The sequence below is a fragment of the Lepus europaeus genome, chromosome 3 (genome assembly GCF_033115175.1).
Source record: "Lepus europaeus isolate LE1 chromosome 3, mLepTim1.pri, whole genome shotgun sequence".
NCBI lineage: Eukaryota > Metazoa > Chordata > Mammalia > Lagomorpha > Leporidae > Lepus > Lepus europaeus.
Window position 1 is genome coordinate 31,185,454 of NC_084829.1, and position 66,876 is coordinate 31,252,329.

At 58.0% G+C, this 66,876-nt stretch overlaps 3 protein-coding genes and 1 pseudogene across 5 annotated transcripts; 3 read left to right on the forward strand and 1 right to left on the reverse strand.

Annotated features, from left to right (window-relative positions):
- The first annotated feature begins 15,628 nt into the window (after window positions 1–15,628).
- On the forward strand, window positions 15,629–15,737 carry LOC133757296 (U2 spliceosomal RNA; annotated as a pseudogene).
- Window positions 15,738–27,207: 11,470 nt separating this feature from the next.
- On the forward strand, window positions 27,208–41,702 carry DDR1 (discoidin domain receptor tyrosine kinase 1). Of its 3 annotated transcripts, none has more exons than XM_062185770.1 (18): window positions 27,208–27,376; window positions 30,925–31,054; window positions 31,146–31,248; window positions 31,368–31,596; window positions 34,014–34,161; window positions 34,295–34,394; window positions 34,750–34,936; window positions 35,029–35,275; window positions 35,717–35,812; window positions 35,958–36,109; window positions 36,703–36,868; window positions 37,490–37,600; window positions 38,607–38,851; window positions 38,938–39,065; window positions 39,202–39,420; window positions 39,844–40,078; window positions 40,506–40,655; window positions 40,761–41,702. In XM_062185770.1, exons 2-18 carry the CDS (start codon window positions 30,967–30,969, stop codon window positions 40,899–40,901), a joined length of 2,745 nt encoding a protein of 914 aa, XP_062041754.1. In that variant the 5' UTR covers window positions 27,208–27,376; window positions 30,925–30,966; the 3' UTR covers window positions 40,902–41,702. The 3 variants fall into 3 exon arrangements, with proteins under 3 accessions (XP_062041754.1, XP_062041755.1, XP_062041753.1); XM_062185769.1 differs by lacking the exon at window positions 27,208–27,376 and adding an exon at window positions 27,827–27,916; XM_062185771.1 differs by lacking the exons at window positions 27,208–27,376; window positions 37,490–37,600 and adding an exon at window positions 27,826–27,916.
- LOC133756338 (platelet glycoprotein VI-like) lies at window positions 32,055–32,742 on the reverse strand. The gene is given in 3 exon segments (XM_062187070.1): window positions 32,055–32,389; window positions 32,392–32,688; window positions 32,691–32,742. Coding segments are annotated over 3 exon segments (684 nt in total).
- Window positions 41,703–47,793: 6,091 nt separating the features above from the next.
- VARS2 (valyl-tRNA synthetase 2, mitochondrial) lies at window positions 47,794–63,855 on the forward strand. Its single transcript, XM_062185773.1, is given in 43 exon segments — window positions 47,794–48,085; window positions 48,687–48,829; window positions 49,110–49,214; window positions 49,868–49,999; window positions 50,288–50,384; window positions 50,477–50,565; window positions 50,780–50,891; window positions 51,019–51,087; window positions 51,280–51,363; window positions 51,580–51,712; window positions 51,882–52,012; window positions 52,545–52,592; window positions 52,708–52,786; window positions 53,048–53,225; window positions 53,908–54,208; window positions 54,314–54,395; window positions 54,492–54,592; window positions 54,849–54,970; window positions 55,051–55,117; window positions 55,208–55,305; window positions 55,851–55,932; window positions 56,067–56,186; window positions 56,553–56,664; window positions 57,057–57,145; window positions 57,949–58,039; window positions 58,253–58,380; window positions 58,489–58,592; window positions 58,714–58,795; window positions 59,017–59,093; window positions 59,180–59,255; window positions 59,499–59,604; window positions 59,761–59,831; window positions 59,957–60,082; window positions 60,244–60,348; window positions 60,475–60,543; window positions 60,624–60,702; window positions 60,837–60,964; window positions 61,057–61,209; window positions 61,929–62,135; window positions 62,762–62,873; window positions 62,996–63,171; window positions 63,324–63,452; window positions 63,537–63,855. Coding segments are annotated over 42 exon segments (4,692 nt in total). The 5' UTR covers window positions 47,794–48,085; window positions 48,687–48,689; the 3' UTR covers window positions 63,639–63,855.
- The last annotated feature ends 3,021 nt before the right edge of the window (window positions 63,856–66,876 follow it).

The following is a 66,876-nucleotide window of genomic DNA, read 5'->3' on the forward strand; positions in this document are numbered from 1 at the left end:
AATACATTACTGTCACTTTAAAACGGGAGACAGAAGCCCCATGTGCTACAGCAGAGTGCGGCGAGGGTGGATGGGCAGCAGGAGCAGGCGCCATGGCGGGAGGTGGGGGGGCTGTCTTCCCTTCAAAGCTGAGCTGCTGCACATGGGAGGAGTGGAAGGAGGAGCCTTTGTGCCAGGTGAACAATCTGGATTTCTGCCTGTTCCCCCAGAGTGGCAGAGCTCTGATGACTGGCGGGTGGGACCCTGGCGTGTTAAGATAACACACCGTGCAGGGAAGGCTTGGGATTCTCCAGAGAGACAGAACCACCAAAAAGCTCGTTCACAAAACTCATGGAAAATGTGTCTTATAAAAATTCATGCACAAATTTCGGTTTTTTTTTCACCAAAATAGCTTTTTTTTTGAAAAAAAAAAAAAAGATGTATTTATTTATTTGAAAGGCAGAGTTACAGAGAGAGATGGAGAGATAGAGAGATCTTCTATCTGCTTGTTCATTCTCCAGATGGCCACAATGGCCATGTCTGGGCCAGGCCTAAGTCAGGAGCCAGGAGTTTCATCTGGGTCTCCCACATAGGTGGCAGGGGCTCCAGCACTTGGGCCATCTTTCGCTACTTTCCCAGGTCTTTAGCAGGGAGCTGGATTGGAAATGGAGCAGCTGGGACTCAAACTGGTGCCCATATGGGATGCTGTAGTGGTAGGTAGCCTGCTGAACTACAGCACTGGCCCCAGTGAATGTATTAATAAACATGTCGTAATTCCACTTTTCCCAGGAAACCTTTGCAACACCCTCACACACCACTGTCTCTTGGAACTCAAGCAAGCTCAGATGCTCAACCCCTTATATAAAGTTCAGTATTGCATATAACATATGCACCCCTCTTGCATATACACTTTATTTTTAAAGATTTATTTTATGTATTTGAAAGGCCTAGTGACAGTGAGAAAGAGATCTTCCATCCTCTGGTTCACTCTCCAAATGGCCACAATGGCCAGGTCTGGGCCAGGCTGAAGCCAGGAGCCTGAAACTCCATTTGTATCTCCCATGTGGGTGGCAGGAGCCCAAGCACTTGACCCATTTTCTGCTGCTGTCCCAAGCTCATTAGCAGGGAACTTGATTGAAAGTGGAGCAGTCAGGGGCTGGCCCTGTGGCATAGCAGGTAAAGCCACCACCTGCAGTGCCGACGTCCTATATAGGCGCTGGTTTGAGTCCCAGCTGCTCCACTTCCAATCCAGCTCTCTGCTGTGGCCTGGAAAAGCAGTGGAAGATAACCCAAGTCCTTGGGCCCCTGCACCTGAGTGGGAGATCTGGAAGCGGCTCCAGGCCCTTGGCTTCAGATCGGCGCAGCTCTGGCTGTTGTGGGCAACTGGGGAGTGAACCGTCGGATGGAAGACCTCTCTCTAGCTCTCTCTCTGCCTCTCCTTCTCTCTCTGTGTAACTGAATTTCAACCAAATAAATTAATCTGAAAAAAAAAAAAAGTGGAGCAGCTGGGACTTGAACTGTGCTTTGATATAGGATGCTGGTGTTGTAGGCAATAGCTTAACCCATTGTGCCACAATGCCAGTCCCTGCTTTCTTATAAAAAGATTACTTAAGAGGTAGCAAGACAGAGAGGAAGCTCCCACTTGCTGGTTCATCCCCTACATGCCCACGACAGCTGGGTCTGGGCCAGGGCAGAAGCTGGGAACCCAGAGGCAGGACTCAATCCGGGTCTCCCATGTGAGTGGCAGGGACTTGAGCCATTGCTGTTGCTTCCCAAGGCCTGCATTATCAGCAGGAAGCTGGAAACAGGAGCCACAGGGAGGTGCTGACCAGGGCCTCTGATCTGTGACCTGACACCAGACGCCTCCCTCACGCCCTTTGAATCATCTCCAGTTTCCCATCACACGGAGTGCGCCGCAACTGCTCTGTAAACGGTAGTTATCCTGCCTCGGAAATAATCACAAGGAGAAAGGTCTCGGCGTGCTCCGTCCAGGCGCGTTTTTCCCTTTGAGTATGGTCTGGGGTTTGTGGGATCCACACCCGAGGATCCCGGGGGGCTGAGTGCATTTCTCAGGAGTTGGCTCATGCGGTTCCTGAGGCCAAGAAGTCCCCGAGCTGCCGCTTGCAGGCTGGGAAGCAGCAAAGCTGGTGGTGTCTGAAGGCCTGGGGCCCGAGGGAGGGGAGGGGAGGACGGGCCCCTCTGTTCCTCTCAGCCCTCAGCTGGAGGGTGCCCACCCACCGAGGGGAGGGCGGGCTGCTTTCCTCGGCCCACGAATTCTGCACGAATCTTCCAGAAACACCCTCGCGGGTCACCCTCACATAAATGGTGCTTTACCGGGCAACCTTGCGCTGTTCAGGGAGTAACAACCAGGTGTGAAACCCACCAGATGGAAGGACATGGGTGAGGATGCTGGGTCAGCCTTGGTGCTGACAAACCGCGGCTAGGGGGTCCTACTTATGGAGAGTGTAGTGAGTGTGTGTTTAAAGATTTATTTATTTACTCCTTTGTAGGCAGTTATAGTATCTGGCCTCAACAGCAGGGGCTGGGCTGGCTCAAAACCAGCAGCCAGAGCTGCATCTGATCTCCCATGGGACTCAAGCACTTGCTCCATCACCCGCTGCTTCCCAGGTGCGTTAGCAGGGAGCTGGATGGGAAGTGGAGCAGCCAGGACTCAGACTTGCGCTGCAGTAAGGGATGCAGGCTGTTAGGAAAACGGCACAGTGTTATCTGTGGCCCTATCTACACCCTGACACCATCCGAGGCTCTAGCCCCCACCGCCATTGCTGGAAGCCAGGTGGCCACATGGCCCAACCACCAGTGTCAAGCTCCACCCCCATCCTAATGGGATTCGCTGCTCCTGCTTCCCGGTCCGCCCTCCAGCAAAGTTTTAAAAAGGAGCTGTTCCTGAACACGTGGCTCGCTCTCCCTCTCTCTTGCCTGCGCTCCCCTCTCCCTCGTCTTGCTCACTCTCTCCTCTCTGCTCTCTGCTCTGTTCTCTCTCCTCTCCTCTCTCTCTCTCTTACTCTCTCTTTTCCTTCCTCGCCCCTTCCCTCCGGCCTGCTGGGTTTTCCCCAATAAACCCTTTCCCTTACTCCGGTGTTTGGTGTGTTTTGTGACGATCTTACACAGGTCTCCCAAATGGTGGCTTAGCCCCCAGCTCCGCAACGCCTGTCCCTAGTGCAGCTTCTATGCCTCAGAAGTAATGACTGCTCTGAAAATCTATGTTAGATTAAGAATAGCATTTCTGGGGGCCGGCATCGTGGCTCACTAGGTTAATCCTCCGCCTGTGGCGCCGGCATCCCATATGGGCACCCATTCTAGTCCTGGCTGCTTCTCTTCCAGTCCAGCTCTCTGCTGTGGCCTGGGAGGGCAATGGAGGATGGCCCAAGTTCTTGGGCCCTACACCTATGTGGGAGACCGGGAAGAAGTACCTGACTCCTGGCTTCAGATCGGCACAGCTCCGGCCGTTGCGGCCATCTGGGGAGTGAACCAAAGGATGGAAGACCTGTCTGACTCTCCCTCTCACTATCTGTAACTCTATCTCTCAAATAAATAAATAAAAATCTTTAAAAAAAAAAAAAAAAAGAATAGCATTTCTGGGACCAGCGCTGCGGCATAGCAGGTAAAGCCACACCGTCTGAAGTGCCGGCATCCCATATGGGTGCCAGTTCGAGTCCCGGTTGCTCCACTTCTAATCCAGTTCCCTACTATGACCTGGGAAAGCAGTAGAAGATGGCCCAAGTGCTTGCACTGTTGCTAAAATGGAATATTACAAAAACCAGTGACAGTCACACATGAATTTTATTGAAAATGAGAAGCGAATGCGAGACAAATGAGAGGCAAGGTAACCGATCGGGACCGGCCACTGATCGGGACTGACACTCCTTACTGGAGTGCAGCCCCCAACAGTGGGTTACACAGCTGTTTATTTTTTTTTATTATTTATTTATTTATTTTTTGACAGGCAGAATTAGACAGTGAGAGAGAGAGAGAGAGACAGAGAGAAAGGTCTTCCTTTTTCCGTTGGTTCACCCCCCAAGTGGCTGCTATGGCCAGTGCGCTGCGCCGATCTGAAGCCAGGGTGCTTCCTCCTGGTCTCCCATGCGGGTGCAGGGTGCAAGCATTTGGGCGAGCCTCCACTGTATTCCTGGGCCACAGCAGAGAGCTGGACTGGAAGAGGAACAGCTGGGACAGAACCTGACGCCCCAACAGGGACTAGAACCCGGGGTGCTGGTGCCGCAGGTGGAGGATGAGCCTAGTGAGCCGCGGTGCCGGCTGCACAGCTTTTTATAGTATTCTGTCCACTAGGGCTCACAATTTCAAACCAGACCCCTGTATGCAGTGAACAATAAAGAGGAAAACCAGAATACAGTTATAAGAGTTAACAATAACAAACCCAATAACAGATCCAAGATATGGTTGTAAGATAACAGTGAAGGACACATTTCGGTCAACCTAGTTCCTGGGAATTTGGGCCCACATAGTTTCACAAGATACACCCTTAGCCGTTAGCAAGCAAAGCTAATATGTGCAGAAGCAAGAGGTCTGCAATTAGCTTTTAGCCACACTCACTCCATTTTGATTCTGATTCTACAGGATCTTGCACCCACGTGGAAGACTTGGAAGAAGCTCTAGGCTCCTGGCTTCGGATCAGCTCAGTTCCGGCTGTTGCAGCCATTTGGGGAGTGAACCAGGAGATGGAGGACTCCCCCCTCAAATTTTGTTTGAGTCTGGTGGGCAGCCTCTCTGGGATGAGTTGGTGGGTCCAGGAGGGAACAGGACAGCCGGCAAATAGAAGAGACGCAGGAGGCGGGCTGGGTGCCAGAGCGGCACCAGCACCCATCTCTGCAGTCCTGGGAGCAGGCTCCTGGTGAGTTCCCGTCAGCAGGATCCCTTTGGAGCAAATCCCAGGATGTGAATGGATTCTTCCCTTCCCCATTAACGGCGATGCGGCATCTCCAAATTGGCTCAGAAGGACACTTACCAAGTCTGGCGCTTTTTCATCGAAGACCCCATAAAATCAGATGAGGCGACTACAACTCCTCTCTGAGAGCTGGAGGTAGCAATCTCATTGCTCCCAAATGAGCTGAAATGCAGTTGGAAATGTGGCTGATAAGCGTGCGGTGGGTGGCAAATGCCTCCCTTCACAGCATCCTGGAGCCAAGGAGCAGCTGTCAACCAAAGCCTGCGAAAGGTTCCGGGAGGCCCAAGTGGAGGCTGTGCTGAGAAGGAAGTGTCCCAGGCCGTGACCAACGCTGAGAATGAGCAGACAAGACAGAATGTTCCAGAAACACAGGGACCCTCGCTGCAAGGAGAAGCCCATGGGTGCGTGGGCAGCTCAGGGCGTTTGCAGCTCAGGGGTCCCCTAGCACAAAACAGAAATGTCCTCTCCACTCCCCAGGCTAGGGCACCTCCCCAACAAGACAGTCCTCGATTCAGATCTCAGCCCCCTGGATGGGGGTCCCCAGACCACTCGCTCCTCTGACCAGCTGGCTACAGATGCGGGGAGGGGTTCCCAGGGCCTGCTGGGGTTCAGTCATTAGCTTGCTAATGACTCACAGGACTCAGGAGAGCACCGTGTGAGTACCTGCGATTGCAGGGTGTCAATGAGGAAGGCCAGCCAAAGGGACACACCTGTAGGGTGAGGTCCAGGGGGGCTGCAAACACAGAGCTCACGCGTCCTCTCGCTCTGGAGTCAGCGTGTCATCCAGCTGTATTCACCAACAAGGAGGCGTTTCGCAAGCGAGAATGATGGGCCACTTGCCGCCTCACTGACTCTGTCTTCAGACCCTCCACGCCCCCGGAAGCTGGGCTGCACAGAGCCCCAAGCCTTTCCTCACAAGCTTGGTCCTTCCAGGGACCGGCCCCTGTCCTGGCTCAGCATCCTCCCAGGCGTGACGGAAGTCACACCCTGGTACCTAGACTGGGACACTGAAGGAAATCAGCCGCACACAGCACACGGGGTGGGGTGGGGTGGGGGTGTGGGCAGGAGACTGCGGCACGGTGTGAGGCTGGAAGGATGGCCCCAGTTTGCTTCTTTTCTGCTTTCTCTTAGGGAGGGATGAGCTCAAAGGTCAAGCCAGGAAGTCCTGAAGTTGTCCTCCTCCTCAGTTCTATCCCCATGTAAATTTTCCATGTTTATATTCATTTGGGATTGAAATTGGGTGTAGAGAAATAAGTCTACTCATTAATGGTTCAAAAATGATTAGCCAGGGGCCGGTGCCGTGGTGTAGCGGGTAAGGCCGCTGCCTGTAGTGCCGGCATCCCATATGGGTGCTGGTTCAAGTCCCGACTGCTCCACTTCCGATCCAGCTCTCTGCTATGGCCTGGGAAAGCAGTAGAAGATGGCCCAAGTCCTTGGGCCCCTGCACCTACGTGGGAGACCCGGAAGAAACTTCTGGCTCCTGACTTCAGATCAGTACAGCTCTGGCCGTTGTGGCCAGTTGGGGAGTGAACCAGCAGAGGGAAGACCTCTCTCTCTCTCTCTGCCTCTCCTTCTCTCTGTGTAACTCTGCCTTTCAAATAAATAAGTAAATCTTTAAATAAAAACAGCCGGGATAAGCACTGGGCACAGTGGCTGAGAAGCCAGTTTGGATGCCGGCATCCCGTACTGGAGTGCATAAGCTCAAGTCCCAGCTCTGTTTTCTGTGCCAGCTTCCTCCTACTGTGCACCTTGCATGGCAGCACTCAGGCTCCTGCCACCCACGTGGGAGACCTGGACTGAGTTCTCAGCTCCTGGCTTTGGCCTGGCCCAGCCCCAGCTATTATGGGCATTTGGAGAGTGGGCCAGCAGATGGAAGATCTCTCTCTCTCTCTCTCTCTCTCGATTTCTCTCATCTCTGCTTTTCAAACAAATAAAAAACAAGAAAGCGGTTTACAAAATGGTTAGCTGATTGAACTAATACCATTTATTTATTTTTTAGACAATTTTTTATTTTTAAAGATTTATTTTATTAAAATAAATTGTAATAAATAAATTAATCAATTAAAATAAATAAAATATTACAGAGAGAAGTAGAGACAAAGAGAGAGGTCTTCCATCTGCTGGTTCACTCCCCAGATAGCCACAATGGCTGGAGCTGCGCCAATCTGAAACCAGGAGCCAGGAGCTTCTTCTGGGTCTTCCACATGGGTGCAGGGGCCCAGAAACTTGGGCCATCCTCTACTGTTTTCCCAGGCCATAGCAGAGGGCTGGATCAGAAGAGGAACAGCTGGGATTAGAACCAGCGCCCATATGGGATGCTGGCATTGCAGGCCAGGGTTTAACCCGCTACACCACAGTGCCAGCCCCAACTAATACCATTTATATAGTAAAGCATTCTTTTCCCACTGGTTTGCGATGCACATTTTACTGTATGGCAGACTTTTACACATTAGGTCTGTTTGAGGGTTTTGTATTTTGTTTCACTGATGCAGTTCTTAAATCGGTAGCGCATGACTGTAATTATTGGGACTTTCCGATAAAATTGTAAAAGAAAATTTGAGAGGCAGAGAGACAGAGAAACACAGACTGAGAGGGAGAGACAGACAGAGTGCGAGCTGTTATCTGCTGGTTCACTCCCCAGATGCCTGCAAGAGCCCCAGGGTGGGGGCCAAAGCTGAGATCCAGGAACTTAATCCAGGTTTCCACAGGGCGGCAGGGCCCCAGCTACTTCAGCCATCAGCTCTGCTTTCTGGGGTCTGCAACAGCAGCGATCGGGAGCAGAGCCGGGAGTGACCCTGGGCAGTCTGATGAGGGACACGAGGGTGTTTTCTTTCTTTCTTTCTTTTTATTTTTAAATATTTATTTATTTGAAAGGCAGAGTTACAGAAAGAGAGGGAGGGAGAGAGAGAGAGAGAGAGAGAGAGAGAGAGAGAGAGAGAGAGAGAGAGAGAGACTGGGCCCAAACTCAGGCTTTCATGACAGCCATCTCCTGGGGTGGCATTGCGGTACGGTGGGCTAAGCTGCTGCCTGCAGTGCCAGCACCCCATATCAAAGTGCCAATTCATGTCCTGGCTGCTCTGCTTGCAATCCAGCTCCCTGCTAACGTGCTTCGGAAAGTGGTAGAGGATGGTCCTGGTACCTGGGCCCCTGCTACTCTTATGGGAGACCAGGATAGAGCTCTTGGCTACTGGCTTTGGAGTGAACCAGTGGAGAGCGGAGTAGAAGATTCTCTCTGGCTCTCCCACTCTATCACTCTTTCTTTTTTTTTTTTCTTCTTTCTTTTCTTTCTTTCTTTCTCTTTCTTTCTTTCTTTCTTTCTTTCTTTCTTTCTTTCTTTCTTTCTTTCTTTCTTTCTTTCTTTCTTTCTTTCTTTCTTTCTTTCTTTCTTTCTTTCTTTCTTTCTTTCTTTCTTTCTTTCTTTCTTTCTTTCTTTCTTTCCAGGCAGAGTTAGAGAGAAATGTTTTCCTTTCCGTTGGTTCACCCCCCAAATGGCCCCTATGGCTGTTGCGTTGCGCTGATCCGAAGCCAGGAGCCAGGTGCTTCTCCTGGTCTCCCATGCGGGTGCAGGGCCCACGCACTTGGGCCATCCTCCACTGCCCTCCTGGGCCACAGCAGAGAGCTGGCCTGGAAGAGGAGCAACCGGGACAGAATCCGGCGCCCCAACCGGGACTAGAACCCGAGGTGCCGGCGCCGCAGGCGGAGGATTAGCCTAGTGAGCCGTGGCGCTGGCCATCACTCTGTCTTTCAAACAAATCTTAGGATTTACTTTTTTTGTTTGAAAGAGTTACAGAGAGAAGGAAAGTCAGAGAAAGAGAGAGGAAGGGATAAGGGAGGAGAGAGAGAGAGAAGCAGAGAGATCTTCCATCTGCTGATTTACTCCCTGAATGGCTGCCATGGCCAGGACTGGGCCAGGCCAAAGCCAGGAGCTAGGAGCTTCTTCCAGGTCTCCCACATGGGTAGCAGGGGCCCAAACACTTGGGCCATCTGCTGCTACTTTTTCTAGGCCATTAGCAGGAGGCAGGACCGGAAGTGGAGCAGCTGGGACACAGGAGCACACAAATCCCTGGGTGTGGAGTCCTAGCCACCGGCTGGCTGAAACCTCAAGGCCAGCCTAGCCTAACCTAAGTGGTAGAAGGTGGAATCTGTGTTGGGGTCTTAAGCCTGAGACTGTCCCCTGACCAGCAGGGGACAGTACAAGCACTCCCCGACAAGCTGAACAGGAGAGGTAAGGTCAACGGGTCAAGCACACCGCAGCAAGCACCCGTGAGTTCTGTCAAAGCAGAAACTACTTTATTGAGGAAGCTTACAGGCTTAAAAATCTTACGAAGCACATGCGCAGTAGGGGAGTCAATCAGCGAAAAGGTCATGCAGGCATGGGTGGACCATGCACAGGGGCATCTTAAGCGAGGTAGAGGGATCATGCACTGTCCACGTGTCCGGAACTAAATCGGACCTATCCCTGCAGGTGGTCTGATCTCGCGTGGTATAACCCAGCAGCAGTAGACATGCCCCCCGAACATCCGCCAGGTGCCATGTTGTTAGGGACTATTTTAGGCAATGCCCAAAAAAGGTGGAATCTGGAAACTACTTTCTTTCCCTTTCTGTTTGTTGCTTTAAGTCCATTTTGTGGAATTCGTTCTCGTTCTACCCCCAGGATGAGATTTAGAACAAGTCCTGTGACCTTCTGGTCATTTGTAGGGAATGGAAAGTCATCTGGTCACTCTGGTACCCAAATAGCTCAGTAATTAAATAGTCCAATCTCATGCAATGCTGTAAGCTTTATTTAAATTGGAGGCTTCTTCACTTTCTTCATGCCATTTACAAATGAGCACCTGGCCTCCATGGGAATTGAAGTGTGTGGTGATCTCTCATTTCCCATTTGGTGCCTGTGGCTGAAGCTGTTATTACTCCCTGATTCTTCTCCTTCTCCCCCTCCCCCTCCTTCTCTTCTTCTTCTTCAGATGTATTATTTATTTGAGAGGCAGAGTTACAGACAGAGAGGGAGAGACAGAGAGAAAGGTCTTCCATCCGCTGGTTCTGTTAGTAAAATGGCGCAGTCTTATCTGTGGCGTGATCTATGCCCCGGACACCATCCTAGGCTCTAGCCCCCGCCACCATTGCTGGAAGCCAGGTGACCAGATGGCCCAACCACAGGTGTCAGCTCCACCCCTACCCTAATGGGATTCACTGCTCCTGCTTCCCTGCCTGCCCTTCCCCAAAGGTTTAACAGGAGCTGTTCTGGAACACATGCTCTCTCTCCAGATCTCTCTCTTCCTTCTTTACCCTCTCTCTTGTTGATCTTTCTCTCTCTTGACCACCCCCCCCCTTCGTCCCTTCCCTCCGATCTGATTTCCCCTGTCAATAATCCCTTTCCCTTACTCCGGTGCTCAGCATGTTTTGTGGCAGCCTTACAGGTTTACTCCCCAAATGGATGCAATGGCCGGAGCTGATTGGATCTGAAGACAGGAGCCAGGAGCTTTTTCGGGGTCTCCCATGTGGGTATAGGGCCATCTTCTGCTGCTTCCCCAGATTTAGCAGGGATCTGGATTGGAAGTGGAGCAGCTAGGACTTGAACCGGGGCCCACTTGGGATGCCGCACCGCAGGTGGATGCTTAACCTACTATGCCAAACACCAACCCCCCGAAACTATTTTTTTAATGTAATTATAATGGTTTATTTTTCAGCAACTTCTTTACATATGGTTGTCATTTTTAAAAAATGTGTTTATTTGAAAGGCAGAGTAACAGAGAGAGGAGAAGAGAGAGAGATCTTTTTTATTTTTAAAGATTTTATTTATATATATGAGAGTTATGCTACAGATAGAGAGAGAGGCAGAGAGAGAGAGAGAGAGAGAGAGAGAGAGAGAGAGAGAAAGGTCTTCCATCTGCTGCTTCATTCCCCAAATGGCTGCAACAGCCAGAGCTGGGCTGATCCAATGCCAGGAGCCAGGAGCTTCTTCTGGGTCTCCCACGTGGGTGCAGGGGCCCAAGCACTTGATACATCTGCTTTTGAAACTATTACATGATTAATAAATTAACTTTCTTAAAAACAGCCTTTCTCATGGCGCTTGAACCTGTATACTAACTTTACAGGTGCATTCTGTAATACATGATTCTGTCCTTTCTCCATCGTCTTGCTAACTCAGACTCTGGACTTCCCCAGGGCTGGAGCAGTGAGAGAGGTGAGATGGCATGAATGCTGCCGGCGTGGAGAGGTACAGCGGGTCTTCCTGCCTAGCTCCGTGGTGGTGATGTTCCTGAGATAAAGCCCTCCCTTTGCTAGGATCTCTCATCTCCGGTTCCTTGCTGTGGGCCGATGCTTTTCTTTGAGCTGGCCAACTACGTTTGTTTCTTTCTGCAGCTTTGAAGCATCTGGCAACTGACACCTTGCATAGGATCACCAAACCCCTCCGGTGCCCTTGTGAGCAGGATCCAACACAAGCCCGCGGCAGCTCGCTCTGGCGCTGGCCTGAAAGCAAACATTGTGAATCAGTGCTTGCTCCAATCTGGCCGGGCCGGCTCCCTGCTCCACCGTTGGGGCGGCTAACCAGCCTCTTGTTCGTCCATTTGCACACCCTAGCCAGCTGCCAGCTCGGATGCCCTCCAGATGAAAGTGGACACACAGGGAACTGCCCTGGGGTGTCCCTGAGCGCCCCCACCACCACGGTGCCCCCCCACCCCCCCACCCCCCGCCGTGAGATTCCCTCCTCTTCAGCTGAGTACCTCCCCTTCCGGCTCCAGCGGGACGGTCCCCGGGGAGTGTGTTACTTTAGAGTAACAGCCCAGGTTCCAGTGTCTTTCTTCAACCCCTGCCCTGGCCCCTTCTCGGAGCCCCGGGCTGCAGGCTGCACGCCATCGGCTGAACATCCCTGTTGCGGATGGAGGCCTGCAGGTCACAGCTCTGCGCTGGGCGGGGAGTGGCGGCGCGTGCCCTCCTGTCTGTGCCCTGCCCAGGCGCGGGCCGCGCTCCCGGCACTGGCAGGGCCTGTGCGGGCACAGCTTTCCCGCGGGCGTGTGGTCGTCTCCCGGCTTACTGCAGAGGCAGGCCTGGACTCGACGCCGGACAAGCCCTGCGCCCTTCTCTGCCGCGCGGCGGAGGCTTCCCGAGCTCCTCATTCACGTTAGCCACACGGTGCACGGGATAAACGTGGTCTGTGTTCCCACGAAGTTTACAGTCTGGGGCAAGGCTGGAAAGCAAGACACACACACACACACACACTCATACACACACAGGCACTTAGGATTTAAGGTCCAGGACTCTGTTATTGGGTCAAGTTCATCATGCCTGGCTGCTTCTTCTGCTTGGGTGAGTTTTGAGAGAGCAGCCTGTGGACTCTCAGGCAAATGGAGCCTGACAGTGGGCCCTGGGGCTGCAGGCTGCCCCTGCCTACCCGCTGCTCTGGGCGCCTGGGGCCTGGGGCCTGGGGCGGGAGATTAACTCTTGCTGTGCTGTGCGGAGTGTCAGATATGTTTCATTTCTCTTGTCTCCCACAGGGCTTCCTTCTTCCCCACCCCACACCATGGGTTCCAGACTGGCCCAGCCCCACAAGTGGGTGATGAAGAGACTGGCCCAGCCCCCTGATGACTTCACACATGTGAGGGGGTCTGTGATTTGCTAATCTTGGGGGGGTGCAGGGGGGGCACTCAGTGCAGGAACAGGAGGAGGTGGGTGAGGCTGTCCAGTGGGGCTGAGTCCTGCAGACACAGGTAGAATGTCCTGTACAAGCAGGCTGTCAGCAGTGGCTGGGAAGCCTGTCTCCAGACCGACCGGCCTCTCCCCCACTGATGGCTTCTTGTGCTGCTTGTGTGGCCTCACGGCTTTAAATCACACCTTCAGGGTGGCTGGCATCTTTCACCCAGAGCTGGCAGGGGAAGGGGCTGAGCCCCTGGGAGAGTCAGACTGGACCCAGGAGATCCAGGTGAACTTGTGTGACCTTGCGGCCTTCAATCACAGCTCCAGGGTGGCTGCCATCTTTCACCTAGAGCTGGGCGGGGGAGGCTGAGCCCCTAAGGAGATGGACAATCCCCAGGAGACCCCCCACTATCTCCATAAGCCCCAAGCCAATCAACATATGTATGTGAACCCCCCTGTCCAATGGGCACCCGCAATAGGATGACCCAATGAACAGACAGTAACGCCTGAAAAACCGGGGACACTTCCTCAAAGCCAGTGCCCCCACTCCGGCTGGTCTCGTCTCGGACTAGACGCTTTCTCTGTCGCTTGCCAATCAAATAAAAGTTTCTGCCTCTTTGCAAATTCTTTGCTGGCTTTTTATTTCTGTACTAAGCGGAGGAAAAGAACCCACGAAAGTTGCTCCAGCAACCGCCCTCCCCAGGTCTCCCTTGAGGGTCATGGTGGGTATAGTGACAGCAGAAGGGGGGACCCAGGTAGTTCAGAACTTGGTGTGTGTGCTGCCAGAACAGCAGGTGACCCTGGTCCCTGGGTGGGGGCAGGGCATCATGGAGGCCTTGCTAATGGTCTCCTGCAGGCTAGGCGAGAAGTGCATATGATACCCTTGGGCACCTGCACCACGCCCAGCTGAGTGTTCCAAAGACAACATCAGGCCAGCAGCAGTCTTGGGTTGAGATTTGAAAGGGACACAGAGATCTGTTGGGGAACAGCTCTGTGGGAGCCTCCTTTGATTGACAGGTTGTCAGTCCCTTCCCACCCCGACCTTGAAACTTCAAGATCCTACCACACTGCCCCCCACCACCTGGCGGCTCTGAATTCCAGGCAGGCGCAAAGAGGCTGCTGTGTGTGGTTGGGTCAACACCACCCACGGCTCCACATCGGTGAAGGTCGTGGTGGAGGGGCAGTTATTGCTGCTCCTGCAATCCAGCAGGCATAGCAGTTACCCATCCACCTGCCAATGCTGGTTTCCTAGCAGGCCTATGATGTAGAATTAGAAGCACTTAAGAAACAACCTTTTTCCTGGCACCCCGCCTCTAATCTCACTTTCCCTTCATATCAGCCTTTATAGCATTAAGTAAATCTGATCATGCTCAGGCTCAATTTTTTTTTTTTTTAAGGCCTTCCAGAACCTACTGGATAAGATCCAAACACCTTGGCAGGGCAGACAAGTCACTTGAAGAAAAAAAGCCTGTCCAATCCCATGCAAGTGTTTTGCTGAAGATGCATTTAGAACTGGCAAAACTGCCAGGCCCAGCTTCCTGCTGGCCAAGCCATCACACATTTTGTTTCTTTCCTGGCCACCCACACATTCAGAGAAGGGAGTCCCTTCACAGTCCCTTCACGGGGAGCTGCTCTGCTGAGACTGGTGGAAGCCTGCTGCGCCACTTTTCATTCCTGCTGCCATTGCGGGCCGGGCGGGGCGGCCAGGCGGGGCTCCAGGCATCGAGGTGTTGTGTCAGGGACAGAGTGCAGCTGCTGCCCTCCACTGAGGTCTACAAAAGCAAATATGGACATGTGGAGGGAGCACTCCAAGGTGGGAAGCAGGTGGGTCTCTGCTGTAGTTTGCATGGGGTTTGGATGTGTTCCAGTTGGAGGCTGGCCCCTTGGGGTGACGATGCTGAGGGGCAGTGGGGCTTCACAGGGTGGGAGGTGTTTGCTTGTTGTTGAGGCCTGGGTCCTTGGAAGGGATTCATGTAGTTCTCAGGGACTCCACTTGCTGTCTACAGAGTAGTCGTTACAAAATAGCAGTGCGGCTCTGTGCTCCCTGCCTCACCAGGTGGGCTCTCCCTTCCCTGCGCACTCCCATCATGATCCCACTGTTCTGTGTCAGCCAATGGAGCCCTCAGCCCTTGCCAGAGGCTGAACACATGGGGCTGCTCCCATTTTGGATTTTCAACCTTCGAAACTGCGAGAGGCCAACCACTATGGCCCAGGCATCCCACATCAGAGCGCTGGTTGGAAGCCCGGCTGCTCAGCTTCCAATCCAGTCCCTTGCTAATGTGCCTGGGAAAGCAGCAGAGGATGGCCCAAGTGCTTGGGCCCCTGCCACCTACGTGGAAGACCAAGATGGAGTTCTAGGCTCCTGGCTTTGGCTTGGCCCAGCCCAGGCCATTGCAGCCATGTGAGGAGTCAACCAGCAAGTGCAAGATCTCTCAGTCTCTGCCTCTGCCTCTCTCTCTCCCTCTCTGCCTGCAAATAAATATATATATATAAAAAGAATTTCCAACCTTCTCTTATCAAAACCCATTTCTCTCCAAACCTCTTTTCACTAATCTATTTAATGGGCAAATTCTAGGGATTTATTATTTTGGGGGACAGATGAGTTTGTCAAATACTTAAAATTTTTTTATTGAAAAGCCTTTCTAGTATGGAAAATTTCAAACATACTTTAAAAGGGAGGGGATGTGGGAATACCAGCTGGAGTTCATGACCCTAGGGCTCCTGGGGGCTCCTCCACTCTCAGCCCCACCTGCTCCGTTGCCTTGGGGGAACCTCAAACATGATGTCATTTCATCCATTAGTGTTTTACTCTGGATCGCTAAGTGTAGTCTCTCTCCCCCTCCCTCCTTTTAAAAATGGAGCTGCAATGTCATTATCACACTCAAAAAAACAGCAACAAGAATCCATTCATAATATCCTTACATGTCCAAGGTGAAAGGATTAATTCTCTTCTGCTCGCTCTCTCTCACATATCCGCCCTCCCTATGAAGTTTCTTAAAAAGAGAATCAGCATCCAAGTAAGAGCTGTACATTGCCACTCACTGACATGGCTCTTAAGGCCCTTTTCAAAATTATGTTTAAAAACCCTTGTGAATCGCTTCTCGGCCTTTTGGCTAAGATCAAGTGTAGTATCTGTTCTTATCAGTTGAAAAATCCTTGTGTTCCACTTTGCACTATGCTTTCTCCTTTAGTAGAATGCTTTCTTCCCAGTGTTCCTGATGGGTTCAGAAGTGGAAGGAGAGGTCCCACACTTGCCCAAACTGGGGTGGGGAACGCAGAGGGTGGGCTGCTGTGGCCCTGATCTAAAGATGGAGGTCAGGAAAAGCCTCTCTCGTGGAGCAAGCGGCAAACAGCTCCACAGTTCTGCACACACCAAAGAAGGGTGCTTCTGGTCTTCCTAGTGGCAGTACCTCTGACTGGACCTTAGTTTCTCACCTTAATTTCTCCAGGCCACTTATGGGGGCAAATGCTGTCTATCAAAAGCTAGACCAAGAAGACCCTTCTGCAGTATGGCATTGAGTATACATTGGTTCCACTTCTGTGGAAGGCAACTGGCCAATCCATGAAAATTACCAATGCCCTTGAATTCAGCAGCCTACCTCTATGAATTTTTCCTGCAGGCAAGCTCACTGTGTGCAACATGAACCCCAAGCAAGGAGATTTGCTGCAGTATTGTCTGTGCACAAGTTTGGAATGAATTCAAATAGGCGTTAACTAGGAGGCTGGTTAGATAAAACCATTTCTGTGTGATGGAGCACTATGCAGCTATAAAAAGGCAAGCATGATCTTTATATATGGATATCAAACAATGCCCAAATTACTCTGATAAATGCAAATAGTGAGGAAAAAGATAGTATATAGGGGCCAGTGCTGTGGCACAGCAGGTTAAACCATCACTTGTATATGCCAGCATCCCATATGGGAGTGCCAGTTTGAGTCCTGGCCACGCCACTTCCAATCCAGCTCCCTGATAATGCACCCGGGAAATAGCAGATGATGGCTCAGATACTTGGGCCCCTCCTATCCATGTAGGAGACCCAGATGGAACTCCTGGCTCTTGGCTTCAACTTGGCCCAACCCTAGTTGTTGCGGCCATTTGGGCAGTGAACCAGTAGATGGAAGGTCTCTTTCTTTATCATCTCTCCCTCTCTCTGTGTTGCTCTGCCTTTCAAATAAATAAATCCTTGGGGGGAAAAAAGACAGCATATGTAACTTGCTTCTTTTTGTTTAAAAAGAGACAATGTATGTGCTTCTGTATGTGTATTATAAATTTGCTTGTATATACATAGCAGGATATAAAGAATATAAGCTGATACAAAAAAGCCACTTGCACCAGTGCTTTGGGGGAAGGGGACCAGAATGGCCTAGAGCTGAGGCGGGAGGGAAGTCATTGCCTCCCAGGTAAATACCTAAGTCCTCCAAGTAAATAAATCAATCTTTTTTTTTTTTTTTTTTTTTTTTTTTTTTTTTTTTTGACAGGCAGAGTGGACAGTGAGAGAGAGAGATAGAGAGAAAGGTCTTCCTTTTTGCTGTTGGTTCACCCTCCAATGGCTGCCGTGGTAGGCGCGCTGCTGCTGGCGCACCACGCTGATCCGATGGCAGGAGCCAGGTGCTTATCCTGGTCTCCCATGGGGTGCAGGGCCCAAGCACTTGGGCCATCCTCCACTGCACTCCCGGGCCACAGCAGAGAGCTGGCCTGGAAGAGGGGCAACCGGGACAGGATCGGTGCCCCGACCAGGACTAGAACCCGGTGTGCCGGCGCCGCAAGGCGGAGGATTAGCCTATTGAGCCGCGGCGCCAGCCTAAATCAATCTTTTTAAAAAATATTTTCCTGCTGCTGTTCAGACCAGATGATTGCTGTCTTCAAGTTCACTGGTTCCCCCTCTGTCCCCTCTCTGCTGCTGTTCTCACTCAGATAAATTTAAATTTTGGTGATGGTATTTTTCAGTTCTAAAATTTCTATTTGTGGTGGGTAGAAGGGGTTAAGCTGCCACTTGGAATGCCCACATCCCATGTCCTGTGCAGGTTCCAGTCCTGGCTGCTCTGTGTTCTCAGTCTAGCTTCCTGCCTAACACTCCTGGTGATGACTCAAGTGCTTGGGCCCCTGCCACCCAGCTGGGAGACCCAGATGGAGTTCCTGGTTCCTGGCCTTGGCCTGGTCAGGTCCTGACTGTCGTTGGCATATGGGGAGTGAACCAGCGGATGGAAGAGCTCTCTCTCTCTTCCTAATAAAATAACTAAATCTTAAAAAAAAATACTTTCCATTTTTTTTTATATCTTCTATTTCTTTTCTGAGACCTCCTATCTTTTCATGTTTCAGTTGTATTTACAGTGGCTTATTGAAGCATTTTTGTAACGATGGCTGATGTAGAGGCATTGTCAGATAATTTAAACCTCTGTGTCTTCTTGTTGTGGCATCTCTTGATTGTCTTTTCTTATTCAAATTGGGATTATCCTGATTCTTGATATGGCAAGTGATTGTCAGGCGCATCCTGGAATTTGGGTTTTTTAAAATATATATTTTATTTATTTATTTGAGTCATAGAGTTATAGATAGGGAGAGGGCGAGACAGAGACAGAGAGAGAGAGAGAGAGAGAGAGAGAGGTCTTCCATCTGCTGGTTCACTCCCCAAATGGCCACAAGGGCTGGAGCTGGGCTGATCCCAAGTCAGGAGCCAGGAGCTTCTTCTTGTGGGTGAGGGGCTCAAGCTCTTGGGCCATCTCCCACTGCTTTCCCAGGCCATAACAGAGAGCTGGATCAGAAGAGGAGCAGCCAGGACTAGAACCGGCACCCATATGGGATGCCGGCGCTGCAGGTGGAGGCTTAGTCTGTTACACCACAGCACCAGCCCCAGAATCTGGGTATTATGAGACTCTGGAGCCTTTTGGAATCTTCTGGTAGCAGGCTGTCAGGAGGCAGAGGGAGGGCAAGCCCGGGGTTCCTCACTTGCTCCCTTTGGGGGAGGGGCACTACTAGAGGAGGTGGGATTTCTGGCTTCTCTCTAAGCCACCACTGCCATCACCCTGGCTGCTGCTGCTGGTGGTGGGGGAGGGGGAACACCACTCTCCACACCATACTGAGATGGGGGTGGGGGGAGGGGAGAGGCCTCATTCGCACCCCACAATGGTGTTTTAGCTTCCCACTTGGCTTCCTCTGCCTTGGAAGGACTGAGAGGTGCCCCTCGCCCCTCGCGGCTGCTGGGGAAGGGGTAGAGACCTGGGGGGCCCAGGTCACCTCTGTGCAGGGAGAGGGGCTGCCCTGGAGGTGCCTGGTTTTGGGCAGATGCTGGTAGAAGCCCAGGCTCCTCCTTCTGGGGTGGAGCTAGGTTTATTACCATGGTGTTTGACGGAAGTAATTTTTAGTTCTGTCTCCGTTCTTCCATCCGCCCATATTTCTTTCTTCCTTTTTTTTTCTCCCCTTCCTCCCTTCCTTTCCTCCTTCTCTCCATCTTTCTTTTTCTTTCTTTCTGTCATCTATTTCAAACAAGGCAATGGACTCCTCTATGTACATCTTTCCTGGGGGTATCTATTGGAAAAACCCAATAATCAAAGGTAGAAGGTATAGAAGAGAGACCAAAGAAAGAGACAGATGACCCAAGTTTACACAAGTTGTAACTTATTGGGGGGAGTAATAGACAGAAGTGCATTGGGGGCCGGCGCCACGGCTCAATAGGCTAATCCTCCGCCTGTGGCGTCAGCACACCGGGTTCTACTCCCAGTCGGGGTGCCAGATTCTGTTCCAGTTGCCCCTCTTCCAGGCCAGCTCTCTGCTATGGCCCGGGAAGGCAGTGGAGGATGGCCCAAGTGCTTGGGCCCTGCACCTGCATGGGAGACCAGGAGAGGCACCTGGCTCCTGCCTTCAAATCAGCGCGGTGCGCCGGCCGCAGCGGCCATTGGAGGGTGAACCAACGGCAAAAGACCTTTCTCTCTGTCTCTCTCTCTCACTGTCCACTCTGCCTGTCCAAAAAAAAAAAAAAAAGTGTATCGGGGAGCAGGGGGTGGGGAACTAATGGAGAGAAGCATGGTTTGGGCAGTTGGAAGACAATGGGTCCTTGTGCCAACTGGCAGGAGAGACCAGGTTTCATACACCAAGGTGGCCTGTGGCTCACTGGATTGCACCTGGTGGCAGGTGATGCCAATGACTGTCTATCCTATAAGGTTTGAGATGATTGTCCTGGTTATCTCCAAGGCATAGTGGCAGCTACGTCCAAGACAGCTGGGGTCACATTAAGCTGAATCCCCACAGGGTAGGGGTGTCAGGTAGAAGTATTATGCAAGGGGCCAGTGCTGTGGCATAGTAGGTAAAGCTGTCACTTGCAGGGCCGGCATCCCATATGGGCACTGGTTTGAGACCTTGGCTACTCTACTTCTGATCCAGCTCTCTGCTGTGGCCTGGGAAAGCAGCAGAAGATGGCCCAAGTGCTTGGGCCCCTGCACCCACGTGGGAGACTTGGAAGAAGCTCCTGGCTCCTGGCTTCGGATTGGCACAGCTCCGGCCGTTGTGGTCATTTGGGAAGTGAACCAGTGGATGGAAGACTTCTCTTTCTTTCTCTCTCTCTCTCCCTCCCTCTCCCTCTGTCTATAACTCTATCTCTCAAATAAATAAATACATAAATCTTTTCAAAAATTATTATGCAAAACTAACATTTTCATAGACACCATAATTTCCTTCCTGTGTATAATTGGGAGAAATTCTAAACATTCTCTCTAATTTTAATTTTATCCTATTTATTTATTTGTTTATTTGAAAGGCAGAGTTACAGAGAGGCAGAGAGAGAAAGGTCTTCCATTCACTGGTTCTCTCCCCAGATGGCTGCAAGGGCTGGAGCTGCACTGATCCAAAGCCAGGAGCCAGGAACTTCCTCTGGGTCTCCCACGTGGGTGAAGGGGCCCAAGGACTTGGGCCATCTCCCACTGCTTTCCCAGGCCATTAGCAGGGAGCTGGATCAGAAGTGGAGCAGCCAGAACTCGAACTGGCCCCCATATAGGATGCTGGCACTGCAGACCGGGGCTTTAACCCGCTATGCCATAGCACCAGCCCCTTGCCTATCCATTTCCTTGGTGTTTTCCCCATTGTCCCCTCACTTTGTGAATCACTCCTCTCCTCCCTCAGTCTCCAGCCCAGAAGCTCCAGCTTCTAACTTCTCTGTGCTGGATCTTGAGGATGGGGAGAGTTTTGACCTTGAACAAGGATTCCATCCGTGTGGGTTTCCCTTGGGGATTCCCGAAGCCATTTAAGGGTTTAGTTTAGCCTTGCTGTAAGGGCTAGAACTTGAGTAATGGGTGGATGGATGCTTTGGGGAAGAAAACAATTTTCAAGGACTTGACTTAAGTGGTTTTTTATAACATGAATGTGTGCGAACATAGCTGACTATGAATGGTTTAGCGTTCAGTACTTCAACAGTCATAAAACGAACACACAGTAGCGATTAGCATAAACAAACGTAGAAGGGCCAGTGTAAAAGTGGGCATTCACTGGCTGTGACGAGCAGTGTTGTTTTTCTGGAATGAAGCCGTTGCTGGCAACATGAGCACGCTCTGTGAGCGCAGGTTCTTCCGAGCGCAGCACCGTCATCGTCCACCGAGCGCCCGGCGATGACTCAATTCTTCCCCTCCTCACGCTGGTTCCAACTGCTAAGAAATCTTTGTTAGCACTTGTCTTCTGGCCTCACTTTGCTATCAAAACAATGAGATCTAGAGACAGGAGAATACAAACATGCTTATAACAGTTTTTTTGAAAATTGCCAAGGAAATGAAAATACGCAATGTCATCATTTTTAACAAGGTATTCCTGGGTACCCGGGAGGCCAGGGAGTGGAGTTTGAGAGCTGCTGTCCTGGCACTGATTTTCATTTCTGGCGTGACCAAGAGCAGATTGTTTCTCTACGCCCTCTGTACACGAACAAGAATGGTTTGGGGCCGTGGTGTTCCTGGCACGTGAAGGAAGTCAGAGGAATGAAAGACAATGCCCTCAGCCCTGCAAGGACTGGGAGGGAAGAGAGGGCAGCCCACGGGCAACCTCAGGAGGTGGACAACCAGTGGTGGCCACCACTCGCCAGACCAGCTGTGGCTCCGGAGCCCGGAGCTGGCAGTTGGAATTCCAGATCTCCCAGTAACTCTGGGCTGCTGCGGCGGGGCACAGCTTCCTGACTGTGTGGATCCGGGCTTTCTGCCCCTGGACAGTGGGCATATTACAAAACGCTGTGAGGGCCGCACGAGATGACCCTGGAAAGCGCTGGCAGCAGAGCCTGGCTCGCAGCAGGCTGTCACGCTGACAGATTGCTGAGTGAGCCCCAGGCTTTTCCTGCCGCAGGGGACAGTAGGAGAAAGTGAAGATTCTAGGATTGTCTGCGAACAACCATCTCTCTGATATGTGGATCTCGGGGTTTTGCACCCTAATTAGCCCCACGGATACCCTCAGCTTGCATTCAGCCTTTCGCTTCTCTGTCCCTGTGGGTTCCTGGGGGCCCTTCCAGGCCATGGCACCCCTGGCCCTGTCCACTTTTCCTTCCTCCGTACTTGGCACTGGTGGCCTGTGCAGCAAGCGCCCCCATGTGGCCTTCCTGGTCATTGTCGCGGTTGTGAGGGCTGCCGAAGCATAAGCCTTCCAAAGGCGGGACTCCTGGGGCAGGAGCTAGCTCATAGGTGTGTCCGGTCCTGTGACTCAGGGAGCCAGTCTGGATTTCCCTCCCCTTTCAGGAAGAGTGAAGGGGAAGGGAAGTAGTAGCAATGCTGGATGGGAGGCAGCAACTTTTTACAGATCTAAAGCAAGCTGTGACCTCTCTGGATCTGGTTTTATTTTTAAAACATTTAAATACATGTTAATTGTTTTCATTTGAAAAGCAGAGACTGAGAGAGACAGACACAGGGAGAGAGACAGACACACATACACATATAGTCTTACATCCACTGGTTCGCTCCCCAAATGCCCATAAGCTGAGGCTAGGACGGCTAAGGCTGGGAGCTGGGAACTTGGTCCTGGGTCTCGCATGTGCGTGCGTGGGAGTGACCCAAGTACTTGAGCCATCTCACCTGCTGCTTCCCCAGGTGCAGATCAGCAGGCAGGGCCAGAACTTGAACCCAGGCACTCCCGTGTGGGACCCAGGCATCTCAGGCCGCATCGTAACTGCTGTGCCAACCCAATGCTCATCCCCTGGCTTCCTTTTTAGAGGTCCCTGAGGCACACATGACAGATGACAATGCTGGGAAAACACCTAGCATGGACTTGGCTTTCCAGAGGCTCCTGCCATCCCCCCCCCCCCCCACCGCCCCAGCTCTGCACTAGCTAACAGAGCACCTGACCCAGCGTAGCCAGGAGCCACTTGTAGAACAGAGCTCCGAGCAGCCCCCCAGAGCCGGCCTCCGCCTCCTCACCTGCAGAGCCACTCCCTGCACAGGCCCCAAATCTGTTCTCCTGCTCGTGTCGCCGGGCAGACCCTTAACCCAGTCCCAGCTGCGTGCCTGCTTCTGGCAACATCTGAGCCTCCCTGCCTGTGTTCCTTCCGCTTCTGCAGCCAAGAGCAGCCTTGCCTTGTTGGCAAATAGGAGCCTGACCTTAGGCCCACTCCTAGCTCCAGCGCTTCTGCGAGGCCCTCAGTGGCCTGCCTGTCCCCCCACCACAGGGGCCCGCAGCCCCTTCCCACTCTGTCTGTGGGGTGCAGCCCGTCTTCCAGGAGCTTGCTTGACTCCACTCTTGGCTCTGGGGCTGTGAGTGCCCAGGGGCCAGGGAGTGGGTCCTGGTCCTGTGTTGCGAGCAGCATGGAGGCCAGGGCCCTGCCCTGCGCAGACTCTGATGAGTAACTGTGTGCAGATCGGACTGGGAAGTGGAACTCGGAGCTCCCCCATGACACAGGGGAGGCTATGCTGCTGGAGTTTGGTCCTTTACAGGTGACCATCCCAACAGGCCCCCAAGGGGGAGGGGGCTACCATGGTCTCCACCTCGTGACAGGAACCTGGACGGGAGCACGACTCAGCCAAGAGGACCAGCCAGTGGGTGGCAGTTACATGGAGCACGGCTGTCTCTCCCCTCCCTGACCCCAAGGAGGGGGCACCGGGCTTGCTCTCCAGTGTTGAGAGAGGCATCGCCATTCTGTCCCTCCCTGCACATCCCCCAGCCCCACCCCTGCAATTCTAATCACCTTCCATTCTGGGGAACCACACTTTTCAAACCAAGAGTTGGACCGCATTGTGTGACGATGCCACCGTGTTTGAGAGCCGATGGCTCAGGGTGGTTTTTGAAGTTGGGGTTGTCCTTGAAAGCTTGTCTCTTGAGAGTGCTGTTTCGGGGCTGGGGACTCCGCTGTGGAGGACTTAGGGAGCAGCCGACTATGACACTGGGGTTCAGGATCGCCCCAGAAGGCGGAAGTGAATTGTCAGGGACCCAGAAGGAGGGACCCGCAGGACCACTAAAAGCCTTTTCTCCTACCTCCAGTCTCCTAGCCTTGCTCCTGGGTTCTGCCCCCTCAACAGGGCTCCCCCGCCACCGCCAGCCACTGCGGCTTTCTGCCTCCCTTCCTCTCCCTTTGTCTGGGGTCTCTTTGTCTGGGGTCTCCCTTTGGTTCAGTTTCACAGTTCTCAGCCGGCCCTCCCTTTCTCTCTGGCCAGGCTGTCCCCTCCCTCTCTGCGGGGGCCGGGAGGCTCGGCCAGGGGAGCGGGCTGGGTTGCCATGGCCACGTCGAAGCCAGCCGCAGCTGGCCCGGGCAGCTGCTCCTGAGCCCCGGGGCCCCGGCCGTTTGGACAAAGCCAGGCGGCGGTGGCGGCAGCCCCGGATCTGGAACCCCAGGGGCCCGAGACTGGGGAAACTGGGACCCAGGAGAACCCCAGACTGGAGGTGAGAGGGAGGAAGCCAGTGCAGAACTGGGAAGGCAGCAGTAGGCACTGGAGCTGGGCCCTCCCCTTGTGGGGAGGGGCTGGGAGGGCCTGGCTGGAGGTTTGGAGGGAGGAGGGGAAGGATGGGGACTAGGGCTCGGGGCCTAGGGTGACTGGGGGACCGGGCTTGAGCCCACCTCTGGGCCTCCCTCTCACCCTCTCTGTCCCACAGGTGCTCTTCCTTTCTCAGTCTCATCTCCTTAGGTCCTTACGCCGCAAGTCCTGTGCCTCAGTTTCCCCCATTTCTGTCCCATCCCAACCCCCATCTCCCTTTGTCCTTGACCCTGGTGCCCTTGGTTTGCTTGCTTCCCTCCTGGGCTCCAGGCTTTCCTGCTTTCCTTGCTGAGGGTCTTGGGCCCTCCCACTCATTGCCCTGCGGCCACTGCAGTTCCCCACCTGGCCCAGCTCTTCCTCCTTTGAGGTTCCTGTCTGCCCCAGTGTTGTGGCCTCCGGCTCCCTGCCCCTTTCCTTCACCTTGACCTCCAGATTCCCCAGCCTTGGCCTCAGATCCACCAGCATCATCCCCACGCGACCACCACTTTCCTGCCCCTTCTGTCTCCTTCTCCCGGAGTTGTGTCATCTCCTCCCCTTCCTTCTCCCCCAGGCCTTGGCTTCCTAATTATACTTGGTGGCATCCAGGTCCGACTCACCCCCAGGGATCGTGCACCCCCTCTCCCCAGCTGCTGACCCAGCCTGCCCCCCCAAGGGGCAGCTGCATCTCAGAGAAGGGGGCTGCAGTGTGTGTGTGTGTAGGATCTAGTCCATCCTCCTCCTCCCTGTTCCTGCTGGGTGTGCCCACGTTGGCCTGGTGGGTGGCAAGGCCCCAAGCCACTCTCCTCTCTCCTCCGGGCCTCTCCTCACATTTTTTCAGCTGTTTCCCCTCCTCTCCTTCCCGAGCAGCAGGAGGCCACTGGTTAGAAGGGGAGGGAAGCCCCTAACAAGAGGGCACAGATGGGGGGAGGGGAGAAGGGCCCTTGGGGTTCCTGAGGACTGGGGGGGGGGTGTGGGAGGTGAGGGATGGGCTTTGGGAGCTGTGGACAGCAGGCCGGCACTCTTGGTGTCTGGCGATGCTCCGTGGGCCCCAGGATGGCTGGGATTTCCCTCCCTGGCCGCTGGGAATCTCGGCTCCGGGCCCCGCATTCCAGCCGGCTCCAGCCCCCTTCCCGTGTCACTTGACTCCGCCCGGCCCCAGCCCTGGGCTGGGGTGAGGTGGGCATCACCAACTAGGAATTCCTCCTAGGGGAGGGGCAGAGGCTCCAGGATTCCCCCATCTTCCTCTGCTGTCCCCGGTGTCTGGCACAGCCATGCCACCTGGCCCGGGCCAGTGCGGGCCTGGGCTGTGGAATGTCCCAGCAAGGGGCTTCGGCGCAACTCGGCTTCCCGGGGCCAGAGCTGCAGGAAGGGCGGGCCTAGAGGCGCCCAGGTGAGCTTACTGGGGAAGCCTTGGCCACACCCCGCCGCCTGGCTCCACCCCAGGCCCAACCTGGGCAGGGCCCAAACTCTGCAGTGGCCGTCTCCGAAGGGGTAGGTGCTCTGGGGGCTCCCAGGGGCTTCGGAGGGAGGGAAGGGTGGGAAAGAGGCAGTTTGTGACCCGGGGTGAGCTGCGTGTTAGCACGCCCCTCCGCAGTTTGTGAACTTGTGCCCGTGTGGGCCTGGGCCTCTCCCAGGGGGCTGGTCTCTTCCTGGTAGTGCGCTGGTGTGCTTGCCTGGTGGGGACTTGGAGTTTCTTCCTGGGGACCGTTGGCGGCTGCACACACGGTGTGTGTCTGTGTCTATTGAAGTGCAATGGAGCGAGAGACCTTGCCGTGACACTGTGAGGTTGTCCAGGTGGTTGGCAGGTGTGGGGGGTGTGGAGAGAGGCGGGGCTGCCGGCAGCTAGGAGCTGAGCAGGCGAAACACCTCCCACTCCAGGTCCATCTGTCTCCCACCTCGGCGCCCAGCCCAGCTGTTCTGTCTGTCCAAGCGCTCCACTCTGCCCTTCTCCTGGGGGTCTCGCTCCCCTTCCGTCTTGGCTGTGCCCCTATCCTGCTCCCCCCCAGCACCACCCACATCTCCATGGTCCATTTCCAGCCTCCTCTGCCAGAGGCCAGACACCCCCCACCCCTCCAGGGCTAGAGCCTGCTGGGAGGCGGTCCCAAGGGAACCGGGCAACACCCGAGAGTGCGCCGGCCTTTAGGCTCGGTGGCGACCCAGGCTGGAAAAGTAGAGAAGGGAGCCCAGACAGTACCAGGAAGGAGGTGTGAGAAGCAGGGCTGGCTAGACAGGTGAGCCCTGCTCCCTTCCCCCCGCGGCCCCAGCGGCTGGGCCTGGCGCGGGCCTGTGGGAACCTGCTGCTCCCGCCCCTGGGCCCCGCGGCTGCTTCCCCTTCGTTCCCAGCTCTCTCCAGGAACGGGGCCCCGAGGAGGGGGAGCCAGGAGGGGCGCTATCCCCTCGTGGCCCGCGTGCGTGGGACGCCCCCCGCTCCCCCCGGGAGTTCTCGGCTGCTGGTGGCGGCGGGGGAAGGGCTCGGCGCCTGGCGCACCAGGCGGCGGTTACGGCACCCGCGCGGGCACCGTGGCCCGGGAAGGACCTGGGGGAGGCGCCCGCGCGAGCACCGTGGCCCGGGAAGGACCTGGGGGAGGCGCGTGCGCGCGCGCGGGGCGGCGCGGGTGGGCGGGGCGCTCGGGCGTGGGAGCCGCGGGGCGGCGCGGGCGGCGCGAAGGCCGAGGGGTGGGAGCGGCGGCGGCGGCGGCGGCGGCGGCGGCGGCGCGGGGGAGGCGGCGCCTGGGCCCGAGCCGCCCCAGCGCTGGCTCCTCTCCCCGGAACAGGCCCCCGACAGCTGCTCGCGGGAGCCGCCTCCCGACACCCGAGCCCCGCCGGCGCCTCTCGCTCCCGGCTCCTGGCTGCCTCCGCCTCCCCCTCCCCTCGCCCCGCCGCCGCGGAGGCCCCAGTGTGGGGCCGGACGCCTGGGTTTGCCGGGAAGAGCGATGAGAGGTAGGGAGAGCGCGGGAGGACGCCGGGGCGGGGGGCGAGGGCCGGCGGGGAGGCGGGACGCCCGGCAGCTGGGCTCTGCTGGCTGAAAACGGCGAGGGCTCACCCCCGACCTCCGAGAAAGAGGACGGTCCAGCATTGAGGAAAGACCCCTTTACTCAGAGTGGAGGCACCGAACCCCCGCGGGGACAGGTGCGCCTGTGCAGCCCGCAGGGCCGGACTCCGCCCGGCCAGTCCTGGGGGGCATCTAATAACTGGGACCGCTCCCCAACGCAACTTCCAGCTGGACAGCCTGACCACGGCCCACACCCGATCTAGGAGCCCCCTCATCCCCTCTGGGTGGTCCGCGGGTTCTTCCTGGAGCTTACGTCACCGCCCAGTGAGCTCCTCCCCTGCCCCTCCCCCACGCCCCAGCCATCACCCCTCTGATCCCCTCTGGCTGGACCTTCTTGCCCCCCAGCCGGCGGCTGGTGCCGGGACCCACCGATGCCCGGGGGATGTAGATGTGTGCAGATCCGAGCGCTGCGGAGGAGACAGGTGGAGGTAGAGACGGGACTCTGCCCTTACCTGCCATTCTTCCCTCCCAGCTTTCCACCTGTTCCCCACCCCTTTGACTTCCCTTGGGCTCGTTGGCGCGTGGAGGTTGGGTCTCTGTTCTCCTGGGATGCTGTGCACGAGGGCCTGAGTATGTGCCTTCCACTGTCTTGGGATCACAGGAGCATGTGTTGTCTGTCATTTCACGGCACCAGCGTCTGAAGGTGGCTATTCACGAAGCGACGGGGTTGGACTTTGAATAAGGCCAAGGTGTGGGTGGGTGGAGGGTTCTGCAGCGCCTGTGTTTGCCCTGGCTCTGAAAGTCCTGGAGAGGAGGAGAGAGGTGTGTGTGTTCGGCCCCAGTGTTTACAGCGGGCTCAGCTGGTGTCTGACGGCGGGTGTGCACATGTGAGCGGCTGGTGCTGACTAGGGTGGGCGGTAGGGGTTGTGAGAGGCGAGGGGTGAAGGGGCTGAAGTCGGGGGTCCTGGCCTCTGGATTGTGTGGGTAGTGGGACAGGGGGGCGGGCGTGACCTGGATCTGACTGTGGGGTGAGACCTGTGGAGAGAGACAGGGGGGTTGGGGATGTTGGGGGACCTGTTGCCGCAGCCGCCTGCGTGCTGCTCCGGGTTTCTGTGCCTGGCTCTGCGCCCTGTGTTTCTGAGCCTGCTCTATTTACCTCCTGCTCTGCGTCCCCCCTCCACCCCACGCCTCCCCCTGCCTCCTATCCTCTGCCTGTCTTTGTATCTCTGCCCGGGGCTCCTCTCGCTCTGTCTGGCTCCAGTGAGTCATCTGGGATAGGCATGAAGGTTACCCAGGAGAACAAGAGCCCGCTGTTTCCGAGGGAGGTGGGGGTGGAGAGTGGCACCCAGGAATTTGTGCTGGTCCCCTGCACCCGGCGCCTGGACCCCCAGGGAACCAGGTGTGCAGCCTCTCCCTTCATAACCGAGTGCCCCCCACAACTCACTCATCCACCTCAGCTGCTGCTCCACAGCCCTGGGGTCTCAGCTGCCTCTTACATTCCTGCCCTAGAGCATTGTGGGAGCAGCTGGAGGAGGACAAAGGGATGGGGGAGTATCCCCCCACTCCTACCTCCTGGGGTGACCTGGCTTCTCTGTCTTTAGACCCGCCCCCATCTCCAAGGCAACTCAGCCTTTTCTCCAGCTCCAGGCTCTTCCTTCCGAGGCCAGCCGCCCCGCAGAAAGTGGGGTTGGGGGAAGGGGATGTCTGGGTCCGGCAGGGAGAGCTGCCGATGCTTTGAAGGAGGTGATGGCAGAGGAGGCCCTGGGCCGCGGCAGGTAGCGCGCTTGGATTCCTTCCAGATTCCAGGGCCCAGAGCATTCCGTGCAGGGCCGGGGACTGGCTCAGACTGGGGTAGCGTGTCCTGCAGCCTGGATTCCTGGGAGATGCCAGTTGCTGTGGTTTTAGGTGGGGTCAGCTACCTGGGAGGGACAGAGTTGGGATTCTTGAACTTTAGTGGACACAGGTCACCTAGGACGGTGTGTGTGCGGATTCTGATCTGGCAGGGCTGAGATTCTGTGTCACCAAGGTGTTGCGTGGCTGCTGGTTCGCTGGCTACACTGGGTCCTGAGTGCCCCAGAGGGCAGTGAGGCTGGGCGGCCCTGGGGTCCCCCACTCCCTCTAGGTGGGAGGGGACCAGGACCAGCTGCTCCAGGTTTTTCTGATGTTTAATTCTATCATAGCCTCAACAAGTAGTTGCCTAACCTTTTTGGAGACACCTTTATTTTTTAAAAATAAACTGATTTTTGTATTTTATATATCATGTGATTTTACACAAAGGCATGGCAGCTACCATTATTATATATTTTAGAAAAATAGTACAGTCTGCCTGTCTTTTCCTTTTCTGTTTGCTTTTCCTTTTTTCACCTCATTCACATTGTTAATTTGTGTTTTATTGTAATACGGATCCTCTCAACACACATACAAGTACACATACAAACACTGGGATTTTTTTTTTTCCAAAGGATGGGGTAATTTTTCATGTTTCTGTATCCAACAGTTGCATAAAGGAATCACACAAGCTGGAGATTTGTGTGCTGTTTTGTTACTTCTCATAGCCACATGGGAGTCCACGGACCTTCTTTTCTGCCCCCCACCCCCCAGCTGGTCCCCTCTGGGCATTCACAGGGCTTGTGACCATGAATGTGGGTCCTTACAAACAGGACCACAATAAGCATCTCTGTGTTCTTTCTGTGGCTTCACCCACTCCCTCTGGTTACATCATGGGGGGTGGGGGGATACTGGGAGCAGAGGATATGTCTTTTCGATTAAGAGAGACCTCACTGGAATGCCTTCCCGATAGCTCCCAGCACCACGGTCCTGCCGTCAACTCTGTGCCACCTTTTTTGTCTCTGCCACCTGTAAGATGCTACAGCCTTAAAAGATATTTTGCCAATCTGATATGTATTTCCCTGATGCTACTGAATGGACTATTTCAAACAAAAATGGTTTGTTGGTAATTTGGCTTTGTTTGTCTGTGAAATGATTGTTCAGATCCTTTGGCTATTTTTGCATTGGGTCGTTTGTGTCTTCTCCTTGTCAGTTTGCGAGAGGCCTTAGTTTATTCTAATCATGAGCCCTTTTTCTGTCCTGTGTGTTATAAGCACTCTTTGTGGATTTGCCGTTGGTGCGAAGCCGGCGTGCGTGAGGCTGTTTGCCCTTTACTTTTCTGGGAAATGGGGCTCTAGACAAGTTATGTAACTGAGGGCTGCTGGGCCCCATGTGGGTAGTAACAGCCTCAACCTTGCAAAGTGAGTGTGGGGATAAAATTATGGATTCTGTTTAAGGGCCTGCCCTGGTGTCTGGCACCAGGGAGCTACCTAAAAATATTGCTGCTGCTGCTGCTGTCACAGAGTGACCCTCACTGTCGTCTGACTGCTCTTGCTCCCAGAGCAGCCTGTTCTGTCTCTGTCTATCGCTGTCGGCTGTGAGTCAGTCCTGCCCGCCCCCCGACCACCCCCATTGACTCACTGCCTGCTGTCTACTTTGTGCCCTGCAGAGATGCTGCCCCCACCCCCGTAGGCCCGAGGCATCAGGAGCTATGGGGCCAGGGGCCCTGTCCTCTCTACTGGTCTTGCTGCTCCTGGTGGCGACTGGAGATGCCGACATGAAGGGCCATTTTGACCCTGGTGAGGAGACTGCCTCGGGGCCCTGAGGGGTGGGGACTTGGGAGGCAGAGAGCCAGGGGCGCTGACCTGTTGCACGCCTCTGTTCACGCAGCCAAGTGCCGCTACGCCCTGGGCATGCAGGACCGCACCATCCCCGACAGCGACATCTCTGTCTCCAGCTCCTGGTCTGACTCCACTGCTGCCCGCCACAGCAGGTACCCGGCACACTTGGCATTGCCCTCGGGGGCTGCCGCCAGCCCTTCCCGCCCCTCCGCCCAAACCCAGAGGCTTTGGTGGGGGTCAGTTGTTCCCGTGACCTCTTTCCCCCTCCCAGGCTAGAGAGCAGCGACGGAGACGGGGCGTGGTGCCCTGCAGGGCCGGTGTTCCCCAAGGAGGAGGAGTACCTGCAGGTGGACCTCCGGCGGCTGCACCTGGTGGCTCTGGTGGGCACCCAGGGGCGCCATGCTGGGGGCCTGGGCAAGGAGTTCTCCCGCAGCTACCGGCTGCGTTACTCCCGGGATGGCCACCGCTGGATGGACTGGAAGGACCGCTGGGGTCAGGAGGTGAGACTGGCAAGGGCAGTGCCCGGGAAGGTTGGCTCCCCTCTCCTCCAGCTATGCCGTAGACGCCGCCTGCCCCCCCCCCCCCCCCCCCCCGTGCGTGTCAGCTCCACCTTGTCTCACAAACCTGCCTGCCTCCTGGCCCCCTTCACCTGGATGGCTGATGGGTGGCTCACCCTTGCGTTCACTTCCAGGCTGAACTCCATTCCCACGCCAAGCGTGCCCCTTCCCCAGCATTCCCCAGCTCAGGAAGCAGCACCACTGTTACCCAGTGGCTGGGCCGCGAGCTGCTTTGACATCACTGGTTCCTCTTTTTCTCTCACCTTCTCTCGCGAGGCATCAGTAAGGCCAGTGTGTTCTGCCTGCATGCTGTTCTCCAAGTCCCTTCACTTTTTTTTTTTTTAATTTTTTTTTTTAAGTAAAAATCATCATGTTTTAAATAATGACATTTCTAAGTAGTTTTAAGTAGAAATCAAGATCCTCTTTGTTGCTCGCTTGTTGCCTGCTCTTTGGAAGCTGGATCTGACACACGGCCTTATTCCTGTGACCGTGAGCTCCAGGGGGTCGCTGGGGGCCGACCACAGGTGCGGCGAGGCACTGGAGAAGCTGTAGCACCTGTAGGTCCCGCTGTGGGTGGCTGTCACCGTGACAATGGGGAAGTTGGCCTGGTACCACTTCCCGGGCCGCTTCTGGAGCCCGGCCTGCCCCTCCTTGTACAGAGCAAAGCGGTCGAAGCCATACTGGGTCTGACACTGCAGGGTCACGTCCCCTCCCAAGGACACCGCAGGGCTGGGACCGTCAGCAGGGGCTTGGCAAAAACTCCGGTGGCCACCAGCTCCAGGTGCTCGCTCGGGGGCGACCAGCGGCTCCCGTTCTGGTAGGAGCAGCGGTAGCGGCCTGCGGAGGCCCTGCTCATGGCCGGGATGATGAGGGCGTCCTGGTTACTGTACTCCTTTGTGCCCAGCTGCTCCAGGCGGTACAGGTCCACGCCCGGGGGCCCCCGGCACCGCAGCGTCACCGGCGTGTCCAGGGGCACCAGGGCGCTGGGCTGGGCCTGCAGGGCCGGCCTGGGGAGGGGGCCGTGCTGCCCCCGGTCACCGGCACCAGACACAGCCCAAGGCAGAACAGGACACAGCCGGGTGCAGCCATGGCTCCTGAGCCGGGCCCAGGGTGCACGGAGGCCAAGTGCCCCTCCCCCGCCAGCCCCAGCCTCGTCCTGGCCGGGATGACTCTTTTTTTTTAATTTTTAAAAATTTATTTGAAAGGCAGAGTTATAGAGGCAGAGAGAGAGAGAGGCCTTCCATCCGCTGGTTTACTCCCCAAATGGCCACAATGGCCAGAGCTGGGCCAATCCAAAGTCAGGAGCTTCTTCTGGATCTCCTGCGTGGGTACAGGAGCCCAAAGACTTGGGCCATCTTCTACTGCTTTCCCAGGCCATAGCAGAGAGCTGGATCGGAAAAGGAGCAGCCAGGGACTTAAACCGGCGCCCATGTGGGATGCCAGCGCTGCTGCAGGCAGGGGCTTAACCCATTATACCCCAGCAGCAGCCCTGAGTCCCTTTGCTTCTGCCCTTCCACTTTTGCGGCCCCAGCCTCTCTGCTTAGATGGATGCAGTGGTTTCCAGACCGTCTACCTGCCCCTGCGCTTTGTGGCCTCAGCCTGCAGACTGTATCTGATCTCAGACTGCATCAGATCGGTCACACCTGCATCACCCCGCCTATCTGCCACTCTGCGGGGGAGGGGGTGCAGGCTGCTTGGCCCGTGAGGCCCTGCTTGCCCTTTCCTCCTTGGCCACACTGCCTCCCTGGGAGTCCCTGGAACGAGCCATGGCTCCTGGCCACACCGTCAGGATGTTGCTCGCTGTTCTTCCCCAGGCCCAGGCCTTGCTCCACTGGGTTTTCCCCTGTGACGTCGCCTTCTGGGAGAGTCTTTCCCGACCACGCCCCTCACTGCTCTGTCCCCACTTCCCACCTCTGCTCATCACAGCTGTTTCTCCTCCTGGACTTGCAGTCCCGCCAGGGCACGGGGTGGGCACCCAGCCAACCGCTGCTGAATGAACAGAGGGAAATGGGGTGGCGCTGGGGCAGGGCTGCAGGGCTTGGGGGGCACGGGGTGAACGACTCCTCCCAAGCGGTGGGATGCGGGGCTTGGACAGAAGTGGATGGAGCCAGCAAGGAGACGGGGGAGCCGAGACTGGAGTTAGAGAACAGACGGTCGGGACGAGTGAGGCAACCAGGGGCCCTGCTGCAGGCCCTCGTTTTTCGGATGCCTGGCTGCACCCACAGTGCTGTGTGCTTGGTGCCATCCGTCACGGGTCTCTTGGTGGCCGGGCTGGGTGGGGTCTGGGCCAGGGCTGGGAAGTTAGAACTGACCTTGACCTGGAGCCCCTTTGACCTCCCCCCATTTCCTGACGCCCCTAGATTATCTCAGGCAACGAAGACCCTGACGGCGTGGTGCTGAAGGACCTGGGGCCCCCCATGGTGGCCCGGCTGGTCCGCTTCTACCCCCGGGCTGACCGGGTCATGAGCGTCTGCCTGCGGGTGGAGCTCTACGGCTGCCTCTGGAGGGGTGAGTCGGTCGGCGCCCCTTCCCCTGGGAGCCCCGTGCCTGGCCTGAGAACTGGGGCCTGGGACCCTCGCAGGCCTCGGACGCAGGGGGGGACGGCGGCTTTGTGCCTCTGACACCCCTCTCCCCTGCCCAGATGGCCTCCTGTCTTACACAGCCCCTGTGGGGCAGACGATGTACCTGTCTGAGGCCGTGCACCTCAATGACTCCACCTATGATGGCTACACTGTCAGCGGGTGAGACGATCAGGCCTGGGGCCTGGTGGTGCGGGAGGGCGAAGGGTGGGGGCTGGTAGGGGGTCGAGGGCAGGACCAGGGACGGAGGGTAGCAGGGTGACCACTGGCCCACAGGACACTGTGTGTGCGGAGTAGAAAAAGGAACCCCTTTACTAAGAACGTCTGTTGGCAATCGTCACGGTGCACGCCTAGCGACTGTAGGGCCCGCCCTAGGCGCGTTGCCTTGGTGCGGTACCTGTGACTTCCTGGGGCCCGGGAGGGGAGCAGAGGCGAGGCTGTACGGGGTTGGAGCAGGATGGGCTGAGTGGGACAGGGCCCACTGCAGGGGCAGCGGTTACTTCTGAGCCCCTTGCAGGTTGCAGTACGGAGGCCTGGGCCAGCTGGCGGATGGCGTGGTGGGACTGGATGACTTCAGGCAGAGCCAGGAGCTGCGGGTGTGGCCAGGCTATGACTACGTGGGATGGAGCAACCAGAGCTTCCCCAGCGGCTACGTGGAGATGGAGTTTGAGTTTGACCGGCTGCGGGCCTTCCAGGCCATGCAGGTGAGGGCTCCGCAGCCAGGGTGGGGGCCGAGAGGGTGCCCCCCCCACCAGCTGTTCTGCCCTTGACACTTGTCCCTTGTCCCCTGTCGCAGGTCCACTGTAACAACATGCACACGCTGGGAGCCCGCCTGCCAGGCGGGGTGGAATGTCGCTTCAGGCGGGGCCCCGCAGTGGCCTGGGAGGGGGAGCCGGTGCGCCACGCCCTGGGGGGCAGCCTGGGGGACCCCAGAGCCCGGGCCGTGTCCGTGCCCCTGGGCGGCCGCGTGGGGCGCTTTCTGCAGTGCCGTTTCCTCTTTGGGGGGCCGTGGCTGCTCTTCAGCGAAATCTCCTTCATCTCAGGTGAGCCCCTGGGTTCCCGGCTGACTCCGTTCCCGACCCCGCAGTGCCCCCCGAGGGTCCCTTCCTGGTGTGCTGTTCACCCAGGGCTGCCCAGAGTCCCAGGAGCTCCACTGCCCCCTTTGTGCCTGCCTGCCTAAGGCAGTGAGCAGCGTGCAATACTGGTTGTAAAACATGGCAGCGCGTCCGTGTCAGCTCAGCTTCTTCCAGAGCTTCCTGTGCCTGGGGCCCTTGGCCTGGCTTCCCCTCCTCTGCCCATAATTCAGCAAGGGAAGAGTTAACATCCACGGCAGCCAGGGACTCCCAGGACCCTGCCGGCGCCTGTCTGGTCAGCAGGCCAGTCTGAGCTTGTGTGCGCTGAGTGTCACCCTCTATCTGTCTCCCGCACGGAGTGCTTGCCTCCCTGGGGCTCCTCTGACACCCCCTTCCCTCCCTTCTCCCCAGATGTGGTGAATGACTCCTCCCAGGCCCTGGGAGGCACCTTCCCGCCCGCCCCCTGGTGGCCGCCGGGCCCACCGCCCACCAACTTCAGCAGCCTGGGTGAGCACCACGGGCCAGATGCCCCCCCCCCCCCCCCCCGCAAACCTCCCCACTGGGGGCAGGTGCTGCTCCTCCCCAGGGCCTCCCCTCCGTGGGGGTGGGGAGCCTCCTGCGCGGCTGGCACTGACCCTTCTGCTTCTGCCAGAGCTGGAGCCGCGGGGCCAGCAGCCCGTGGCCAAGGCGGAGGGGAGCCCCACCGCCATCCTCATCGGCTGCCTGGTGGCCATCATCCTGCTGCTGCTGCTCATCATCGCCCTCATGCTGTGGCGGCTGCACTGGCGCAGGCTCCTGGGCAAGGTGGGCGCGGCCCGCCGGCAGGGCCCGGGCCGGGGGATCCCAGGGAGGGCGCTGGCTTCCCATCCTTGGGCCTGCAGGGAGAGGCAGGGGCAGTGGATCCCAGGAGGAGGGGCCTGGAAAGGGCAGCCTGGCAGGGACAGGGACCCCAGATGCAGCTGGTCTGGGGCTGCTGAGGTGGGGGAGGGCGGGGGAAGGCCGGGGCAGTGAGCCTCCCGCCCTCCCCTTCTGCCAGGCCCCCTCTGGCCAGCCCTGCCGAGCCTGTTGTCGCCTGCTGAGTGTGGTGCGAGAAGAGCCAATAGGAGCCGCCTGGCGCTCCCAGGCCTGTGTGTTCTGGGTGGGGTTCAGCGCTGGCCACGGCATTAAGGCTGCTACTTACGGTGGTCAGATTTGGGTCGGAATCGCGTTGTGAGACATCAGGGAACTTGCGTCAGTGCTCTTGAGCTTCAGTTGCTTTACCCGTGAGATGGGAGCCCGTGGGAGCTACAGCTGTAGGCTTTCTGGGGGGACTAAACACAGGTGCAGCACTCAGCAGAGAGTCAGGAGGTGCGTGCTGAGCAGTGGCTGTGTTGACACGTCCCGTTCCCCGTACCAAGGCCGAGCGGCGGGTGTTGGAGGAGGAGCTGACGGTTCACCTCTCGGTCCCCGGCGACACCATCCTCATCAACAACCGCCCGGGGCCTCGGGAGCCACCCCCTTACCAAGAGCCCCGACCGCGTGGGAATCCACCTCACTCTGCCCCCTGTGTCCCCAATGGCTCTGGTAAGACCCACCTGTTCCAGCTCTGCCCTCCCCTCTCCTCTCCCATTCTCTTCTCTCTGTGTCTTCTCTAGTTTCAACTCCGTATTTCTGTGACCCAGGTCATCTCTGTCACTCCATGTCCCCACCACGGAGTCACCCTGTGTTACCCATCATCCCTAGTGGTCTCATCCTGTCTCTGTCTCCTATATTTCTGTCTTCTCTGCTGTGCCCTCTTGTTGTGTCTTCTCGGCCCCTCTTTTACCCAGACTCGCTGTATTTATTCTGTCTGGTCCTCTGTCCATCCTCCGTCATCCAGCCATCTACGCTCATATGTCCATCTGTCCATCATCCACGCACCCATCCATCACCCACTTACCCATGCACCCATCCACATTCCAGTCATCTAGCCATTCTCCCCATCCATCCGTCTGGCACCCACTGATTCCTCCATCAGCCCACATTTCCATCAGTCATCCATCCAGCTGCCCCTCCCTCTGCAGGTTCCCGTGTTATCCTGTCTTGGTCGCTGTCCCTTAGGGCATTCTTGCCATCAGCCCGGGTCTTGCCCTATCCCAGGTCTTCCTGTCTGTCTGGCCTCGAGTCTCATCCCTTCCCCGTGTCTCCCCCGCCTTCTCCCGACAGCGTTGCTGCTCTCCAATCCAGCCTACCGCCTCCTTCTGGCCACTTACGCCCGTCCCCCTCGAGGCCCGGGCCCCCCCACACCCGCCTGGGCCAAACCCACCAACACCCAGGGTAAGCCCCTCTGCCCCGGGCTCTGCCAGGCTCCCCATCCCTCTGATGGGGCCGGGAAAAGCCCGCAGCGCGCATTGCCTCTCCACTGTGGCCTCTTCTGCTCTCCCGAGCTCCGGGGCAGGAAGCTCTCGTCCCCTGAGCTCGCCGCCCCCGCCTCTTGCTGCTTTGCAAGGCCTCCCTAGAAAGCTTATGGGTCTCAGCTCCGTCCTGTCCTGCCCCCTGCCCCTCTCTGCGGCCCTCCTGAGCTAGAGATGAGACTGCCGCGTGGCCCCAGGCGCTCTCGTAACTCCCCGTTTATTCTCCCCTCTCTCTAGCGCTGCGAGGAGGAGGGCCTCCCACCCTGGGCACCTGCCCTCTCCCCCCGTGTGTCCTCTCTCTGCAGGCCCAGAGGTGAAGGCTCACGCCCCCACCCTTCTCTCTGTCCCTCCTCTCCTCTGTGTTGCCTTCTCCCCGCGGCCGCTCCCCAGGGCTAAGAGGGGACGGCTCTGCTTCATTCCTGTCTGTGAACCACTTGTCGTGGGGGCCGCGAGGACCTGTTCCCCTCCCCCCCTCCGTGTGCCCTGTCTCTGCTTGTCTTTGAGCTTGGTGTGTGGGGTCGGGAGGGCCTGGGTAACTGGGGCAGATATAACCGGGATGCAGGGGCAGGGAGCAGGGGTGTGGCGGGGTGGAGGGGAGAGCTGGCTGGGGAGGAAGGGGCTGTCGGGAGCAGGACAGGGGTGTGGAAGGAGGGTCGTGGATGGCTGGGCTGCGCTTCTTCAGCGGTGGGGGCGGAATTCCTCCGCCAGCCAGGCTGTGCTGGGAGAGCCCCGAGAGTAAGATGTGGAAGGGTTGGCTGCACCCTTTCCGTGCCATGAACACTGTCTCTGGCATTGCTAACTTGCTCCGTGCCAGGGCCTTCTCTGGCTCGAGGTGTCAGGGAAGAGCCAGGCAGGCCCAGCCTGCGGGTGGAGAGCTGCGCCCGCCTCAGGGCCTGTGCCTAATGCCTTCTCTCCCCTCGCTCCTGCAGCCTGCACCGGCCACTACATGGAGCCCGAGAAGCCGGGTGCCCCGCTTCTGCCCCCGCCCCCCCAGAACAGCGTCCCCCATTACGCCGAGGCCGACATCGTCACCCTGCAGGGCGTCACCGGGGGCAACACGTACGCGGTGCCCGCGCTGCCGCCAGGGGCAGCTGCAGACGGGCCCCCCCGCGTGGATTTCCCCCGGTCACGGCTCCGTTTCAAGGAGAAGCTCGGCGAGGGCCAGTTTGGGGAGGTAAGGGGGACGCCGGCCCGACCGCCGCCAGCGTGTGACCCGGAGCCCACGCAGACCTCGTGAGCCTGGTGACCCCTATTCCCCAGGTGCACCTCTGTGAGGTGGAGAGCCCCCAGGACCTGGTCAGTCTCGATTTCCCCCTTCACGTGCGCAAGGGGCAACCCCTGCTGGTGGCTGTCAAGATCCTCCGGCCAGATGCCACCAAGAATGCCAGGTGAGGATCCGGTGTCCGGGGAAGGGGGTATGCGCGCTGGGCCGGGGGTGCGCGGCCTTTGGTCTTTGTGAGTGGAGTGCGGGGGGAGGTTCAGGCCAGCCTTCGGCGCTGCCCCCACCGTCTGACTGTTCTCTAGGAATGACTTCCTGAAAGAGGTGAAAATCATGTCTCGGCTCAAGGACCCAAACATCATCCGGCTGCTGGGCGTGTGTGTGCAGGACGACCCGCTCTGCATGATAACCGACTACATGGAGAACGGGGACCTGAACCAGTTCCTCAGTGCCCACCAGCTGGAGGACAAGGCGGCCGAGGGAGCCCCCGCGGACGGGGAGGCCGCCCAGGGGCCCACCATCAGGTACGGCCCTTCCCTGACACTGCCTCCCAAGTGGACCTCCTCCTCGCCCCTCATCCAGCCTTAGCAGGGAGTGGGGAGAGCCGGGGAGAGTCTCCTGGAAGGGGTCTGGAATAGGAACGTGTGGCCACCTTGGTCCAGGAAGTCCAGGAACTCAGCCAGCAAGGTTGCAGATTCCTGTGGGGGAGGGGGACGTGCCATGAATCCCTCTGCCCTCTCTCACCCTTGCTCCTGGGCCCAGGTTGATGAGCTCCTTGGGGTTGGTTGGCCCAGGCGGGTTGAGTTGGGAGCCTGCCTCTGGGTTTCCCTGGTGCTCCCCCGGTCTGGGCAGCGAGCCCCCCTAGCTCTCCTAGACGGGAATCTGTGAAGCAGGGAGAAGGCTGGGCTGCTCCCAAGTGACCCTCTGTCGTCGGCTCCCTTCCCCAGCTACCCGATGCTGCTGCACGTGGCGGCCCAGATCGCCTCGGGCATGCGCTATTTGGCCACCCTCAACTTTGTGCACCGCGACCTGGCCACGCGGAACTGCCTGGTTGGGGAAAATTTCACCATCAAAATCGCAGACTTTGGCATGAGCCGGAACCTCTATGCCGGGGACTATTACCGCGTGCAGGGCCGGGCGGTGCTGCCCATCCGGTGGATGGCCTGGGAGTGCATCCTCATGGTGAGAGGGGCAGGGGCAGGGTACACGCATGAAGGCACTGGCGGCCACTCACAGCTCCCTGTGTCCCTCGGTCTCTGCCTGCTCTGGGCTGGGGTTTCCTATCCTGCACAATGAATTAGTTTCCCTCTGGCTCAGGACTGGAGCAGGCGGGAGGGAAGCTGGGCCCAAGAATGGGTGAGGGGCGCAGAGTCAGGGTGGCAGAGAGATTAGGGGGTCAGAGGGGGGCAGGTGGGGAGACCGAGTCAGAACCAGAAAATGGGGGGCCGGCAGAGAGCAAGGGCATGGGCCAGGGCCTGGGAGAGTGCACCGGGGCTCAGGAAAACAAGGCGGGTGGGGAGGGGGAGAGGAGCAGGCTCCCCAGGGAGCTGCGGATGGGCTGGGTGGACGGGCGCTTCCCGCAGCCTGACGTCGCCTTCTCCATGGGCAGGGCAAGTTCACGACTGCGAGTGACGTGTGGGCCTTTGGGGTGACGCTGTGGGAGGTGCTGATGCTCTGCAGGGCCCAGCCCTTCGGGCAGCTCACAGATGAGCAGGTCATCGAGAATGCGGGAGAGTTCTTCCGGGACCAGGGCCGGCAGGTGAGCACCTGGCGTGGAGGAGGGGAGCAGGTGTGCAGGGCAGGCCACGTGGAGACTAAAGCCCGTCCGCTCTCTGCCCCTTGGCCTCGCTGCCGCCCCTCGCAGGTGTACCTGTCTCGGCCGCCTGCCTGCCCGCAGGGCCTGTATGAGCTGATGCTCCAGTGTTGGAGCCGGGAGCCTGAGCAGCGCCCGCCCTTTGCCCAGCTGCATCGCTTCCTGGCCGAGGATGCGCTCAACACCGTGTGAACGTGTGCGGCAACATCCAGCCGCCCCTGCCTTCAGGGCGCCGCCCGCCCGGGGAAGCCGGCAGTGCCCCGATTTGCCACGCCACGCCTCAGAGAGGCAGTGTGGCCGCAGGGGGCTGGGCCTGCCCTTCCCCAGCTGGCCCCTCCTTCCCTAACGGCCTCTGTCGCCCACCCAGCTGGCCCTGACCACTTCCAGCCACCGTTGAGGGAGCGGTGGGGCAGAGGTAGGGCAGACACTGGACATGGCCGTTGGAGCACCTGGGCCGCACTGGACAACACTGGTTCTGGGGAGGTGGCTGTGCCCCCCCAGCTTCTCTCTTCCTGTCACACACTGGACCCCTCTGGCTGAGAATTCGGGGCAGGCGGTGAGGAGGACGAGAAGGGAAGACGATGGTCCCTTGAGCCCAGTCCTGGAGGTGCTCTCAGCTCTGGCTTCTTCCTCCGCCATCCCCTGCAACACTGAAGCTGGGGGCTGACCCCTGCCCCGGCCCTCAGTCCTCCCCCTTCCCACCTGCCATGTTGTAGCTAGAACTTCCCTACGCCTGTCCGTTTCTGTGGAGTAAATATTGGGGTTAGGGGGAAAGAGGAAACGATGGCCTGTGGCCTTTCGGGTTGGACATCTCTGTTGTAGTTGCCACATTGGTTTTTCTATAATCACTTGGGGTTTGTACATTTCTGGGGGGAGAGACACAGATTTTTACACTAATATATGAACCTAGCTGAGGCAGTTTTAATCCCCTGCACTAGGCAGGTAATAATAAAGGTTGAGTTTTCCAGAGCTGTAAGTGGATTTCTGGGAGTGTTGGTAAAATCCGCCTCCTGCCCCTCCCTCCCAACTCCTATCCTTTCTTCCTCCCCTCCCCTGCCTTCCCCTCCCCTCCCCTTCCCGTTCCATTTCCCACTGCCTGTTTTGCCCAGCATAGGGGTCTGTTTCTACAGAAATCATACATCCTTGCAAAGGAAGCCTTTTTTTTTTTAACAGCTTACCAAAATGATAAGAAATTATGAGAGTAACACGCTTCTGTTTAGTAACAAGATCTTGCAGCAGGTGTAATAACTACTGACATTTTCCAGACGGTAGTAAGCACGAATGGTATTCCGAGATTCCCACAATGAGGGTAGTGGCGTGTAAAAATTGCTATGGCATTTCTTAAGGACAAGTCACAGGAACCAGAAATACTGGGGTTTTGCCGCTATGTGTAGTAGAAGGAAATGCTGGATTTCAGGCGGAGGTTAGTAAAAATGGGGGCATGTTTTCTTTTTTCTTGCCTCTCCGAGGGCCCTGGAGGCCAGGTGGAAGGTCCCTGGATTAGGCTAATTAGGTGTGCAGGTGACCCAAGGACTGTCTAAGGGGAGGCGGGAACCAGACTTGGAAGGAAGAGCCCCAGCCACCACGAGAGGCTTCCACAAGTTCAGTTTGGTTGGCAAAAACCAGCTGGAAGCCTCGGCCAAGGCAGAGCTGCCTTGCTGGCAGTTCATGTGAAACGAAGACGCTGGGGTTTCCGTGGGGGAAGTCACAGCTGGAAGACGAGGGTAAGCACAGAGATCATTTAACCTGAGGTTGAATTAGTAGGCCCTCGGGGCCCAGGTCGTGGACTTGAGTCCAGCTCAAACCTCCAGAGGTCAGACCATTGCGCCCTGTGGTCTGGTTAGAGTCCAGAGTAGTGAGCCTGCCCCTCCCAGGTCCTGCAGCCGGCCGTCTGCCTTAAGCTCTAGACCTGTGCAACCCCCAGAGGCTCGTCTGAACCTCAGTCTTCGCAGGTCCAAACCCGCTCCTGCAGGGTCTCCTGACAGTGGCAGCAGTGTGCACCCAGCTGCACGAGCCATCGTCCCCGACATCCTGCTCTGTACCCCCACTCAGCACCAGCTCTGCCGATTCTCCCCCAGATCTCCCTGGAGCTCACTGCCACCCCCCCTGGAGCTCACCCCTCCAGGCCTTCCTGGCACGTGGCCTCTGCTATGCCTGGACCACAGCAGTGTCCTAGCTGGTCACTGTGGATCTGTTCCTGCTCCTCTGGTTTGCTCTTGGCCCTGCAACCAAAGCGATTTTTAAGTTTTATTTGAAAGGCAGGGGCAACACACACACACACACACACACACGATGGGGGTTGGGGGAGTAACCTTCCGTCTGGTTCACTCCCCAAATGCCTACAACAGCTCGTAGAAACCAAGAGGCCAGAAATCCATCTGGGTGTCCTGCGTGCATGGCAGGGACCCATCACTTGCTGCTCCCAGGATACCCGTGAGCAGGAAGCGGAGTCCTGTGGGGGGAGTGACTCAGGTCCAGGCGCTCCAAAGCCGCATCCTAGCTGCTGTGCTCCAGTGCTGGAGCCGGCAGTGATTTTTTAAAACAGAAATCTGATCCCACTCCTTTATTGGGACCCCTTTAATAACTTCTCAGTCTTAAAGAGCAGAATCTTCCTGGCCAGGCTGGTTCCCAGGCCCCTCTCCCGCATCCTCCACCCTCTCCCTCTTCGCTACACACCACTGACCTCTGAGTGACCCCCAACCGGCCACAGGGACTGACCCCCCCACGGGGAACAGCGCCCCCTGCAGTCTCCATCTGGTTAACTCCCGCTTGCCCTTCAGTCTCCCCAGTCCAGGTCCCATCCCCCACGGATGCTCTGAGCACACGGATGGCCTCTGTGTAGCTCTCATGGGGGGGGGGGGGCGGCAATCGCACATCTGCTTGTCTATGCACCTTCCTCTCCCACCACCGTAAAGGGCACAAGGGCAAGTCCCTGGAACACAGGGCTCCGTAAATACTGGCTGAGAGAAGAACTGGATCAGCTGTCTGCAGGGCTAACCGAAGAGCGCCTGTGCAGAGAACTGGGATTAATGCATGGGGTTCCAGAAGATGAGAACAAGGACTGAGCCCACCACGGGCCAGACATTGTACTGACATATCCAGTATCATGGAGCACAGCGGTACAGGAAGTAGTTCCAATTATCTGCCATTCGCAGGGAAGAAAGCCGTCAGGCTGAGCAGCAGGTAGACAGCGAAACTCGTGCCGAGTGGGCAGCTCCTGGCCCCCCGCTTCCTCCTCTCCAGGATGCTGCCGCAGAGAGGAGGGGGGGAGCTCGCTCTCTCACAGGAAACTTGCAAGCACAGGTGGGACAACCTCGGCTTCTTCCACTGCGTCAGCTCCCAGAGCCCCTCCGTAGGCAGGCTGGCCCATCTCGTGGGTTTTCTTCCTGCAGGCTGGTCCCTGGGGCTCAGCCACTGCACCCCTCACCAGCAGAGCTCTCTAGGACTCTGTGGCCATGGGGACAATTGTCATCAACCTGGCCCAACAGGTAGCCGCTGGCCACCACGGCTCTTGAGCACTCGACAGGGCTGGTGGGCTGAGGACTGGCATTAAAGGTTTTAGTTGAATGATTGTAAATGTAAATGGCCACAGGCTGGCGCCGCGGCTCAATAGGCTAATCCTCCGCCTGCGGCGCCAGCACACCGGGTTCTAGTCCCAGTCGGGGCACCGGATTCTGTCCCGGTTTCTCCTCTTCCAGTCCAGCTCTGCTGTGGCCCGGGAGTGCAGTGGAGGATGGCCCAAGTGCTTGGGCCCTGCAACTGCATGGGAGACCAGGAGAGGCACCTGGCTCCTGCCTTCAAATCAGCGCAGTGCACTGGCCGCAGTGGCCATTGGAGGGTGAACCAGTGGTAAAGGAAGACCTTTCTCCCTGTCTCTCTCTCTCACTGTCCACTCTGCCTGTCAAAAAAAAAAGTGTAAATGGCCACAGGCGACCAGTGGCTGCCATCCTGGACGGCGTAGCCTTGTGGTGGATGGAGTGCAACACGACAAGATATTGAGAGAGCGAGTGAGAGCATGTATATATAGCTTTTATTACAGTGTATTGCTATAACAGGCTATTTTATTATTGTTAACTTCTTATTGTGCCTAATGTACACATTACACTTTATAATAGTTGTGTACATACAGAAAAACATACACAGGACTCAGTACTATGCAGAATAGGCAATGCTTCCTGGATGCCTGCAGCTGCCTCTCTCTCAGGGTTGCCCGGTACTCTACACTGTTGCAATATTTTATCTAGACAACCCCCAAAGATAGACATTTGAGTTGTTTCCTCTGTTTTCTTTTTTTAAGATTTATTTATTTATTGGAAAGGCAGAGTTATAGAGAGGCAGAGAGAGAGAGAGAAAGAGATCAGTCTTCCATCTGCTGGTTCACTCCTCAGATGGCCACAATGGCCGGAGCTGTGCCGATTAGAAGCCAGGAGCCTGGAGCCTCTTCTGGATTTCCCCATGGGTGCAGGGGCCCAAGGACTTGGACCATCTTCCGCTGCTTTCCTAAGTCATAGCAGAGAGCTGGATCGGAAGTGGAGCAAGCTGGGACTTGAACCGGGCCCACATATGGGATGCCGGCACCGCAGGGGGCAGCTTCACCCGCTATGCCACAGCGCCAGCCCCTCCCCTGTTTTCATAATACAACAACAAACACACTTCAGTAAATATCTTTGCATGTGCATGTATCTCTGCCCACGTGCAGAATTTCAGTGTCACACATTCCTAAAGATGGAGTTGCTAGGTCAAATGGCAATGCCATTGAAGTGCTTGGTAGAAGGGTTCGTGCTGTGGCACAGGATGAAGCTGCCCATTGGAACGTCTGCATCCGGCACTGCAGTGCTGGTTTGAGTCCTCCAATCCAGCTTCCGGCTCATGGGTCTGGGAAGACAGCAGATGATGGCCCCAAACTTTGGGTTCCTGCCACCCATGTGGGAGACCTGGATGGAGCTCCTGGTTCCTGGCTTCAGCTTGGCCCAGTCTTTGCTGTTGTGGGCATTTGGGGAGTGAAGCTGTAGATGGAACTATCTCTCTGTCTGTCTCTGTCATCCAACCTTTCAAATAAATAAATTAAAAAAAAAAAAAAAAAAGGCTGCTGCTTGCAATGCCAGCATCTCCTATCAGAGATGCCGGTACAAGTCCTGACTCCGCTTCTGATCAGGTTTCCTGCTAACGTGCCTGGGAAGGCAATGGGTCATGGCCCGAGTACCTGGGACCACACGTACCACACGGGACCCTGGATGGAGTTCTTGGCTCCTGGCTGGCTGTTGCAGGTGTTTGAGAAGTGAACCGGTGAATAGATGATGTCTCTCTGTCACTCTGCCTTTCAAATAAATTAGCAAATCTTAAAAAAAAAAAAAAAGTTGTTGTTGGTAAATACTGCCAAACTGACCTTAAATAGGTGTGTCTGTGTCACCCTCCAAGGAGAGTATGATATGCTCGTACACCTTGACAACACTGAGGTTGTCAAGTCTTAATTTCTTTTTTTAACTAACATCTTATCATTTCTTTAATTTCTGAAGTTTTCTTTTTTTTTAAAGATTTATTTTATTTATTTGAAAGAGTTACAGAGAGAGATAGAGACACAGAGAGAGAGGTCTTCCATCCACTGGCTCACTCCCCAGATGGCCTCAACATCTGGAGCTGTGCCGATCTGAAGCCAGAGAGCTGGATTGGAAGTGGAGCAGCCGGGACTAGAACCGGTGTCCATATGGGATGCTGGTGCTTCAGGTCAGGGCTTTAACTCGCTGTGCACAGTGCCGGCCCCATGTTTTGTTTCTTTGACTTTTCCTTAACTACCAGTGCAGTTCATGGTTTTCCAACTCTTCACAAGGCTTTGTATTTCTCCTGCTTATTGCTTGTGATCTCTTTTGCCAATCTTTTTTTTTTTTTTTTTTGTCTTTTTGCTTTGGAAGAGCCTTTTGCATTTTGTCTACTTCATCGAACATTTCTCCACAAGCTTTATCTTTTTATTTTTGAAGTTTAACAGGCAGACAGACAGATGTCCCACCCACTGTTTCATTCCCCCAAATGCTCTCAATGACCTTGGGGGGGTGGGAGTTTGAAATCTGGAGTCAGGAACCCCATCCAGGTCTTCCAAGTACCTGAGCCATCACCACCTGGTCCCAGGGTCTGCTTTAGCAGGAGCCAGAGAAGGGTACGGAGCTCAGGAGAGAGGGATCTCCCACCTGCTGATTCACTCCCCAAATGGCCGCAACCACCCAGGCTGGGCCAGGCCAAAGCCAGGAGCCAGGAGCTTCATTCAGGTCTCCCACATGCTCCGCTGCTTGCCCAGGCATATTAGCAGGGACCTGGACCGGAAGTGGAGCAGCCAGGATGGAACTGGCGCCCATATGGGATGTCAGCACTGTAGGTCATGGCTTAACCTGCTACGTTTAAAACTATTTATTAAAGGGGCTGGCACCCCACCTCATATGGACGCCAGTTCGTGTCCCAGCTGCTTCTCGTCCAATGCATCTCTCTGTTATGGCCTGGGAAAGCAGTGGAAGATGGCCCAAGTCCTTGGGAACCCTGTACCCGTGTGGGAGACTCGGAAGAAGCTCCTGGCTCCTGATTAAGCATAGCTCCAGCCATTGTGGCCAATTGGGGAGTGAACCAGCGGATGGAAGACCTCTCTCCTTATCTCTCCTTCTCTCTCTCTCTGTAACTCCGCTTCTCAAATAAATAAATAGATCTTAAAAAGCCACCCTATTTATTAAGGCCTTCTAACTAAACAGGGATTGGAAGCATGCTGAAAGACACTAAGACTTGTTGAATGCCCGCGAGTCAAGGCGCGTGGGATCCGGGTAGCAGTCAACTCGCGAAAGCGCTTACGCGGGGGACCTCTGAACTCAAACAATCTAGTTTTGTGCTCTCCAAGTGCCTCCCCACCCTGCCTTTTGGCGCCCTTCCCCCAAGAAGCCCTCGGGGTATTTCTCTCCAGGTCCCGCCTCGGTCCACGCCGTTTAGAAGCGCCGTTAGCAGTGTAGGCGGAGAGAGGCGCGGAACAAAATGGTCCGACTTCTGGCGGCCCGGCTCTCTCAAGAGCCAGCTTGTCCCCGCCCGGCTTCCTCGCGGTGCCTTTCGGGAGTTGTAGTCAGAATAGCTTCAGTTTGCTCCGAGGTGCGTATGGATAGGACTCCAACTCCCAGTATGCCCCGCGGCTCTCAAGTGCAGCGCCTATTTTCATCCTCCCCACTTTTCCAGTCCTCTTCCTTTCCTTCTCTTCTGTTTTCCCCATTCTGGGCTGCTGAGAAATCCCTCGTTGCTCTCCATCTTTTTCTCTCATTTCCTCACCATCCTTTCCCCCGTCTCCGGGACATTGGCTCCGTTTAAGCGACGGCTGGAGACTTGGGGCGAGTGAGGAGGGTCGGCACAGAGTGGTGAGCGGGCCCGCGAGGGCGGGTAGACGGAGGTAGAAGAGAGCAGAGGGGTGGGGAGTGGCAGAAAAGTCGGGGAGAAGTTAGGGGATGGGACGGTGTGGATCGGGGTGAACGCAGTGAGGTCGACTTGGGGGAGGTGGAAGTGGTGGGTGTGGGTCTGGATCTGAGCAGCGTGGAGGGCAGAGGTAGTTGGTTTTGCCGTACCTCGCAGAAGAGGGGTGCGAAGTAGAGGATGGGGAAGACGGGCAGAGTTGGAGCTTGCAGATGCTCTGCAGGAGGGGCGGAGAGAGAGTGTGGGCGCAGACAAGGTTCTTTGCTACCGCTTAGCTAAAGAAGATAGGTCGTTGCAACCAAAATGATTTTTGCAAGTAGAGGCCAGTTAGTAACTTGGAAATTGAGGGAAGTCTGGAGTGGTGGGCAGAAGTGGGGTGAGGAGGCAGGAAATAGGGGAGGCTGGTCAGGTTTGGAGAGACTGCAGGAGATAAATGACCTGGGAACGGACACCACGGATATTACTGTGGGGACTGATGGATCTGGAGTCAGAGGTCAGGGTGACCCTGGCGTGGATCGCAGGGATGTGTGGCTAACACTTGTCTCTCAGGTGATGGAGAGTGCCCCTTCTAGGGGTGGACTGAACCGGGTGCATCTACAATGCAGGAATCTGCAGGAATTCTTAGGGAGCCTAAGCCCTGGAGTTTTGGATCGATTGTATGGGCACCCTGCCACCTGTCTGGCTGTCTTCAGGTTAGGAGTTCCCTTCATGGCAGCAACTGTGGTGGAGAAATGTGGTAGGGCTGGCAGACGGTGGTGAGTTATCCTGGGCAGAACCGTAGCAGCCTGGCAGGGCTTGGGAATTACTCCAAATTGATGCAGACAGAACAGATGGGGGTTCTGGGGACAGCAGGACTGGTTAAGATACGTGTGTGTGTTTCTGGTGAGATGAGATGTTTGAGAGGCATCTCAGGCAGACATACAGATAGAAGGCAGCTTCTGATTTTTAATTTCTGACCTCTACCCTCTGCAGAGAGCTCCCATCTTTGGCTAAGAACTGGGTGATGCGGATGCTCTTTCTGGAGCAGCCTTTGCCGCAAGCTGCCGTGGCCCTGTGGGTGAAGAAGGAGTTCAGCAAGTGAGTCTCGACTGCACTCGCAGCCAGATACCAATTTCTCAGCAGCTAGATTTCTCAAACTGCTGTTCCTTGGCACACTCTCAGGAAATACTAATAGGTGCACCACAAAGCTTGCATGCTGTGTTTTCCTTCTTGGACAGCTGTGATGTCTGTAGCAAGGTTCTGAAATTTGTGTTTGGGGGCTGGTGCTGTGGTACAGCGGGTAAAGCCACTGCCTGCAGTGCTGGCATCCCATATGGGTGCCAGTTCGAGTCCTGGCTGCTCCACTTCTGATCCAGCTCTCTGCTATGGCCTGGGAAAGCAGTGGAAGATGGCCCAAGTGCTTGGGCCCCTGCACCCACGTGGGATACCGGGAAGAAGCTCCTGGCTCCTGGCTTCGGATTGGTTCAGTTCTGGCCATTAAGGCCATTTGGGGAGTAAACCAGCGGATGGAAAACCTGTGTCTCTCTCTGCTTCTGTCTTTGTGACTTTGCCTTTGAAATAAATAAATAAATATATCTTTTTTTTTTTTTCTTTTAAAGAAATTTGTGTTTAGGAGACAGTGACTTCATTCTGAAATGGTTTGGAAGAGGCAGAAGTGGAGGCCTGTGTGGGCCTCCTTCGTTTTGTTCTCAGGACACCCCACTTACCACTCATCTTGGCTTCTGTTCCAGGGCTCAGGAGCAAAGTACGGGGCTGCTGAGTGGCCTCCGGATCTGGCACACCCAGCTGCTCCCTGGAGGCCTCCAGGGCCTCATCCTCAACCCTGTCTTCCGCCAGAACCTCCGCGTCGCCCTTCTCGGTGGGTATGTCACTTCCATATCTTCCTAAGCCAGGCCAGGGGGACAGGTAGTTCAGCTGCCAGAGGGGGAGCTCCTGGAGGGGAGAGGCTACTCCTGGGGGGGGGGGGCTCCTTGGAGCCTTGCGGGCCCCACCTTTGAGAGCTCCTTTAGGGAGAAGTTGGATCAGATACAGTTGCATGGTGTAGGAAGTGTCCCCTATGCATGGCCCATGGGGTAAGGGTGGAGAGGGGGCAGATGGGCAGCAGGGAAGAGAAGCAAGGTTCCTCACCTCTTGGTGCGTCCTGGCCTTAGGGGGAAGGCCTGGTCTGATGACACAAGTCAGCTGGGACCCGACAAGCACGCCCGAGATGTCCCCTCCCTCGACAAGTACGCAGAGGAGCGATGGGAGGTGAGGCCCCTGGGGTTCTGCGGGTCTGCGCTCGCGCGCTGCATCCATGGCTCGCAGAGGCATCAGCCTCTGTGTTGTCTTCCGCTCTGCAGGTGGTCTTGCACTTCATGGTGGGCTCCCCGAGTGCGGCTGTCAGCCAGGACTTGGCCCAGCTCCTCAGTCAGGCTGGGCTCATGAAGAGGTGAGGAAGCCGGAGGTACCGCGCTCCCTGCTCTGCCGTCTCTGTGGGTCCTTGGTAAACAGTGTCTGGAGTGGGACCCGGTTGGAGGGAGTTGACTGCAAAAGCAGAGCTGGGTCCAGCAGAGCCTAAAGACACCAGGTGGGAACCGGAGAGTGCCACTGGCGGTGACGGTCCTTCCCTGCCTGTCCCCATCACCGCCCCTCTGCGTCTCTAGTGCCGAGCCAGGAGAGCCCCCCTGCATTACTTCCGCCGGCTTCCAGTTCCTGCTGCTGGACACGCCCGCCCAGCTCTGGTACTTTATGCTGCAGTATCTGCAGACCGCCCAGGTGAGGAGGCCTGGGGCCCACCCGCCGGCCCGCTCTGCCCCGAGAGTCTGCCGCCCACACTGGTCTTCCCCTCCTTGCATCTGCTCCCTCCCAGCTCTCTTCCTTGTCCCCGCCTCCTTTTCCCTAGAGTCGGGGCATGGACCTCGTGGAGATTCTCTCCTTCCTGTTCCAGCTCAGCTTCTCTACTCTGGGCAAGGTAAGCCAGGGGCCGAGGCAGGGAGGCGGGGGTGGAGGGGGTGGCAGGCAGGCTGTGGGCCGTGCAGCGAGAGTGTAAGAAGCAGAATGCACGCCGGGTGACCAGACATGGGGCAAGGAAGGAGGAGGAAGGGTGACGGGCTGGGCCGGGAAGGGTGCTGTGGACGCCGCCGGCCACTGTCTTTTCCCCCAGGATTACTCTGTGGAGGGTATGAGTGACTCCCTGCTGAACTTCCTGCAACACCTGCGTGAATTTGGCCTTGTCTTCCAGAGAAAGGTGTGAGCACCCCGGCCCAGGTCTTCTAGGGAGGAAGCAGGGTGCTGCGTTGCCTTGGCCTGTGAGAAGCGGGGGTTCCAGGGCAGAGGCTGGAAGCAGTTGGGTCCCTTGGGGGAGAGGAGTTGGGCCTTGAGATTCTGTGTACAGGATGGGAGCTGACGTCTCAGAGCAGGAAGTGGGGCGGCGACACCTGACACAGGGCCTCTGCCTTTCCAGAGGAAGTCCCGGCGTTACTACCCCACGCGCCTGGCCATCAATCTCTCATCTGGCGTCTCTGGGGCTGGGGGCACTGTGCACCAGCCGGGCTTCATTGTCGTGGAAACCAACTACCGGCTGTATGCCTACACGGGTGAGGCTGGGCGAGGGCCCCAGGAGAGCAGGCTGGGAGGGTGCAGGAATGCGTCTGTGTTCGCGGTCACTGGGCAGTACACGGGGCTCTCGGCCACGTCTTGTCACACTGGAGGGACGTACGTGCCCGCGCGCCGGGGCCTCACCCGCCTGTCCTCTCCCTGCGGCAGAGTCGGAGCTGCAGATTGCGCTGATCGCCCTCTTCTCCGAGATGCTCTATCGCTTCCCCAACATGGTGGTGGCGCAGGTGACCCGGGAGAGCGTGCAGCAGGCCATTGCCAGTGGCATCACGGCCCAGCAGGTATCCCCGGCACTGGGTCTGGTACAACAGGCAGTGGTGCGCTGTGTGAGCAGAGCGCTGGGCACATGAGGCGAAGTCCAGCCTGCAGGAGTGGGAACGGGCAGACCCCTCGGGGGGAGAACACGGAGGGACTTGTGTCTCAGCACCAAGGGCTGGCCGCGTGGGCTGGGCTTGCTCTCTCCTCCCTGATTCCTCTTCTGGTAAGTGACAGCTCTCACCTCCCTGGGCTGCTGGGAGCACTCAGCGGGAGAGCAGAGCTAAAGCATTAAGCTCAGAGCCTGCCTGGCAGTAAGTTGATCAAAAAGTAGTAGCTGTGGCTATTTTAAAGAAAAATGAAACAAGTTAATGGAAAGCGCAGACTGCAGACTTGACCAATAGAGAGGCTGTGGGCGGTGCAGTAAGGGTAACAACAGGTGAACAGGGGTGGGCAGAGCCGGCAACAGGGAGGTGGCACTGGGGTTTTCGAGAGAGAGTGCCTGTGCTCTGGCGACATTAGGTTCAAGCCCTTCCGCCATTTCTTGTCTGTTCTCAGATAATCCACTTCCTAAGGACAAGGGCCCACCCAGTGATGCTCAAACAGGTAAACGCAGGCACCCCTGGCACTTGGCAGTGAGATAGCAGAAGTCCCCCCAGTCTGGGGACCGAGTGCAGGGCCAGTGTCCCTGAAGCCCCTCAGCCAACCGTTGTCCCCGCAGACCCCCGTGCTGCCCCCCACCATCACGGACCAGATTCGCCTGTGGGAGCTGGAAAGGGACAGGCTACGGTTCACGGAGGGTGAGTGGCGCTGGGCACCGGCCCGAGGGACGGCAGGCAGTTCAGCCTTGACGGGCTGAAGAGTTCTCCACGCATGTCACCTTGTGTTTCCTGCACGGAAAGCTGGCAGGCCACTTGATTTTGAGGCGAGCGGGCAGCAGTCAGTAGACGTCCCCAGTCAGGGCAGTCTGGATTTTGTGGGAGCGGGGCGCACACTAGTGTCAGGCTGCCGCGGGGGGACCCCCGCCTCACGTGCTCGCCCTCCGCTCCTGCGCACCCCAGGCGTCCTGTACAACCAGTTCCTGTCGCAAGTGGACTTCGAGCTGCTGCTGGCCCACGCGCGGGAGCTGGGCGTGCTGGTTTTCGAGAACTCGGCCAAGCGGCTCATGGTGGTGACCCCGGCCGGGCACAGCGACGTCAAGCGCTTCTGGAAGCGGCAGAAGCACAGCTCCTGACCGGACGCGGGCGGGCGGCGGGCGGGGCGGCCCCACAACTCAGGTTTTTTTTTTTTTATTTATGCATCGGGACTTCTCTTGTTCAATAAAATTGTGGAAGTGAGCCCTTCGGTCCCGCGCGCCTCTCTGCAAGCCTTCTCCTGTTCCCGGCGAACTCGCTCCTCTCGCGCCGGCCGCCATTGGACGCGGCGGCGGGGGGCGGGGCCGAGGGAGCGGCCGCGCACGCGCAGTGCGTGAGGGGCGGGCGGTCTCCGCGCGCAGCGTGATCGCCGGCCTGGTTTCAGGGCCCCGCGTCCCTGCCGCCGCCGCGGGGCGCCCTGGGATAGCGGCGGGGTCGCGGGTGAGCGCGCGCCGGGGCGGCCTGGGGGAGGTGGGAGGGGCTGCGGGGCCGGGGCTCACGGGGAGGGGCGGCCGGGCCGCGCGGGGCCGGGCCGCTGCGGGCGGAGACCCTGGTGGGCCCCCTAGGGCGGCTCGTGGGCGCTGCTGGCCGTCGTCCCCCCGAATCCCCGAGTCTTGCCCCTCCGCCTGTCGCAGAGAGGCGTGGGCGCGGGGAGAGAGACTCAGGCCTTGCCCGACACGAGCCCGCTGGCCCTGTCTTCGCCACGCGCTGTCCACCGGCGGGAGGCGTGGTGTTGGAAAATACTTAAGAAAACTGGTGCGAGTGCAAGGCTGGCAGTGCGGGCTGGGGGCGTGGCCCGGGGCTGTGCCGCTCCCCCAACCCGCACCCTCTTCACGTGCGCCGTCTCTCCGGAACAGATCTTGGCCCCTCTCCAGACAACTCCCGATGCCTCATTTGCCTCTGGCCTCTCTGAGACCCTCGCTCTGGGGTCTGAGGCCCCCCCGGGGCCTCCGCAGCCTCCATCCCCTTTCTACACAGTCAGAGCCCCATCATGGACCTCCCGTCTCCCGGAGGAACCGAGAGGCCAAACAGAAGCGCCTGCGGGAGAGGCAGGCGGCGCTGGAGGCCGGGACAGCCGGGAAGGGCCAGGTTAGGGGTGGAGCACTTTGACCCCGGGCCCCTGAGACCGGTGGGAGGGGGCTAGAGGAGGCTGGGCCAGGATTCCAAGCCCCTCCCGCTGCTGCCTCCTTCCAGTCACCTGCAGAACCCAGGAAGGCCTGGAGCCCTAAGGAGGTGGTGCTGTATGAAGTCCCTACGGAGCCCGGGGAGAAGAAAGGTAACAGGGGCGTGCAGATTCGGCTCTCCCGCTGTCGCCGAGGTGCAACCGGGAAGGAAGTTCAGGAGGTAGTGGAGCTCTCCTCTGCTTCCACAGATGTGTCGGGGCCCCTGCCTCCTGCCTACAGCCCTCGCTACGTCGAGGCTGCCTGGTACTCGTGGTGGGAGCGAGAGGGCTTCTTCAAACCAGAATATCAGGTGAGTACCTGGGAGGGAGTGGTGCTCAGTGGTCCCTGATCACGACAGGTGCCTCTGAGTCTGGCTCGCATCGTCCAGCTTGTCTGCTTCAAGCCTGTGGTGTCCTGCAGACTTCCCTTGGCAGGTTCCTCCTCCCTTCCCCGTCTTCGCTGTTGCCTGCAGGGCAGTTCCCTAAGATGCTGTCTGCCTTGGAGACGCCAGAGGGTGCTGTTCCCCCAGCGAACGGCCATCCTCTCTTGCCTTTGCCTCCTCCTAGGCCCAGATGCCCCAGACCACAGGGGAGACGTTTTCCATGTGTATCCCGCCCCCCAATGTCACTGGGTCCCTGCACATCGGCCACGCACTCACGGTGGCCATAGAGGATGCCCTCGTGCGCTGGTGAGAGGGGCGTTCCTGGAGGGGCTGTGGACCTTGGGCGGATGGGTGCCCAGGGCTCAGGCCAGGTGCTTCTGTTGCAGGCACCGCATGCGAGGGGATCGGGTGCTCTGGGTCCCTGGCTCCGATCACGCAGGAATTGCTACACAAGTAGGCGCTGTCCCCGCTCCTTTCTCTTGGGTGAAGACGGTCTCTTCCCCGCAGAGGAGCCTCATTCTGTACCTGCTCCTGATCCTGCAGGCTGTGGTGGAGAAGCGGCTGTGGACGGAGCGGGGAGTGAGGAGACACGAGCTGGGCCGGGAGGACTTCCTCAAGGCCGTGTGGCAGTGGAAGGCGGCGTGCGTGCCAGGCAGGGCTGCAGGGGCTGGGACGCCAGGCTGGGGCCCTGCTTCCCGTCGCTTACTCTCTTGCCTTCGAGTTCTCAGCTCGTCCCAGGGCAGCCCCACCCTCCCTGGGGACGGACACGCTGGAGCCCCTTAGCATGTGGTGTTGTTTGCAAGCCTCGTGCGAGTGTGTGGCACGCTGTGTGTCAGAATGTCTGCTGTTGTATGTGTGCAAACACAGGATGCCTTTTGCTCTGCTCATCCACTTTCCCTCGCCTAGATTTCAGTTTTCTCACCTCCCCTGCTTGCGCAGTCCCACCTTCCAATCCCTGTATGATTACCTCCGTGCCCCCGCGCCCGCGCTCGCCTGGCGCCTTCTCCGTGCTGCTTTCTCCACCGCTAGGTGGATCCTGTGGATGCTTACGCCTCTCTCGGTGTCACAGAAAGCCCCCTCCTGGGTCTGTCTCCATTAGCTTTATTTTTGACAGCGCCTGGCACTGCTGGGAGCATCGCTGGGCCCGGGGCCTGGGAGATGCTGACAGGGCTGTCTCTGGGCACAGGAAAGGTGGCGAGATCTGTGAGCAGCTGCGTGCTCTGGGCGCCTCCCTGGACTGGGACCGAGAATGCTTTACCATGGATGCTGTGAGTGTCCCACATGTGTCCCTGGGGTTGTGGGTGTTTGGAGATCTTCAGGCGTGGGAGCTGGGGACGCCTGGGTCCCGGGATGGGCGATGGGCTGAGGAGGGCTTTTGAGGTGGACACTCAGGTCATTCCAGGGCTTCTCGGTGGCTGTGACCGAAGCTTTCGTGCGGCTCTACGAGGCAGGGTTGCTGTACCGAGGCCGTCAGCTCGTCAACTGGTCGTGCGCCTTACGGTCAGCCATCTCTGATATTGAGGTGAGACGGGGAGAGGAGCAGGTGGTGAGAACTCCCAGGCCGGGTCATGGAGCGGTTAAGATTCCAGGGGCGGACTGCTCGGATTCGAACCTGAGTGCTGCCACCCACGGCCGAGTGGCTTTGGGCCGGCTGTTCAGTCTGAGCCTCAGCATCCTCATTCGGAAGTTGGAGATGACGGCTCGCGTGCGTCCGTCCCTGACCGTGCTGACTGTGCTCAGTGCCTGCGGAACGTTTGCTCTTCCCGTGGGGTGGGGAAGGGGTGGTGGCGGAGGTGGCTCCTGAGCGATCCAGATGTGGCCAGTGCAGATGTGGCTGTGAGCTTTGCAGAGAGGCTGCTGTGTCACCCGGCCTCTCTGACCCCTCCAGGTGGACAGCCGGGCCTTGCCTGGCCGCACCGAGCTGCAGCTGCCCGGCTGCCCCAGCCCTGTGTCTTTTGGCCTGCTCTTTTCTGTTGCCTTCCCCGTGGATGGAGAACCTGGTGAGTGAGGCTCGCCCGGGCGGCTGCTGTTGATTGACACCTGTCTGTGTCCCATGGGAACCTTGGCAGCAGGTGTGAGGTCCTGGGCACTTAGCTTGGGTGTCCCGGGAGAGGCAGGAACGACACACCTGGTCAGTGCCCTTCGGGAGTTTAGTGTAGTTCTGTAGGCGTGTGCTACCCGGGAGAGAGACGGCTGGTGCTAGCCCGTGTGCTCTGGGCACCCAGCAGAGTTCTTCTGTGCTTGTCCTGTGTGTGTTATCTAGGCGTTCCTTGGCACCGCTGCCTCTCAGGCCTCTGGTCATGAGCTTCAGGAAAGCCCGAGTCACCCCGAGGGCCTGCTCCGTCCTGCGAGGGTGGTGGCCGGCCCTGAGCACCTGAATGTTTGTCTTCAGACGCCGAGGTTGTGGTGGGAACCACGAGGCCGGAGACGTTGCCCGGAGACGTGGCCGTGGCTGTTCATCCCGACGACTCCCGATACACAGTAAACACAGAGCGGGCTCCCCGTGACCATCGTCCCCAACTCCCAACTTCTGCCCTGCCAGCTCCTCCTTTCCCGCTTCTGCTTCATTTTCCTGAGGCCTTCTGCGTCTCGGCTCTGCCTCTGGCTCTGATGCTGCTCCCTTCTCTTCCTGATGACTCTCTCTAGCTTAGTGGGTAACCAGCGGTGACCCGTACACCAGACCCAGCCCAGTGCCTGTTTCTGTGTGAGCTGTGCTCATTAGTTTGTGCCATCTACGGCTGCTGTTATCTGTGTAATCGTTTTGACTTTTAATTCCGTTAATGATTGCTACATTCATTCGAAAGGCAGAGCAACATGGAGAGAGATTGTTAGATTTTTTGCCTTCACCTGGTTCACTCCTCAGATGGCCACAGTAGCCGGGGCCGGGCCAGGCTGAAGCCAGGAACTCAATTCGGGTCTCCCACATGAGTGACAAGGACCCAAGCACCTAGGCCCGCCTCTGCTGCCTTCCCAGGCGCATTAGCAGGGAGCTGGATTGGAAGTGGGGCAGGTGTTGAGAGCACTGGCGGAACCCGCGGGGCCCCACTCACCTGTGCTCTTTAACTGCTGTGGTAGCAGAGTGGAGTAATTACGCGGAGGTGGATTTGTCTCTTGGTCCAAAAGCCTAAAGTATTTCCCTCTGGCTCCTTAAGGAAAATTTTACTGACCCAGTTCTAGTTCTTTACCTTCTGGTTTCCACCTCCTGTACCCAGGGTTCTCACGCCCCAGCCCAGACCTCTCACCCCCCACCTGGGCTGGCCCTGAGCCTTCTCCCTTCCCTCCAGCACCTGCACGGGCGACGGCTTCGTCACCCCTTGACCGGAGAGCTTCTGCCGCTCATCACTGACCCTGCGGTTCAGCCGCACGTGGGCACCGGTGAGTGCAGGTCAGGTGCCGGCGGGGGAGAAAGTGTGCATGTAGGGTTTTGGCGGAGAGGAGGGGGGGTGGGAGGATGTCTGAGCAGGTAGTGGGGCAGAAAGGGAGGCAGAGACAGAGGAGAGGGGCGTGGGGGGGTGGGCCATGAGCATGCATCGGGAACAGCACACGCCAGGCTCAGTTCCCGCGCTCATCACAATTGTGCTTCCCCAGGGGCAGTGAAGGTGACGCCGGCCCATAGTCCCGCCGACACAGAGATGGGCGCCCGGCATGGCTTGAGCGCCCCGAGTGTCATCGCGGAGGACGGGACCATGACCCCCCTCTGCGGGGACTGGCTGCAGGTGGTACCCGCCTGAGAGCCGCCCCACCCTTCGGGGGAGGGGCACCTCTGCCCTCCTCCCTCTCCCACGTGAGGCGTTCATCTCAGCAACTGCCACTTCCTCTCCAAGGGTCTTCACCGCTTCGTGGCCCGGGAAAAGATTGTGTCTGCACTGCGGGAGCGGGGCCTGCTCCGCGGCCTCCAGAGCCACGCCATGGTGCTGCCCATCTGCAGGTATCCCCCCCCACCGTGAAGAGAATGGCGCAGCCTCGGAGTGGCAGTGGGAAGGGAGTGCAAGCCCCGGGGGGAGGCACAGGGCCTGGGGGGCACCAGGCCCAGCGCATCCCCCTTTCAGCCGGTCCGGGGACGTGGTGGAATATCTGCTGAAGAGCCAGTGGTTTGTCCGCTGCCGGGAGATGGCCGACCGAGCTGCCGAGGTGAGGCTCCCTGCAAGGAGGCCCCTGGGAACTGGAGTGGAGAAGCTGGGGAAGCTGAGAGGGGAGTTGTGGGGCGGGGGACAGGCTGCCTCGGCCCCTCACTCAAGCCCAGACTCTTCCAGGAGGCTAGGAGTCCCTTACTGAGTCTCACGGCCGCCGCAGAGGCCGCCCGTCCCGTGGCTGCGGGAAGGGAAGCCTGGCTGAAGGCCCTCTCCCTGCAGGCTGTGGAGTCCGGGGCCCTGGAGCTCTGGCCTGCCTTCCACCGGAAGAACTGGCAGCACTGGTTTGCCCACATCGGGTAAGGGTGGGGAGCGGCCATGGAGATGGGGTGGTGGTGGGGGAACCCCTGGTCACGCCGAGGCGTCACGGCTGTCCTCTCGGCAGGGACTGGTGCGTCTCCCGGCAGCTGTGGTGGGGCCATCAGATTCCAGCCTACCAGGTCATGGAGGAGCACGCCAGGGTCGGTAGGAGGAAGCTGGCGGAAGGGCCGGCGGCTGGGCGCGGCGGGAGGGCCTCCACCCTTTCCTGCTGGAGCTGCCCTTGGTGCTCTGTTATGTAACCTGGGTGGCCGAGGGGCGGAGCCTGAGGGGCTGCAGCTCACCAATCCCACCCAGGGGCTGCCATGCTGAGGCCATGTGCAAGCCAACGGGCGCCAACCCCTGGCGGTTCGGTCTCCTCACTGCCCAACCTGTGGCTTTTGCAGGGTGACAGGCAGGACTGTTGGGTGGTCGGGCGGTCAGAAGCCGAGGCCAGAGCGCTAGCGGCAGCCCTGACTGGGAGACCGGGGGCGGAGCTGACCCTGGAGAGGGGTGAGTGCCTGGGGAGGGCACCTGGGTCTTTGAGGGACGCGGATACTGAGCTGGAGAAGGTGGGGTGGGGGGAGCTGGGGCTGGAGCGGAAGGTGAGCTCGCTGGGCCCTGCACATCCGAGGCCCAGCCGTCCCCCTTGCCTGCTGTCCTTCCCAGACCCTGATGTCCTGGACACGTGGTTCTCTTCGGCGCTCTTCCCCTTTTCTGCCCTGGGCTGGCCCCAGGAGGTGAGCGGGCCAGGAGGGAGAGCCTGGAGGTGGGGTGAAGAGGGAGGAGGAGGGCTGGGCCCCCTGAGTCTCAGGAAGAGCTGAGGCTGGGGCTCGGCCTCTTACCGCCTGTCTCTTCCTTCCAGACCCCAGACCTGGCTCACTTCTACCCCCTGTCACTTCTGGAAACGGGCAGCGACCTCCTGCTGTTCTGGGTGGGCCGCATGGTCATGCTGGGCACTCAGCTCACGGGGCAGCTCCCCTTCAGCAAGGTGCCAGCCCCGCCTCCCAGCTTCCAACACTTGGGTTCTGATTCCCTTCCCACCCTAACCCCTTCCTGTACAGAGGCCCGAGATCCCAAGGGACCCTCCAAGGCACGGCTTGCCCAGCCCCCTCAGCTGACCCCGTTCTTGGTGCCCCCCCCCCCCACCAGGTGCTTCTTCACTCCATGGTTCGGGACAGGCAGGGCCGGAAGATGAGCAAGTCCCTGGGGAATGTGCTGGACCCACGGGACATCATCAGCGGAGTGGGGCTGCAGGTGAGGACCAGGGCTCTGGCTTGAGAGGTGGGGGCGTCTAAGGAGAGGAGCAGGCTGGGGGACAGCCGGTGACCCCCGTGGAGGCGGGGCACCCGCCGGGGCCAGTGACTTCCTTCCCAACCCCAGGTGCTGCAGGAGAAGCTGAGAGATGGGAACTTGGACCCCGCAGAGCTGGCCTTTGCAGCCGCAGCACAGGTGGGGCTCCCCTCCTCTGGAACCCCGGTGTAGGCCCCGCAGCTGCCTAAGCGCCGCCACCCTTCTTCGTCTGGTTGCAGAAAAAGGACTTCCCTCACGGGATCCCCGAGTGTGGGACGGACGCCCTGCGCTTCACGCTGTGTTCCCATGGGGGCCTGGGTAAGCCCCTCGGAGAGGTGGGGGGGCGGGGGCGGGGGAGGCGAGGCTGCCCGCGCTGTGCAGGCGCGCACTGGGAGCCCGGACTTCCGGTGCCGCTGCCCATGCACGACCCCCCCCCCCCCCCCCCCGCGCAGGGGGCGACTTGCACCTGTCTGTCTCTGAGGTCTTGAGCTGCCGCCATTTCTGCAACAAGATCTGGAACGCCCTGCGCTTTGTCCTCAATGTCCTGGGGGAGAAATTCACCCCCCAGCCCGCGGAGGAGGTAACGGAGAGCCGGGGGCTGGAGGGGGGGGTGGTCGGCTGGAGGGGGGGGGCGCGTCGGGCGCCTCAGCACTGCCGCCCGCCCTGCCGCAGCTGTGCCCCTCCTCGCCCATGGACACCTGGATCCTGAGCCGCCTCGCCGGCGCCGCGCAGGAGTGTGAGCGTGGCTTCCTCACGCGGGAGCTCTCGCTCGCCACCCGCGCCCTGCACCACTTCTGGCTCCACAGCCTCTGCGACGTCTACCTCGTGAGTGGGTGTTTCCGCCTCGGTCCGCTGCTTCCAGCTTGCCTTGAAATGGGGCCCTGGGCGGAGCGTGCCTGAGTGCTCCACAGTGGTTGTGTGTGTGCGCGCATGCGCGATCAGGAAAAGAGGGGCGATGTCTCAGTCCCCTCTTCCAGGCACTGTTGGCTCCCTGTCACCTGGGGAGATGGGGGATGGGCTTCTAGAAAGCAGTGCGACAGCGTCAGGTTGGAAGGCATGTCTGGGTGGGCGCTGTGCGTGGCCTGCCGAGGAGAGAGCATCCGTTGGAGAGCAGGGATTCTCACACGGGCCCTGCAGCAGAATCACTCGTTGGCCCGCGGCACCCCCCCCACCCCCCCCCACCCCCACCCCCCCGCCTCTACAGCCCTGGGAATGTTGGCTTCTTGTCCTTGGTGACCCGGGCGCCACTGGCTCTGGGCCGTCACCTTGGCTTACCCAATCTCCACCATATTAAAAACCCTGTCCCCTTTGATAAGCAAAACATACGCATTTTTCCTAAACCACACATGCCCCGGAAATCTGATTCTCACTTCCCTCTGGGTGTCGCTGCCCCAAACTTTCCCTCCTGGCGTGTTGGGGGTGTGTTGTCCATTCCCTCCCTCTAGGACCTGCCCCCTGGACCCGGCGCACCCCACTGGCAGGGCAACCACGCTGGGGGAAGGGTGTGGCCGTGGCTGCCTCTGACTGGCTGGCTCCCTCCCTAGGAGGCCGTGAAGCCCCTGCTGTCACACTTGCCCCGGCCGCAGGGGCCCCCTCAGGTCCTGTTCTCCTGCGCTGACCTGGGGCTCCGCCTCCTCGCCCCGCTAATGCCCTTCCTGGCCGAGGAGCTCTGGCAGAGGCTGCCCCCCAGGCCTGGCGGCCCGCCTGCCCCCAGCATCTCCGTGGCCCCCTACCCCAGTGCCCGCAGCCTGGTGAGTGATGCGTACCATACATGGGGCGGGGCTGCGGGTGGAGGGTCTGGGGCTGGGAGGTCGTTGTCTGTGGTGGTTTGTGCCCTGCTGTCAGCCAGCGGGAGGGTGGGGTGCTCCTGCAGGGTCGCCGGGGTCACTCTAGGGCCTTGGGGGCAGTGTCAGCCGAGGGGTCTCCATTGCTACAGTGGTGCTTAGCGCCTGTGTGACTGCCTCGGTTTGTCCCGTCTGCAAACAGGGAGCAGTGGGAGTCCGTGTCATGGTTGTGACGGGTCAGGGGAGTTAGTAGCAGGTGCCCCAGAAATCTCAGTGTGGCTTTGATCCCTGCAGGATACACGCTGTCAAGGCTCCCGAATGATACATTTTAAATTTGAATTTAGTGTGGTTGTCAGACTGTGTTCGGTCAGAGTGACTGAGCAGACAGCCATTGCCGCACACCGAACCTGCTTAGAGGACTCCCTGACCCCTCCTGTGTGGCCGTGGCCCTTGGCTGCACCTGGTGTGTGGGGTCGAGGACTGACCGTGGCCCTGAGGAGGTGGGGGATGGGCCAAGGGCAGGGCCGGGAGAATGGCCACCATGTCTCCCAGGAGCCTCTTGGCCAACTCTGGGCCCGTCCCCCTGCCCCCAGGAGCACTGGCGCCAGCCCAAGCTAGAGCAGCGCTTCTCCCGCATCCAGGAGGCTGTGCAGGCGCTCCGGGGGCTCCGTGCCACGTACCAGCTCACCAAAGCCCGGCCCCGAGGTGAGGCGGGTCCCCGGCCCCTGGCTGCCTGCAGGAAGGAGGGGCTGCAGGCAAAGACGGGTCCGGGGTGCAGGGGAGGCGGGTGCTGGTGCTGGGCCCTGACGCTTTGTCTGCCTTCCCAGTGCTGCTGTATAGCCCGGAGCCTGAAGAGCTGGGCCTCTTCCAGGCCTTCCTGGAGCCCCTGGGCACCCTGGCTCACTGTGGGGCTGTAGCCTTCCTGCCCCCAGGTGCCGCAGCTCCCTCCGGCTGGGCCCAGGCCACTCTTGGTGACACCGTTCAGGTCTACATGGAGCTGCAGGTGACCCAGGGGACTAGGGCGTGCGGTGGGGGAGGGGGCACTGGGAAGAAAGGGTGGGGCAGGGTCTGCGAGGGTGGAGGAGGGGCCTTCCGATGGATAGGAGAGGCCTGGGCGGGCTTCAGCTGTCCCAGCCTCTGCCTGGTCTTCCCTAGGGCCTGGTGGACCCCGGGGCCCATCTACCTCTGCTGGCCGCCCGAAGGCACAAGCTGCAGAAACAGCTTGATGGCCTCACAGCCCGGACCCCGTCAGAAGGAGAGGCAGAGACCCAGAGGCAGCAACGGGTGAGGCTCGGGGAGGCCACCTTGGAAGCTGACTCCGCGGGAATGGGGTGCACAGGATGCTCACCTGCTTCTTGCCTCCTTCAGCTTTCTTCCCTCCGGTTGGAACTGGCAAAGCTGGACCAGGCGGCCTCTCACCTCCGGCAGCTGATGCCCGAGACGCCCAGCTCCCGGAGCGCTGGGCCCTAAGTCACCTCCCCTGGTCTTCCCCCCTCCCAGACCTGCCCTTGGGGGCAGATGGATTTGTCCACTGCCTGGGGACCTCACAGACTGGTCCTGTCTCCTCATCTCGTAAATGGGGAAGCAGGCTGCCGGGTCAGGGTGGCCGTGAGCTCCCTGAGCTGTCGTGTCCCTGCCCAGCCTCTCCTAAGTGCAGAGGTGAGGAGAGTCAGATAAAACTTTGAAAACCTCCATCGTGTCTGCCTGTGGTCCTTTTATCATCCCCTCTGCTCAGCCGTGACCCCTGTGCCTCTGTGGGTCTTCCCCTGGGAGCCTGGCCCAGGGGAACAGGAGGCTGCCTCTTAGCTTCAGGCCCTTGGCCGCGCGGGGTGTGGTGCTGGGCTGTGCCTGCCCCGTGGCAGGAAGGAAGTGCTTTCTAGTGAGGCTGGGCATGGGTGCGTGACCCGGGCTCCACCTGCTTCTGGGATTTGCTGACGATGCCCCAGTGCTGTAGGCGCTTCTGCCTCTGTTGCTCACCGGACCGAAGCGTCTCTGCTTCCCGTGCCCGTCCCCCTCCCCGGAGGTGCTGGAGAAGCAAGGACTCCCTCCATGAGGAGGACTCCGGGCGCACCGGGGCTTGTGTGCTGTGCCGCCATCTGTGCACCTGAGATCTGAGTGCCAGACACACCGCCCAGCTCCCAACAGAGCTGCACACTCACTTCCCTGCCCCAAACACCTCTTCTCGCCCCTGTGGCATTCAGGGGCTGACCTCGCCATGCCAAAGTTAACATCCTGTCCAGAGCTCTCAGTAGCTCTTTTGGACAGAGCCACCCTGGGCTGGGTTCCCGGTGTCCTGGGGGTCAGTGCCATTTAATCCTACCACGGGCCTCTCGAGGTGGGTGTCAGCTCCAAAAGAGATTGAGAAAGAAGCTCAGAGAGTGGTAGCAGCTGGGATTTATCCAATTTCACTAGGTAAATGAGGTGCAGGATCTATCTGGCAGCTGTAACCAAACTTCAGAGATAATGCTCTTAGATATGACGTTTTGGTGTGGCTGGGCATAAGCAGTGCAAGGTGGACCCCCGTGCACACCCCCTTAATCCCTCTGGGCCCAAGGTCTGTAGCTCTGGCCACCCTGTCTACATTCCCACGCAGAGGGAAGAGGAGGGGACAGGGAGTGGACAATTCTCCCCCAAGGTCAACAGGTATTTCTAAAGCAGTTGCTATGTGCTGTGCCCTGTTCTGGACACTTGGATTCATCAGTGATTGAAACAAAGTTCTCTGCCTTCTGCCCCTGTGGTACTTTCATTCTTGCAAGGGTGCTCAGAAATAACCTACAAATAAATACATACAGTTGTCCCCCCATATCCGCAGGACCTCCCGTGGGTACTAGATCTTCAGACATGTACATAAAGTGGTATAGCATTTGCCTATGGCCTGCTTATGTCTTCCTGTATATATATAAAGTTAAAAAATTAAAATTTGGCCGGCGCCGTGGCTCACTAGGCTAATCCTCCACCTTGCGGCGCCGGCACACCGGGTTCTAGTCCCGGTCGGGGCACCGATCCTGTCCCGGTTGCCCCTCTTCCAGGCCAGCTCTCTGCTGTGGCCAGGGAGTGCAGTGGAGGATGGCCCAAGTGCTTGGGCCCTGCACCCCATGGGAGACCAGGAGAAGCACCTGGCTCCTGCCATTGGATCAGCGCGGTGCGCCTGCCGCAGCGCGCCTACCGCGGCGGCCATTGGAGGGTGAACCAACGGCAAAGGAAGACCTTTCTCTCTGTCTCTCTCTCACTGTCCACTCTGCCTGTCAAAAAAAAAAAAAAAAATTAAAATTTATTTTTGCTTGAGAAGCAGAGAGAGATCTTCCACTGGTTCATTCCTCAAATGCCCACAATAGCCAGGGTGGGGCCAGGCTGAAGCCAGGAGCCTGGAACTCAGTAGGCACCTCCCATGTGGTGGCAGGGACCCACGTTCTGGAGCCATCATCTGCTGCCTCCCAGGGTGTGCGTTAGCAGGAGGCTGGGTCAGAGATGGGTCGTGATGTGGGATGCAGGTGTCCCAGCTGGCAACCTGACTGCTGTGCCCAATGGCCACCCAGCCCTTAGAGGTCAGATCACCTCGAGATCACTGACTAGTGCCCAGTGAGGGGAGTTCAGCTGGGTTGGTAAGGAAATAGTGACAAGCTGTGCATGTTCAGTACAGTCTTTTTTTTTCCCAAATATTTTCCATCCATGGTTGCTACAATCTGTAGGTGTAGAAAACGCTGAGGGCCAGGTCACAACTGCTGGGGGGAAGAGAAGGGTAGAACAGTGTAAGGGAACTTGACTGGGGGAGGGGAGTAGGGGGCAGGTCATGGTATTTAACAGGGGTCGGGAGAACCCATTGTAAAAAGATGAGGTTTAATCAGGCTGATGCGGTGACGTAGTAGGCTAAGCTTCGGTCTGCAGCGCTGGCATCCCATATGGGCACCAGTTTGTGTTCTGGCTGCTCCTCTTCTGATCCAGCTCTGCTGTGGCCTGGGAAAGCAGCAGAAGATGGCCCAAGTGCTTGGGCCCCTGCACCCACATGGAAGACCCAGATCCTGGCTTCAGATTGGCCCAGCTCTGGTTGTCGCAGCCATTTGGGGAGTGCACCAGTGGATAGAAGACCTTTGTCTCTCCCTCTGTCTGTAACTCTGCCTCTCAAATAAACAAATGAAATTAAAAAGAAAAAAGGAGGGTTAAGCAAAGGCTGCAGGAGGCGCAGAAATAGCCAGCTAGCTGTCTGGGAGGAGAGCCGCCTGTAGAGGGAAGAGCCAGAGCGAGGCTGAGATGGAGCGGCAAGCAGGCCCGTGTGGTGGCCGAGGGACGGGGGACGGGGGGACGGGGAGGACGTAAGGGTGAGGAGTGGGAGGGGGGATGGGGAGGCTCCTCTAGGACTGTGCTAAGATGATCCTCTAAAGGAAATGAAACGTGGAGTGCCTTAGCCACACTGCCCACACCCGGCGTCTGATGGCTGCGTGTGGCCAGCAGTTACAAAGTCTTCCCATCATCATGGAAAGTTCCATCGGAAGGCACTCGTTTAAGACCCTGTAGCTGGTTTAAGAACTTGGGCTTTTTTTCCCCTGTAAAGGGAAGCTCCTTTCCTTCCCAGGCAGCTGCACGCTTCTTTGTACTTGCTTCCTGCCACCCACAGCCTAATCACGTGGCCACACCTAGCTGCAAGGGAGGCTGGGACATGCAATGGGACATGTGCTCAGCAGGAACTTACAAAGCTATCCAAAAGGAAGAG

Coding starts and splice junctions, on each gene's coding strand:
- DDR1 (XM_062185769.1), top strand. CDS start 27,860: ATGCCCGGGGGATGTAGATGTGTGCAGATCCGAGCGCTGCGGAGGAGA. Junction 31,055..31,145: donor GAAGGGCCATTTTGACCCTG/GTGAGGAGACTG, acceptor CTGTTCACGCAG/CCAAGTGCCGCTACGCCCTG. Junction 40,656..40,760: donor TCCGGGACCAGGGCCGGCAG/GTGAGCACCTGG, acceptor CGCCCCTCGCAG/GTGTACCTGTCTCGGCCGCC.